Source organism: Maylandia zebra, linkage group LG1 (genome assembly GCF_041146795.1).
Source record: "Maylandia zebra isolate NMK-2024a linkage group LG1, Mzebra_GT3a, whole genome shotgun sequence".
NCBI lineage: Eukaryota > Metazoa > Chordata > Actinopteri > Cichliformes > Cichlidae > Maylandia > Maylandia zebra.
Genome location: NC_135167.1, coordinates 4813264 through 4885352, shown reverse-complemented (window position 1 = coordinate 4885352; position 72089 = coordinate 4813264). Strand labels below are relative to the sequence as shown.

General features: G+C 39.1%; 3 protein-coding genes and 1 long non-coding RNA gene across 4 annotated transcripts in view; all 4 read right to left on the bottom strand.

Moving 5' to 3' along the window:
* Window positions 1-20411: 20411 nt before the first annotated feature.
* Window positions 20412-36049, bottom strand: LOC101483515 (adhesion G-protein coupled receptor G1). Its single transcript, XM_076887741.1, has 13 exons — window positions 35968-36049; window positions 34584-34659; window positions 34254-34395; window positions 33877-33993; window positions 27820-27945; window positions 27486-27531; window positions 27276-27370; window positions 24576-24709; window positions 23988-24256; window positions 22152-22248; window positions 21728-21857; window positions 21404-21560; window positions 20412-20930 (listed from the first exon to the last, which is right to left on the bottom strand). Exons 2-13 carry the CDS (start codon window positions 34634-34636, stop codon window positions 20821-20823), a joined length of 1476 nt encoding a protein of 491 aa, XP_076743856.1. The 5' UTR covers window positions 34637-34659; window positions 35968-36049; the 3' UTR covers window positions 20412-20820.
* Window positions 36050-46913: 10864 nt separating this feature from the next.
* LOC143419906 (uncharacterized) lies at window positions 46914-48703 on the bottom strand. Its single transcript, XR_013099928.1, has 3 exons — window positions 48617-48703; window positions 48074-48221; window positions 46914-46984 (listed from the first exon to the last, which is right to left on the bottom strand). It is a non-coding gene; the product is annotated as an uncharacterized LOC143419906 (long non-coding RNA).
* Window positions 48704-49883: 1180 nt separating this feature from the next.
* On the bottom strand, window positions 49884-54370 carry LOC143419834 (adhesion G-protein coupled receptor G5-like). Its single transcript, XM_076887430.1, has 8 exons — window positions 54291-54370; window positions 53778-53894; window positions 52909-53031; window positions 52682-52727; window positions 52406-52500; window positions 50434-50555; window positions 50055-50323; window positions 49884-49984 (listed from the first exon to the last, which is right to left on the bottom strand). The coding sequence occupies exons 5-8, from the start codon at window positions 52406-52408 to the stop codon at window positions 49884-49886; spliced, it is 495 nt and encodes a 164-aa protein (XP_076743545.1). The 5' UTR covers window positions 52409-52500; window positions 52682-52727; window positions 52909-53031; window positions 53778-53894; window positions 54291-54370.
* Window positions 54371-69790: 15420 nt separating this feature from the next.
* LOC143419905 (adhesion G-protein coupled receptor G5-like) overlaps window positions 69791-72089 on the bottom strand; it is a 3430-nt gene continuing 1131 nt past the window's right edge. The window contains exons 4-5 of the mRNA XM_076887735.1: window positions 70995-71151; window positions 69791-70870 (exon numbers count right to left, since the gene is read on the bottom strand). Coding sequence (XP_076743850.1) covers window positions 70776-70870; window positions 70995-71151 — 252 coding nt within the window. The 3' untranslated portion in view covers window positions 69791-70775. The remainder of the gene's footprint in view (window positions 70871-70994; window positions 71152-72089) is intronic.

Sequence of the window (72089 nt, the reverse complement as noted above, 5' to 3'; positions counted from 1 at the left end):
AACATTCAGTCAACATCTCTGAGGTGAGCACGATGGACCAGACAGTCACCAGTAATCTGCCTGAGTGACTATGTGTTTAATGTTTAAGAGGCGCTTCTGTGTGGTCTTTGGGAGGAATTTGTTTTAGGCAAATGTTCTTTATGGGGGCAATAATATGACTGCAGTTCTAAAAACTATTTTCAGTGGAGTTTGGAGTCTGACATCAGTCTTTTCTAAACTAGGTCTGTTAATAGAAATATTATGAAATATAACAAACAAGCAAAGCAAAAAAAATATCATTTTTTTATTATTCACACTGACACTGTAGCTTTTATAAGTTAGCAATGCATTGAGCATGTTCAGATGTACAAACTGGCACAGAAAAGTTCAAAACATAAAATAACTAACACAATTTCTAATAATCTCAAAGCTGGATTATAAGGAAACATGCCGTAAATTCACAATGGTGTAATCAACATAACTATATCAAAATGTCTCAAAGCACTAAACCAGTGGAGGGTGAACTGCATTTAAAAGCAAGATCTGCTCTGTGTGCAATCGAAAAAAAAGAGGACAGGTGACTTCAAGGGAAAAATATCAATAATTGATGATTGTCCTCTTGACAATCCAGTCGGACATGGAATCTAGTCATTCTAGATTCTCTTCAGTATGGCAACTTTTACTCTCAAAAGCTTAAATAGGATGTTGTCATCCTATTTAAGCTTTATTTTGGAATGATAACCCCTTTTCCACAAAGATTTATATAAACAAGAAAATTTCAAATAAAGCAGCAGAACTGTCAAAATCTTCATACTATTACATTTATTTTCATCATTTAGAATCAGCTCCTGCCAGTTATGGTAAATTGCCGGGCATATAAAATCCAGAAGTAAAACAAAATCGTTACTGTCAGATTTCAGCATTATGTTGCACATTTCACCAGCACACCTTTTGGTATTTTTCCAGTTGTCTTTAATCTAGTTGCTTTTACTACGTGTTTCAATGCTCGTCTGTTTAGCAGAGTTTTGGGACTTTCTCACTGACATCACAAACCACAGGAAGATGAAGAAACCTGTGTGGCACAAAGAAGAGTGTGTTAGGCAAAGGATCAGAGTGAGTCCAGGAAGTGTGAGGAGTGTGCAATTAATTCAAATAAACTGATAAGTCAACTGTGTTAGGTTACTGTTCATTTATACACACGAAAAGTCAAAATCTACTGCATACAATAATGTATTTCGAAGTAATGTCTATGAAATGGATAGCATGTGCACTTTAACAAGTGGCCTTGTTGGAAAATTTTGTTCAGTTTCAAACAAACAAGCTTTATTCATCACATACACAATCATACACAGAACAACATGCAATAATAACACTGATAATAATACTACTACTAATAATACATTTTACTTGGAAGCGCCTTTCAAGACACCCAAGGACACTTTACAATAAAATAGAACACAGCCTGGGAGCATAGCAGCTAAAAGCTCTGCTTCCCATGGTGGTGAGACGGGAAGAATTAAATGTTTTTGTGTCCGAGTTGCAGACAGGCTGCAGATGTAGCTGCGCCATTCCAGGGCTTGGTTTTCAATATGGGTGGTCTAGCCAGGACCCTTACTGGATACTGGGTGGGAATCAATAAGCTAATCCTCATTATTCCCTTTGACAGAAACACACATAGCAGTAGACTGTACAGACCTTGCAATGAGTTCAGGATGCAGAAGAGGTAGAGGCTAGGAGTGGTCAGCTGTCCAAATGAGAAGAAAGCCAGGCCCCAGGTAAGGCCAAGCAGTGCGCAGACTCCCAACAAGCGACAAATACTTTTGATGACTTTGGTATGGATAATCTGCCCAAGCTGATTTACCAGAATGAAACATGACACAGCAGGTTAAAAAAAACACAGATGACCACAAAATGTTTTCAAAATTGCTTGTGTTCTCCAGATGCACTTGTTCATTTATAGAGTCTGATTTTAATAGAAATGTTTTAAGCTTTAAAAACACATTTTAAAATATTACCAGTAAATAACTTTCTTCAGAATATTTAAAATTAGACAACCATTCCAATAACTTGGTTCACAATGGCAGGAATAGGTCAGAATTGTTCCCGGTCCGCGTTGGACCCAGGGCTGTCATTTTAGCACCAATTTTGTTCATAATTTCTATGGACAGGCATAGCCAAGTGCTGGAAGGCTTTCACATGGGTGATCTCAGAATTTCATCTGTGCTTTTCACAGATAATATGCTTCTGTTGGCTTTATCGGGTGGTGGCCTCTAGCTTGCACTGGAGTGGTTCATAACCAAGTGTGAAGCAGTAGGAATGAGAATCAGTAGCTCCAAGTCTGAGGCCATGCCCCTCAACCTGGAGTGCCCACCCTGGGTTACAGATGAGATAATTAGTGAAGTAAAGAAGTTATATTATATTTCGAGTTCTTGTTTTCAATTGAGAATTGTGGGACAGTCGACAGATGGATTAGTGCTGCAGCAGTAGTGATGCGGGCGCTGTACCGGCTCGTCATTGTAAAAAGAGAGCTGAGCGTAAAAGAAAAGCATTCAGTTTACTGGTCGAACTACATCCTTTCCCTCGCCTACGGTCATGAGCTCTGGGTAGTGACTGAAAGAGATCACAGATTCAAATGGCAGAAATGAGCTTTCTAAGTTTTTTCTCAGGGTGGCTGGTCTCTCCCTTAGACATAGGGTGAGGAGCTTAGCCATTTGGGAGGGGCTCAGTGTAAAGCTGCTACTCCTCCACATGGAAAGGAGCCAGTTATGGTGATAGGGGAATCTGACAGGATGCCTCCTGGGTGTTCCAGGCATGTCCCACCTGGAGGAGGTCCCGGGCAGATCCATTTTAAATTGAAAAATGAGGAATAATGTTGGCAAGACCAGTTGGTCTGGGGTTTCCAAGGGACAGGCTGACATGGAGGATTTAGAAATGAAGTAATTTAAAGATTTTTTTGACAAATTTACCTTTTTTTTTTGTCCAACAGAGAAAACACGTTTGACTGTCACTGCAAACATTAACATGTTAAAGAGAAACACAAAGGGGAACAGTCCCGTTGTAGTCACCATTTTCACCATTTGATTGTTTATAAAGCATCTAAAGAGAATGAACAGAAACAGATGATAATTTAATGTCTCACACTGAAAAGCCAGAAAAGCATTCTGTAACAGAAATGTAGGACATGCAGTGTATTTTAAACAAATTAGACACATTTTCCTCCCTGACATGCAAATACATTTTGATGCACATGCAAATCACCTTATAAATGTGAAGTAAGGTTAGATTTTACATGCATGCAAATTTGTTTCTTACACTGCAGTTTCAGGGGAGATAGAGATGTAGCCATAAAACTCTCTGTCTATGATCACCACCAATGACACAATGACTGCAGGAACACCTGAAACACACAAACTGATCAGTCAGACAAAGGTTTGCAGACTGGTGAAGACAACTTCCTGTTTAAAGTGCTCCACTTACCCCATCCCACCACACAGACTTTGAGCAGGTATCTGCTGACATAGGTGTCAAAAACTTTTACAAAGAGAAGGTAGAGGTGGAATCCCTCCAAGGCCATCCAGCTGAAAGCAGCCAGCAGGGAGTAGTGAAGGGCAAGAGCCATGTAAAAACAAAGCCATGTGGTGGACTCTGCTGCCACCATGTGACTGGGCAGGAAGTGCAGATTGAGGAGAATCAGAGCAATTACAAGGTTAATGTGGACCTTCATAGAGATATCTTCTCTGAGTTTTCTGTCAGAGAGGGGAGAAGGTATCTGTGGTAAGTGATAACTTTTGTGTAAAGTTAATGGTCATATCATGTTTGTAGGGAAATTAAGTGGAAGAATAAAAAAAATACTTGATGAGAGAAATGAAATAAAAAAGAAAAGAGAAGGAATGTAAGAGAGGATGACTGCATTCCTTTTTAAATTAATGAAAAGAAGAAGACCAGCAAAAAGGTAAAAGGAAAGGGGAGCAGAAACTAAAGATACTGATACTGATTCCACATATTGAAGATGTGAAAGGGGGGATGATGAAGGTGGGAATAATACCTATTTGTGATGAAGAGCAATACAGCAATGACCAGGGCACAAAGTGAAAGACTACAGCCAGTTATAGTAATGTATGATAAAATCTTCTGGTCTTTAAGTGAGATGGAAGTACATACCTGAGGAGAATACATACACATTGTTACAGTTAGAGATGTAGCATGGATAAATGGTTTTAAAGCCCCTTTTTATCATGAAAAAGGTAAATTCTACCATGATCACAGCAAAGTATGTGAAGTGGTCACAGGAACAGGTAACATTACCCTGACCACGTGTCCACAGGGTAAGGCAGCCCTCCTTACTGAAATCTGGTAAGTCAAACAAACAGGACCATTATGCATGAGTTGCTGTGATAGCTGAATGACATCACCACAAATTCCTGATGCTGAGTGAAACCACAATTGAGAAATACAAACACAAACAATGTATTATAGATTACTATTGAATAGTGACGCTTGGTTACTTACTCTTTGCTGTGAAATTTAAAAACTGGCAGGATGGCTCTTGGGTTTCCTATGGCACAAAAAATATTGTGTGTTTATATATGCGTGTCTGTTCATGCGTTCATTTAGGCATGGTCAAGAAAAGTACTTAAAGTAAGAAAGTGAACAGTAGCTCTTTGGAGAATATGTTTCTACCACCTGTGTTTATGGAAACCCAACTGAACCTTGTGCTATGATAATGTAATAATAAAACAATATTAGTAGATGGGAATAAAAACTTCATTCAGTCTCTATTTAATGCAGTTCTAATGAAAAACCAGGGTCCACTTGTAAGGTGTCCTTACTGAAGTCGTTGGTGAGTGCATATCTTTTTTCTAACATTTATATCCCCCCAAAAATAGCTTCTGTTCATCTGAATGTAACATTTTCAGTGGTACAAACGTTTCATCATTCATCAAAGTGACTTCTTCAGCCCAGATTGAAGAAGGTTTCCCGAACGTTACGAAGAGAACATTCTCATAAGGAAAAAACCAGCACCGCTGACCAAAAACGGGCTGTGAGGTTTGTTTCTTGATCACTAATATGCAAATTGCGATGACCATTGATCAGTATCCACTGATCAGTGGCCATGAGCACCATTCATACAGCTTTGGGGAATAGCTGCAATCACAGCATTGTGAGATGGCGATCATTTTACATCTTATGCAATACAGCATACATACATGTGTTTTAACAACTAATAAACCTGATATGTTGTTTTAACAATGATATAAAGGTATAGAAAGTAAGACTGGAGTAAAATATTGAATTACATCAGGAGTTACATTTATTGTTGTGGTGAAATTCATGGTGATGTTGAAGCGCTCTTGTAGTCCTGATATTTTCTTGCCCTGCACAATTAGGCCAACCAGTCGTTGATCATAAACTTCATGGAAGGTTCCAACCATGCTCTGCAATACAACACAAGTTCATCAAGTTGGCTTGTAGAAAGTTTTTCTTTACTTGCTTTGCTGTCTACCATTTCTCCCCTCTTTTCTCTATCAGTCTGTCTGTGTTTGTGGACATATTCTGTTTTTTGTGCAACATTAATTGTAAATAAACTCATTGTACTAAACCTGCAAGTCGTGTCTATGTAGTTTGATAAGTTGTCTTTTAGTAGATTTATTAGCTTGCTAAAGTTAAATAAAAAAATTGCAACAAAAGTGCTGATCCAATATTCAGAATTTTTTAATAAATTGACTTTTATTCATTCAATTTGATGTGGTTTGTTCTCATGTGGTTAAAAGAAAGTAAAGGTGCTATATGGTGGAGTTTTTCCCCCCTAATCAGTGTATTTGGATGTATAGGAGAACTGCAAACATGAGCTATAAACTAAACCACATTAAAAGATAATTCCAGTTTTAAAACTAATCATGTTCAAAAACCAAGTAAGGCAATACCAAAAACGCTAATGTAAGTTAATATTAACATTATATTTTTGCTAAAAAATCTTACTGGCCAAACCAAAGTAAGTGGGAGTTTAAATTTACATAGTAAGTATACATGGGTAGGACTATTTGCTCATGTCTTTTTTATAATACATAACAAAGTATAGTCTCTCACGCTGGCTGTTTCAGCAAACTTAAGCATGGAAAAGATAATCTTGTTCCCCCCTCCTCCAACTTCTCTTGGTAGTCGAACGTGTACTCTCCTGTTGGCGACTGGCGTCAATCCTGCCTATATTATTGAAAGATAGAGAAGCATTGCATGTGAATACTTCAGCTGAGAGTGATGAGATCGATTTTTAGGTTGTGTTTACATGACAAACAGTGACCTGACAGTCATGCTAGAGGAAAAGGTGGATTATCCGAACATTTATTAAATTATTATTATTTTATAATTATTATTTATTAAAAATTATTAAATTCATTCTAACAAAATTTCATGGCAATGTATCTGTGATACGATGATGTGAAGATTTTTGCTAAAAATTATTCTGCACAACAAAGGCATTAGAGCTGCACAAGAACAATGTTAATTGGGCTTAATACAAAATCATGGATCAACATATTATGTATTATGTCAAAATCATTATATTTTATTATGTGTATTATGTATTCTTTTTTCTTTCATACCTCACTGTCACTGGCGAAAATTTCAAGGTTGTCAGAGGTACGATTGGGTTTGAACAGGAGAACAACTAAATCAGGGAAATGCATTGATATGGCCCCTTCCACTTTTGTTTGCTCAAGAATATTTTCTAGGATTTCCAATGTTCTTGTAGGGAGAGGGGGAGATAAAGAAGAAAATATTAACATGAATCCTTTGTATTTGCATCTTTTGAGTATTTACGCATCACAGAATACGTATCTTGAACGTGATTTTAATCTTAATTCTCAGCTAATTCTTTACGTTTGGCTCTGATATACATGCTTGATCAAAGACTAAGAAATCAGTCATAAACAAACAGAAACAGAAATATTCAGACAAGCATAAATATGACCAAAAAATGTAAACATTTACTTAATGGGGTCTTCTTTGGTGCCATTTTGCACAGGGTTCCACACATTCTGAAAACAGCAGCTAGCTGTTAAAGGAATAAAGAAAACATATCATACTAAGCTTAAAAGGTCAATTAAAGGTACCACATATTCAATGGTATTAAAGATTCAGTTCACAAAAAAAATTGTTTATTCTACCATCATTTTATGCCACAGATTATATAAAAAAGTGATTTGCAAAAAATATCAGAGAGAAGATATTGAAAGCTTTTAATTTACGAAAAAAATTTAGGATCATACACAATTTTCTACATGTGTCATCGCTACATGTTCTAGATTTTCAAAAGGTTCAAATCACCACTTAGTGAACAATCAGTTCTTCAGAAAAATGACATCATGATTCTATGATTCCCACGATCCCTTGGGCCTCTGTATGAGTTTAGTAGTAGGGTCTAACGTTTTTTGTCTTTGGATTTCTCTGATCAATTAAACATTTAAAATTATAATATGTAACTTTATTACTTTATTTTCTTACCCATTAATACCTGTCACGGCCAGGGGAATCAGCGTCCAGCTGATCAGAGGTTTTTTTCTATCTTTCTTTCCAAACGTCCACTCTCTCTCTCTCACCTCTTCTCTATCGCCGGGGCGGAACTCTTTGTAGGTTCACGCCCTCGGCCCACGCTCTCGGTGAGAGGAAACACCTGAGCCTAATCAGGGTGGCATGCATTTAAGCCAGGAGGTGACTGCTGTTCTTCGCTGGATTGTTGTCTGCCACGCGTTAATGAAAGTGAAGTCTACAGCTAAGCTAAGTCAAGTGTTTGAAAGTGAACTGTGTAACTCAGGGGTCCCCAATCCCAGTCCACGAGGGCCGGTGTCCCTGCAGGTTTTAGATGAGTCCTTGATCCATCACAGCTGATTTAAATGGATAAATTACCTTCTCAACATGTCTTGAAGTTCTCCAGAGGCCTGGTAATGAACTAATCATGTGATTCAGGTGTGCCTACTCAGGGTGAGATCTAAAACCTGGACCCCTGGACACCACGTGACTAACCCCTTGGATTTCCCTTGAGCCCCGTCCCTGACTTAATTGTATATAGCACTGCCTTGCACTGCCTGTAAAGACACAAGGTGGATTCTGTAAATAAATTATTCTGTACAGCTGATTTTGGAGTCCCGCACTTGAGTCCTCCCTGTTGAACAATAACACAATAACGATCCAGCCAGCACGGACTCAGCGGACTCAACACCCCCCGCAGCCCGTCCTCACCCCGGAAGCAATCTTGGAACGCCACGAACAAATGCTGAAGCACATTAACATTAAAATCTCCCCGAACCTTCCTGAAATACCTTTGTGGCAGCCTGAGTATTTGAAACGTTAAAAACGGTTTTCAGAATTATTGGTGAAGCTGTTTTAATGTGGTTGTGCCCCCACACATCACCTTGCTTTTGTTGTTGTGACAATAATTTGACATCATAGTGCAGCACTAAGGTTGATACTTCTTTAAACTAACATGTGTGGAGTGTAATTGCTGTTTATAAGGTATAAATGTGACCAAATAACAAAGATAATGCACATTAGTTGTGATGAGTAATGTGGGTGTGCTAACTAAATGACGTTATTCCTACGTTTGACTTTTTAACCGTGTTGTTCCATATGAAATATATTCACAGAAATTCACTGGATTCAGTAAATGTTATTATAAATGTTTTGGTAGAGACCAGGCTACATATCTTATGTTATGAACTTTTTATTTTATTGTCTATTAGTTATCCTGCTTACCAAAAACTGATTACCAAAGGTTCATTACAAGTAATGCCTTACAAAAGTAATGCAGGGCAGTAATAGAAGCCGGCAGTGACACAGAACTGCTATGTTTTAGAGTGATACACCCCAATGTGCACCTGGACGAACATCACCTTCCATCAGTATGTAACACCTTCAGTTGAGCCATAAGGCTGCGGTGAGAGTACTGACAGGGACTAGAAAGAAAGACCATATTTCTCCCATATATCCTTCTGTTTATTGGCTCCTTGTTTAATACAATCCCTCTCCTCACATACAAGGAATAACTAAGCAACACATTAAGTTAAAGATCTCACTTTACTCTTAAACAGTTTGGTTACCTCTGCTTTCTAAAGTTTATTAGATTAAAGACAGAAAAACACATCAAATCCCCAAACTACTGAATAACAACTTGAAGAACCCAAAAAAGACCTCAAAATGTTGATCTGAAACCAAAATCCTAAGACCTCGATCTGATTGAGAATCCACATGCACTGGAGCAAGAACTATAAACAGCTGCACCGCAGATGCCTCTACTACATCCCAGTATCATACACCACAGAACACCCACAGGAATATTGTCATTGTCAAACTGTGGCAATACAGCTTTATGGAAATCCTGATGGTGTGTCTCTATTTGCCATACATCGTTACTGGATTCAAGGTATTTATAGCAACCTGTATTATGATAAAAAGGTATGGCAATTTTTATAACATCTTAATATAACTGTCAAGAAAATGTTAAAGAAAAACATGTACGCACTTACTCATGTTTTCACCACACTTTTTAGCACAGGCTGCACAGGTGCCAATTTCTGAAACACAATTCTGAGAGAGCATGTCCAGAGAAACAAAAAGCACCAACCACCAGACTGCTGACCACTTCATCCTGTGAAGTTTAGAACAAAAACCAGCACTATTATTTCTCATCTTTAACAACAAAAAAAAAGAACTACATAATAAAATGATTAAGATCACAATCCTACCTCTGCATGTTGCTGAGAAAGAAAACAATCTGAAAAGAGATGAGTTGATGTAACTGCAGGAAAAAAGCAAATAAATATTCTTCCTGGCTTGGAATAGGATCATGGAATGAGAAAACCGCATGTAAATAACATTCTGACACAGAAAGAGGAAGCATAACCTGATAGAAAGCTAAATGTACTCCCACTCCTCTTTTGCCACTAACTCCAAATCACATACAGACTAATATGATTAAAATATTAAACGAAATTTGAATCTATTCAGTTAGTTATGCAGAAACTGTATAGATTTTATATAGCTGTACGTCCTGCTGGAATTCCCAACACAAGAGTGGATGCAGGATAAATGACTTGGTTTGGAGATATTTACATATATTTAGATATTTAGGTGGCGACTGTGGCTCAGGGGGTTGGGAAGCACATCTGTAACTGGAAGGTTGCCGGTTCGATCCCCGGGCTCTCTGTCCTGGTCGTTGTGTCCTTTACCCTACTGGTGTTGGCCAGAGGGGCCGATGGCACGATATGGCAGCCTCGCTTCTGTCAGTCTGCCCCAGGGCAGGTGTGACTACAACTGTAGCTGCCTCCACCAGTGTGTGAATGTGAGAGTGAATGAATAGTGGCATTGTAAAGCACTTTGGGTGCCTTGAAAAACGCTATATAAATCCAATCCATTATTATTACATGTTTCAGCAACTTGTCCTTACAGGTATACCGAATGTAAGGAGTTTATTCTCCATGCAGTTTACCATACCAGTACGCTACTACATTTGTGTGAATGTGTGTGTGAATGGGTGGATGACTGGATGTGTAAAGCGCTTTGGGGTCCTTAGGGACCCCAATAATGGTTGTTACGTTGTAACACCCATTATTTCTGAGTGTGATTTCAGGTTTTGTTGAGATACAATAAATGCCATTGAGTCAAAGCATATTGGCAAGACAAAAAGATGAAACAAAAAATAGTGAAGAGGAACTTACAAATCTTGGATCCAAGTCTGTAGCCTGTGTAGTTGCAGTATTTGTTAAGGAGGCCATTGCAGTGGGACTTTAGCGGTGGTAAACAATTTACTTGATTTTATGAAATGCCATCGAAAAAATTATATCAACTATTATTGAGATTTTTGTGAGAGGGTCAAGAATATATTACATATAGTGAATAACTGCATTTCTGCTGTTACCGTTTGCTTTGAATCTACATTGAATAAAGTAGATTATGTGTAAACCTTCCCTTTCAGCATTTAGCCACAAATGGTATAAAAATACAGATAGAATGTGAGTCGTGTCCATTACATAAAGGCCTTGTCTGAACTGACACACTTTTAGCAGTGAAAGTATATTCACAAGTTTAAAAGTGTGAAGCAATTAGGACCTTTTACAACAGAGGAGGAAGCTACAGTTAACTACACTTCAATGAGGAGAAATTATTTGAAAGAACTTGAATTACTGAGATACAGGGTTTGATTAATAGATTTTATGGTGTACAGACTCTCAACCATCATGGCAGAATAGGAAAGGAATAAAATAATACAGAGTAAATAAAATATATTTATTTATTAACATTGCAGTGGTTTGGGCATATGATTAGGATGCCTCCTGGACACCTCTTAGCCAAGTGTTTTGGGCATGTCCTTCGGGGACAGATCCAGGACTCACTGGAAAGATTATATCTCTTGGCTGGTTTGAGAATGACTCAGCAGCAGAAAATGGCCTGTATTTGTATAGCGCTTTTCTAGTCCCTAAGGACCCCAAAGTGCTTTACACAGCCTGTCATCCACCCATTCACACACTGGTGATTGCAAGCTACATTGTAGCCACAGCCACCCTGGGGCTCACTGACAGAGGCGAGGCTGCCAGACACTGGCGCCACCGGGCCCTCTGACCACCACCAGTAGGCAACTTGTCTTGCCCAAGGACACAACGACCGAGACTGTTGGAGCCAGGGCTCGAACCGGCAACCTTCCGATTACAAGGCGAACTCCCAACTCTTGAACCACGATCGTCCCAAAAAAAGCGTGGTTGGATTACAATACCTTTATTGTGTTTAAAGGAAATAAGAACACTCACTGTTTTTAGTTACACTGCATTTTATCAACATTAAAATCATGTTAATTTTGTGGTTATGCCTTCCAGGTGTACCTATCTTCCTTCTAGTACTAATCCCTACATTTGGTAAATTTACATATTTTTTCCACTGGAAAGAAGGAAATGCCACCCACCCCTGCACCATCTGTTTACGGAAACCTGTTCTTGTTCTGTTTTTGGAAACCCGTTCTTGTTCTGTTTTTGGAAACCTGTTCTTGTCTTGTTTTATTTGTATGAAAGTGATGCAGCAGCATAAGAACTTGCTATCTTGCTTTAACCCTTCTTCCTTGCAATGTTGCAGTGGTGGCAAAGGTACAGAAATTCTGTACTTAAGTGCAAGTAAAGATACTAGTGTTAAAAAATACTCTAGTAAAAGTTGAAGTACTAATTTAACTTCTTTACTCAGGAAAAGGTAAAAATGTACAGGCTCTGAAATGTACTCAAGGTAAGAAAGTAAAAATTACCTCCTTGGAGGACATTTCTACCAGCTAAAATGATAAAATAAAGCTGTTTTGATGATTTTTTATATACAAATTGCAAATTATGTGCTCAATAAAAGCTGACACTCCACACTCTAAAAAGTAATTCAGAGGCTTAATCACTATAAATATATATATATATACTATAAATATATATACAGTGGGGCAAAAAAGTATTTAGTCAGCCACCGATTGTGCAAGTTCCCCCACTTAAAATGATGACAGAGGTCAGTAATTTGCACCAGAGGTACACTTCAACTGTGAGAGACAGAATGTGAAAAAAAAATCCATGAATTCACATGGTAGGATTTGTAAAGAATTTATTCGTAAATCAGGGTGGAAAATAAGTATTTGGTCACCTCAAACAAGGAAAATCTCTGGCTCTCACAGACCTGTAACGTCTTCTGTAAGAAGCTTTTCTGTCCCCCACTCGTTACCTGTATGAATGGCACCTGTTTGAACTCATCATCTGTATAAAAGACACCTGTCCACAGCCTCAAACAGTCAGACTCCAAACTCCGCCATGGCCAAGACCAAAGAGCTTTCGAAGGACACCAGGAAAAGTATTGTAGACCTGCACCAGACTGGGAAGAGTGAATCTACAATAGGCAAGCAGCTTGGTGTGAAAAAATCAACTGTGGGAGCAATCATCAGAAAATGGAAGACATACAAGACCACTGATAATCTCCCTCGATCTGGGGCTCCACGCAAGATCTCATCCCGTGGGGTCAAAATGATCATGAGAACGGTGAGCAAAGATCCCAGAACCACACGGGGGGGACCTGGTGAATGACCTGCAGAGAGCTGGGACCAAAGTAACAAAGGTCACCATCAGTAACACACTACAACGGCAGGGAATCAAATCCCGCAGTGCCAGACGTGTTCCGCTGCTGAAGCCAGTGCATGTCCAGGCCCGTCTGAAGTTTGCCAGAGAGCACATGGATGATACAGCAGAGGATTGGGAGAATGTCATGTGGTCAGATGAAACCAAAGTAGAACTTTTTGGTATAAACTCAACTCGTCGTGTTTGGAGGAAGAAGAATACTGAGTTGCATCCCAAGAACACCATACCTACTGTGAAGCATGGGGGTGGAAACATCATGCTATGGGGCTGTTTTTCTGCCAAGGAGACAGGACGACTGATCCGTGTTAAGGACAGAATGAATGGGGCCATGTATCGTGAGATTTTGAGCCAAAACCTCCTTCCATCAGTGAGAACTTTGAAGATGAAACGAGGCTGGGTCTTCCAACATGACAATGATCCAAAACACACCGCCCGGGCAACAAAGGAGTGGCTCCGTAAGAAGCATTTGAAAGTCCTGGAGTGGCCTAGCCAGTCTCCAGACCTCAACCCCATAGAAAATCTGTGGCGGGAGTTGAAAGTCCGTGTTGCTCAGCGACAGCCCCAAAACATCACTGCTCTCGAGAAGATCTGCATGGAGGAATGGGCCAAAATCTACCATCTACACTGCAGACTTCTCCCACAATTCCACCCAGTGCTTCCTGCAGAAGTTCTCTGATGACTCTGCAATAGTCGGCCTCATCACTGATGGGGACGACAAGGAGTACAGAGGTCTGACCCAAGACTTTGTGGACTGGTGCCAGCTGAACTACCTCCAGATCAACGCCAGTAAAACCAAGGAACTGGTGGTAGACTTCCGCAGGCACAAGCATTCTCCATTCATCCCAGGTATGGACATTGAGGCTGTGGACAGCTACAGGTACCTTGGTGTTCATCTGAACAATAGACTGGACTGGACTCATAACTCAGACGCCCTCTACAGGAAAGGGCAGAGCAGGCTGTACCTGCTGCGGAGACTCAGGTCGTTTGGAGTGGAGGGCCCACTCCTGAAGAAATTCTATGACTCTGTGGTGGCTTCTGCTATCTTTTATGGCGTGGTCTGCTGGGGCGGCAGCATCTCTGCTGGGGACAGGAAGAGACTGAACAGGGTGATCCGAAGGGCCAGCTCTGTTCTAGGATGCCCTCTGGACGCAGTGGAGGTGGTGAGTGACAGGAGAACGGCAGCTAAGCTGTCATCCCTGATGGACAACATCTCCCACCCCATGCAGCAGACTGTGACAGCACTGAGCAGCTCCTTCAGTGGGAGACTGCGGCACCCACGGTGTGGGACGGAGAGATTTCGCAGGTCTTTCCTCCCCACTGCTGTCAGACTCCATAATAAAGACTTTAACTGATCAAGCACACACATCCATACATATGCAATAATACTAAGTGCAATAATCCTTTCTGTCATCGTTGTATTTTTACTCAGTTGTATATAGTATTTGTATTTGTATTCTATTTTTATCTTATTGTATATTTATTTTATTTTATTCTACTGTATATAGTATTTTATTCTATTCTGTACAGTTGTGTACTGTATTTATTCTTATTGTATTCTAATTTTTGCCTCATAACTTTTGCACTGTCCACTTCCTGCTGTGACAAAACAAATTTCCCAAGTGTGGGACTAATAAAGGTTATCTTATCTTATCTTAAATACCAGCTACTGTGTGTGCAAACCTGGTAAAGACCTATAGTAAACGTTTGACCTCTGTTATTGCCAACAAAGGTTATGTTACAAAGTATTGAGTTGTATTTTTGTTATTGACCAAATACTTATTTTCCACCCTAATTTACGAATAAATTCTTTACAAATCCTACCATGTGAATTCATGGATTTTTTTTTCACATTCTGTCTCTCACAGTTGAAGTGTACCTCTGGTGCAAATTACTGACCTCTGTCATCATTTTAAGTGGGGGAACTTGCACAATCGGTGGCTGACTAAATACTTTTTTGCCCCACTGTACATCCAACTTATATAATCACTATATATAAGTTGGGTGAGCTTGATAAAATCTATGAATATCCTTTTAGTAATTATTTGAGTTTGATAATTTGAAATAAACGTCTGAAATGTTAGCGTATGTGTTTGTGTAAAATTAAGGTATTTATTTACATTTATCTCAGACAAAAAATTCAGTATGTGGTTCACAGAATACCTTCTTTGCATGTACTTAATATTTTTGTTTAAAACTGAATCAAAATATTTGTGAAATAGGTATCTATACTCATCACTATATTGTACTAAAATCATTAATTATTCAAATCAATATTATTTATTGTCAGCAACTATAACTGAAAAGTGTAAGTAAAACACGATAACGTAGAGTAATTGAGTACCTTGTCACCTTGTTGTTGAATTGTGCTATACAAATAAACTTGCCTTGCCTTACCATGAGCCTTTTTCATTGTTTTGTTCATTTAGTTCTTTGAATACTCTGAGCCTTTGTGTTTGCTCTCCTGGTTTGCCATTTATCCTTCACGTATGTAAGGCTTTGAGCTAAAAAGGGAAAAGGCTCTTGTCTTTTTAGTGCTTGTTTATTTTGAGGTAAAAACACTCTGCAAAACACACTCATTTCAGCAGGTTTGACATTTTTTATTTAGATTTTATTAAAAAGGTCATGGTTGTTATTTCCTGGTGTACGTACGTTCCTGTATAAATGTGTATTAATTTACATTTTGTCTGTTACTGAAAAAACAAAAACAACCTCTGCTTCACTGTGATTCTCTTTCTGTTTGGTAGCATATTTCAGTCAGAATGAAATGTGAAAATGTTGACCAACTCTTTTATTTTATGTTTTATAATAATGTTCTATTAAGAGCATTTAAAATGAAATTTACATGACTGAAATATTTCTTCACTGATCAACGCCAAAGTACTACACAAAGTTATATTTATTCGCTTCATTGCAGTATTTAAAAATCACTACAATACAACTGTATTACTCTGTTATAGAATCATTCAAATAAAAAAAGGAGATTCATGAAGACACATGTTTACATTTAGTTGTAAATCTAAACAGTGCACTACAATCAATAGAAATTACTGAATGCTTTTCCAAAAGCAGTTCTCAAAAATACAACTCAAAATATTATTTTATTATTCATTATCATATTTTTATAGTGCAACTACAATGCAAAGTTGGTAGGCATCTAATTTTGACTATAGCTAATTACAGCACTTTTAAAAACTTCATATGTAGTCTCTGACCTTGTTTGTTTTAATGTTGGAGAATATAATCTTGTTCATTAAAAACGCCAAAAACAACATGTAAAAAACACTTGGTGAAAAAAGAGGAAGTGTAACCTGATACAAACTTTGAGTACTTGGAGTACTGTAGTCCTGGCCTACCCCACCTTAGGCCTGACCATGCAATGTTAGGGAGCAATTCCTAAATTAGGAATGTCATCACCTATAAAGGCTGGTGCAGAAGAACTGCTTACAAGCTCTCTCTTCTCCTTGATCAGCAATATTGTGTTTGTCTTTTTATAGTTTCTGTTCAACAATTTTCATTTTCTTTGTATTTATTTATTTTTACTTTGAGACAAAAACTAAAGTTAAAACACCCTTGGGAGATTTTAATAAAGAAAAAATGAATTATTTTATCTCACATGGTATTTCTGTAAACAGCTTTACATCCTATGTATAAACCTGGTTTTGTACATTGTGTTTTTCACTAGTGTCAACAAATTGAATTTAGGGTGACCAATTGGTTGTCTTTAACCAATTGGGGCAGTCTTCCACTCAAGCTTTTTAATCAATCTTGTTTTCTGCCCAGTGCCCAGTCCCTGTAAGCCAGAATATGGCATTATTTTTGTGCCACTCTGACCGCACGTATAAAAAAAATAGAGTCCATGTAAAAAAAATTAGCAGGTGCAAGTGTTGCATTTTGAGGAGAAATTTATTTTGAGCGAAGAAAAGCTAAATTTGAGTGAACAAAATGCATTGCTGCGTGCAAAAAATGTATTTCAATGTTTGCTATTATCCATACACACACACAATAGCAGCCCCTTTCACATCTCCGAAAACATTAGAGCACATTTGTAAATATGTGATGTCTTGATAAATCGAGCAGACATTTGAAGTTTACACAGCACCATTCTCGCATGAAAATATCTTAGAAGTTTATTTTGTGACCCAGAAAGAGTAATATTTCAAACTCTGCCACTCTGTGTTCCTCCGCCACTGCCTCATTTGAGTTTTGGACGAAATGCATTCTGGGATAATGCATTTCGTCATTTCGAGCTCACTGGAGACCAAAACAGACAATCATATTTTTTTGCATCCAAGTCTGTGATTGGGTGGTTTTGTGGCACAAATATAACGGTGTAGAGAAAGAGTTGAGCGCGCACGGGCAGAAATGTTGAGAACGCGAGCAGCACAAAAATAACGCCATACCAGAAGGGAAAAAGACAGAACACACACATATAAAGAATGCTCTTAAAACATGTGGTTATGCCAATTGAGCTTTCATCAAATCAGCAAAGATGCACAGAAAAGAAGATCAAACTCAACCAGGGAGGATCAGAAGGACAAAAGGAACAATATTCTCATCCCCTATGCAGCAGGTACTGTATATCAGAGAAACTCAGGAGAGTCTTCTCCAAGCAGGGCGATCGTGGCTCAAGAGTTGGGAGTTTGCCTTGTAATCGGAAGGTTGCCGGTTCGAGCCCCGGCTTGGACAGTCTCGGTCGTTGTGTCCTTGGGCAAGACACTTCACCCGTTGCCTACTGGTGGTGGTCAGAGGGCCCGGTGGCGCCAGTGTCCGGCAGCCTCGCCTCTGTCAGTGCGCCCCAGGGTGGCTGTGGCTACAATGTAGCTTGCCATCACCAGTGTGTGAATGTGTGGGTGGATGACTGGATGTGTAAAGCGCTTTGGGGTCCTTAGGGACTAGTAAAGCGCTATATAAATACAGGCCATTTACCATAATTCCCAGTGTACTTCAGACCCAGCCAAAAATTTAGACAAAAACTGGTTCATCTCAAACACAAACTCCCAAACACAAAACTTAGTAACATAGTGTGTGTTATGCAATGCAGCGAGGAATGCTCAGACCTCTACATTGGAAAAACCAAACAGCCGCTTTATAAACACATAGCACAACATAGAAGAGCCACCTCAATGGGACAAGACACAGCTGTTCATCTTTATATAGAGGTCAAAGGTCACTCTTTCGAGGATGCCAATGTTCATTTTGGACAGAGAAGACAGATGTTTTGAAAGAGGACTGAAAGTCCACTGTGAACAACCATCTTTGAACAGAGGCGGTGCTTTATGACACCAAATGTCTGCCATCTATAATCCAGTTCTGAGATCTCATCCTAGACACCTTACACCCACTCACATCCTGGGCCATCTGACCACAGGAAATCACATGATAGGGTGGGGTTTGGACCCGTATGAAATACGGCCGTGGAGTAGAAACCCTGAAGACCTACCGCTATTGATGTAGCCTGACATATTTTTGTACCTTGTCTGTGGAGTCACCGCTTACAAGTCGTCATTCAAACAAAGGTGAGTCAGCTTGAGTACTGCGTTTGATTTTCCCCCGAACATTCAAATTAGTGCAGCATAAATTCATTCACGAGGGGGAAATTACAGTGAGAACATGTGGAGGTTCTGTTAGAGGGATAACATAGTGAGTTCAGTGCATTGATGTGACATTGTCCTGAAGGATTTAGTTATTCTTTATGGTTAAAGAAATTGAAATAATTTATTGTTATAAAAAATTCTAATTATACATATTGCTTCCATGTTTGTGTCCTGTGTCACTAAAATACATTTTATTTTAGTTTTATACATTGATTAATGACCTGCAGAATCTCCTTATCATATTAAGTGATTCATAATTGTCACTTTATGCTTTCTCCATCTTGAAAGTGATGACATCCTTGCATTACATACTTTAGGTTAATTTTCTGCAGGCAGGTTTCTGAAAGAGAACAGGCAGATTTAGAATTTAACATGCATTCCGTCCCCTTAATGTAGATGGGTGGATGTAGGTCAGCATTCCTCCTGTAGTCCACGATGAGCTCCTTAGTCTTCTCAGTGTTAAGCAGTAGGTTGTTTGTGTCGCACCACTCAGCCAGACGATCCACCTCCTCCCTCATCGTTGTCCTTGATGAGGCCAATCACCGTGGTGTCATCTGCAAACTTAATGATGATGCTAAAACCACTGGTAGGTCTGCAGTGGTGAGTGAAGAGGGAGTAGAGGAAAGGGCTCATCACACAGCCTTGTGGTGTTCATTGTGATTGTAGATGAGCAGCAGTTATCCAGCTGGATATGTTGGGGGCAGTTGGTCAGGAAGTCCAGTAACCATTTGCACATGAGGGAACTGATGCCCAGGTCTGTCAGTTTCCTGATGAGTTGTAAGGGGAGGATTGTATTGAATGCTGAACTGAAGTCTATAAACAGCATTCTGGCGTAGGTGTTGTTGTTGTCCAGGTGTGATAGGACAGAGTGCAGTGCGATGGAGACTGCATCCTCTGAGTTCCTGTTCTGACAGTATGCAAATTGGTGGGGGTCCACGGTGGGGTGGGAGACAGGATTTGAAGTGTGCTAGGACTAGCAGCACTTTGTGATGATGGGGGTGAGGGCTACTGGGCGGTAGTCATATAGACACTTATTCCAGTGTTTATAAAAGCTTGACATATATCTTGTGTCACCATGTGTTATAACTTTCAAAGCTGTTACTGTTAAATATCTTGACTCACTCAAACAGCACATCAGTGAGTGAGTTTTTCTTCAGCCACCCTTTTCATTCACTACGTGTTTATACACGTCTCTGCATTTGATCATTAGTTATTATGCTCATAGGGTGTCATATGATTGTTGGGCTTTTCTCTGTTTACTGTATTATTGTAGGAGCTTTATTTCTTGGCATCTGGTTACCGTAGGCTGAGTTTAATGTCCGGACAATTTTAGAGTAAGTGATGCTTTTAGAGACCTGAATGTGGTTAAACCAACTCCCTATCATCAACTACACCAATGACCTGAGGCAGAAACACCGATGTGTACAGAAAGAGTATAGTTTAAACTTGGACTATCTTTTGATAAAAGCTAATTACTTTAGCCACTTACATAACACTCATATTTAAATTTCAGCCTGTTAAAGAAGGTTCTGTCTTTATAGCTGCAGTTGGAAATGTTAATTTTACATGTTCAATAGTTCAAAACATCAGGCAGCAATATGTCTGCATTCATAAACACAGATTCTAGTGAAATGTGAATGTATGCAACTCACAATGTGTGCAAATAGAGGTTCAAATATACATGATTTTATTGAAAGGATTCATATATTTTATTTTATATATGTGATAAGAAGATATAGGAAAGATATTTCAAATATCACATGAAATAGGATATAAGTATACAGCAAAACACAACAGTGATGGTGTAATCTGCATGACAATATCAAAATTACTCAGGCTACTGAAACCAATGGCAGTTGGTTCACACACAAAATGAATGAAGATGCATCATATCAGCATTTATAACTTTCACTCCCAGAAGTGCCCTATTTTACACTGGATGTAGAGTCTGTTATAATCACAAAGCATCAAACATAACATTTAAATAGTGCCTTTAAAAATTTCACAAATATCACATTCATTTAAATAATTTAAAAATCAGTCGCTGTAAACAACCTAAAGCAGAAATAATAATATCAGACAAAAATTCCAACAACTCAGTTCCTGAGCTGTTAGTTTTTGTTAAGCTTTCTGTTGGGGGAAGTTGCTTCACTGCTTATCTTAGGGGCAGAGCTTTTACCCTTTCTCAGTGACTTCACAAACCACAGGAAGATGAAGAACCCTGCACAGCATACAGGGGGAGAAACGGTGAAATAGGTTTAGGCTGTGTACAAGAAGTACAAATCATGCAAACGAAACTGATATTCAACTCTTTCAGACATTACTGTTTCATACAGAGTATATAACAGTAATGTCAAAAATCTGCTCCAAGTATAAGGATGTATATTAATATTATGCATCACTCATTCAATCCCAACACTGTAACATTCCCAAACTGGCCTATAAAAAAGTTTACGTTCCTATTATTAACTGTTTATGAGCATAAACAGGTTTCATAAACCTAAAATAAGACCCCAACATATGATTTTGTAAAAAATACCATATATAGCATAAACAGCAGCCAAATGGCTGTTGTTTAATGCATTGTTACCCTGGCGCTGCATATGCATGTTTTTAAAATGCCAGCTTCAGCACTCACAGTGACCGAAGTCGTTAAAGAAGTGAGATAAATGAATAGGAGCAAACTATACTGACCTTGCAGGGAGTTCAGAACACAGAAGAGGTAGAGGGCAACAGTGGTCAGGTAACCAAATGAGAAGAAAACCAGGCCCCAAGTAATCCCGAGCAGAACGCTGACACCCAGCAGGGCGCAAATTGCTTTCCTGACCTGTTTATGGTGAAGCTGCCCAAACTAATTTGTCAAATACACAATGACATATGACACAGCAGGTTATTGACAATCTGAAGCTAACAGAGGCCTTGAATTGTGTATGAACAAAAGCTGTTCTTCAGTGTCTAATTATTGGAAATATCAATGGTTAATGTTCATTTAAAAAAGATTGCAAGAATAACTCATACCTCTTTGTTATACCCAACATTCAAAACACGCTTGACTGTCACCATAAACATGGTCATGTTAAAGAGGAACACCATGGTGAACAGTCCAGTGGTAGTGACCACCTTCACTATTTCATTAGATATATAGCATCTACAAAGAAAGGAAATAGACAGTGATTTCATCTTACCCGTTTATATTTTTGTTGAGTGTATATAGATGACTGAGTGTCTCAGCATTGCTTAATATTTTTTTCCACTTGTTAATTTATAGTTTATTTATTTATATAGCACATTTAATTACAACAGGAGCGTTGAGCAAAGTGCTGTACAAGACAATTTAAAACATTGAAATATATATTGAATTTCTAATACACATCCAAAACAGTTAATAAGTCAACATTAATTATAATTCCTAATTTCATACCCTTTAAAAGGTTTTCCTTACATTTTAGTGTCATCATGGTTTGACTTGTCTAGAAGGACATGGCCATAAAAGCTTCTGTCTATGATCACCACCACTGACACAATCACTGCAGGAACACCTGAAACACAAGAATTGATTAGTCACTCTGAAGTTTGCTGACTAATAACCAGTGATGCGAATAATGGCATCACAAGTAACGGCATTACTAACGGCGTTACGTTTTTAAGTTACAAGTAATCTAATTACTGATTACTATTTCTATCGTTACAACGCAGTTACGGTTACTAACAAGAAAATGCTGTGCTGTTGCGTTACTATTTTTCAACAAACAGACAGCTGAAGCTGTGTTCAGCTTAACGCACATAAGTAATCTGGGCACTACAGCTTTCAGCAGCTGTGCGCGCTCCGGCGGATGGCAATCACAATCACTTTTTGGCACAACACCTGGAGCTTACATATATTGTAATATATCTATATCATGGCTAAAGCACTTCTGGATGCATGCAAACTGCATTTCGTTGCCCTGTACCTGTGCATGTGCAATGACAATAAAGTTGAATTCTATTCTATTCTATTCTATTCTATAAGGGGGCAAACTTTCGCATGAGTGCTGCTGTTTGACTAAGGAGGAATAAAGTAATTGTGGTAAGCTAATCATATGACCACTTCAAGATGACAAAGCAACAAGGTGATATATACCAGTTGTGTTGATAGGCCACGTAAAACCAGAGTCATGATAATCAATATATACGCGGCGTTTTTTCCTCAATAGTTTCGTCACGTTTACTGTCTAAGGACAGCGCTAGCAAGCACTCTCTGCTTATGACCAAAAAATAAAACAGAAAACAGTTGGTGAAAAAATGCACCATGTCGACCAATCAAAAATGATATGGCAACATGACATTTGGTTGTTTAGGAAGAGGGGGAAGTTTAAGGAGTGACCGCGAGAAAGAGCGAGAGAGAAACAGCAGAAAACGAGAGAGAGCGAGTTTTGAGATGTGAGAGATTTGTGACCTTCAGCATGTTTGGAGTGTGTAGTTAATGTGTTGTCTTGTGTAGTTAGTGTCTAGTGTTGTAGATAGTTTTGTGTTGTGTGTCAGAACAATGAGGCGCCAGGTAAAAAAAAGGAGTGATACACCTGCTGCTGTCAGACCTGCAGGTATCAGGCTGTAATGTTCTCCTTTATAGTGGAGAGAAATTATTTTTTGGAGTGGCACAAATAATTTGTGTGGAATCTTATTTAATGCAGAACAGCTGATTGTTATGTCAACGGTTTGAAATGTTTTTTTTTTTTTTTTTAAAGAGGGTAAAAGGTAAATTGCAGCAGATAACTTTGTTGTTGGCAAAACTTGTGCATAGGATTTTAAAATTGATCATTTATATTTGCATTTAAAGTTCTGAAATATGATTCATTAAACATGTCTGTGGTTGCTGCAGTAAAAAATATAACTTTCTACTCAGATTTTATGTTTTTTTTGTCTGATTTTAGATCAACTGTGTTAATACAGAATGTCAAAATGAAAACACAACTGTAAATTCAGACGTGAGGTTGTGCTGAAAAGAATGATACCAGACAAAGTAAAGTAAATCGTTTTTAAAGGTTAAATGTAGAGGTAAAATCAAAAGTGGTTTAAAATGGCCAATTATACCCTGGACCCCAGAGGGTTAAACCTTTTTTTAAAGTGACTTAATAGTTACTTTTCATGTAATTAATTACTTTTAGGATCTTGTAACTCAGTAACTGAGTCAGTTACATTTTTGAAGAAGTAACTAGTAACTATAATTAATTACTTTTTCAAAGTAACTTGCCCAACACTGCTAATAACCACCGCTTCCTGTTTGAAGGATTCCACTTACCCCATCCCACCACACTGAGTTTGAGAATGTATCTGCTGACAGAAATGTTGAAGATTTTAACTAGGAGAAGGTAGAGGTGGAACCCCTCCAAGGCCATCCAGGTGAAAGTGGCCAACAGGGAGTAGTGAAGGGCAAGAGCCATGTAGAAACAGAGCCAAGTGGAGGGGTGTGCTGCCACTGCCCGACTGGGCAGGAAGTGCAGGTTGAGGAGGATCAGGGCGATGACGAGATTGATGTGGATGTTCATAGAAAGATCTTCTCTGAGTGTCCTGTTGGACAGAGAAGAAGGGATTTGTTGTAAATAACTTTCTATCGGTCATATCTTAACTTTATATTAAAATTTTACAAAAGAATGAAAAAAGATGACCTTTGCAAAACACAGATGGTGGGGAAAAAATTGACAAAAAAGGAAAAAAAAAATGGGAAGGAGCAAAAAAAGAAACACATTGGTGCACAAATGTGCCAGAAAATGGAAGTAAATATATAGTAAATAATAATAAATACAAGGTGGAATTTACTCATTTCAGATCCTGAAAAGGGAAAAAATAATTAGAATTTGGAAAATACAACCAGAGAAGAATAAATTACCTGTTTGTGATGAAAAGTAAAACGGTGATGACCAGGGCAACAAGAGAAAAGCTACAGCCAATTATTGTAATGTATGATAGTATTTCCATGTCTTTTTTTGAAAGAACAGCATCCCCCCCAGACGAAGCAGAAACCTGTAGAGAAATACATATTCATGCTATCTTGTCACATTATTAGCAGGACGGATATATTTTAAGTTTTACTCATCCTGTATATACAAGATATACAAATCCTCAACTTCATGGTACATTTTTTTAAGATGACATTTAACAGTTTTTAATTCACCAGATGTTTACCTTTACTATCTCTAAATACTTTGCATGGAACTTTACAATTACTCTGTTTTTTCTGTCTTTGTTTTTTTGTGCCATTTCTGCCATCTAGTGGTAGAAGTATGCTGTGGAGGTTAATTACAGTCTTTTGCTTAACAAGAGAGGATTTGTGTATAATGGTGTATTTCTATTAGAGATGGCACGATACCACTTTTTCATGTCCGATACCAATATCATAAATTTGGATATCTGCCGATACCGATATGAATCCGATATAGTGTGTTTTTTAATCAATAAAAAATATTTTTTTAATATCTTGCTGCTTTTTGTATAAGTTCATACTCAAGTTAAAAAAAACACTAAAGCTATTCTGTTATACCTGTAAGCAAAAAATGCACTGCACCCAAAATATTTCATAGTTCAGCAATACTGATCAATCTAATAAACTTAATCCTACTCAATCCTCCCTATTCTGGTATTTTAAAGAATAAACAACCTAACTAATAGGGCTCTAACACTCCCAGCAAAAAAAAAAAAAAAAAAAAAATTGATGGGACAAAAGATCGGCCGGGCGTTTTGACTAGAGACCGGCCCACCATTATAGGAAAAACCATAAAGCCTTTGAATGAAAGCAAACACTGTTGTGACAGTGATGTACACTGTTTTCATGGTATATATGTATCAATCTATCAATCATTTGTTGTAATATTCAGATAATTATTTTTTAAAAGCGAGACATTTTAAATGAGAATAAGAAAGAAAGGTATTTCTTTGTGCCCCCCCCCCCCCCCCGTTAATGCCCTACCTGGCCCCCCTGGCAAAACTCTGCTAGACCCGCCCCTGCACAGTTACCAGCTGTCAGCTACATAGAAAATGATCCTGGTGTTATTTGTCTCTCAGAAACAGTTCAAAACTTCCCTTCAACTCATTCTTGTCACCTATAAGGTAAGCCTGTTTCTCCCTCACCTGTTCAGCTCTGATGATTCAGTAAGGACATCTCCTGGTTTCATCTTGGATGATCTGATATCCTCGTGTTGGTGTTGTTCCCAGACCATCATGAAAATGTTGTTCCAGGTTCAACATTGCAAGTGACCAATCACATTGTTGTGACGTTATTCTTTTGCGCGCCAAGCCATTCGTGCATTTATGAAATTCCAATGTTGCAAGGACAATATCAATTCTGCTTACTGTTTATTAAAGGGTTAAGGTTAGGGTTAGGGTCAGGGTCCGTTGATCGGCAGACAGAGGCGGTGTCTCGCAGCTACAGTTTTTTGTTTTACGCCGGTTTTTCCCGAAGTCGCAAAAGTATGACGTCACAACATTCTGATTGGTCACTTGCAATGTTGATCCTGGAACAACATTTAGTATGATGATCTGGGAACAACACCAACACGAGGATATGCTTTCATCTTCATGTTTCCCTCTCACCACATATCCAAACCGATATCATGACCAGCAGCTTTTACAGCTGTGGCTCCAACAAACATCAGCTGATACTAGAAATTAATATTAAATAAATTCTAACAAGAGCTGACCAAGCTTAAACATGCTGCTGTTGTTTAACGTGACATCCGGTGGTTTCCTCTTTCTGGCGCAAAGTGGATGATAAATAAACAAGAGAGAAAAGCCGATCAGCTGATCATTGATCAGTTTCATGATTGAAGTAGAAACAGGAGAGGGAGGGGAGAGAATGAGAGAAGAGGCAGCTGTGCAGCAAAGACACAGAATAAATTCAGCTTTGTGTCTTTTTCATTGTAGCTGAAGTCCAGGACAAACTGTGTTCCTTTTCAGCTCAGTAACATCATAGCATGCCGCCCAGCTGTATAGAAACTCCTCGTCCTAGTACTGAGGATGAAAAAGTCAGCATAATGAAAATAAACTACCCTTAAACTTGGTTTATATCTGACCCAGATAGACTACAGGTCATAACTTCTTACCTGAAGTTCAGCTCACCTGACACTCAGACCGGCGGCCGCCTTGGCTCTCTCTTCCTCCTGCGTCCCCTTTCCCTCATCCACCAGCTGGCTGCCACCTTGCTAATATTACTGAATCTGTGGAAGCTCCGCGATGCCACCACACGTAGTAACAAATAACGATCTAAATCCCAGTAACGATTAACACGTTCCTGATTTTGGCATAATAACTAGTTACTGTGCTTGTTACAACAATAATAACGTAGTTACTGTAATGCGTTACTTAATAACGCGTTAGTCACTACACATACTACATCCAGAAATGGATCTGCCACCTTTAGAGCAAATTGGATGGAAAATTTTATAGAAATCCAAGATGCAGATGGCAAATGAAGAGATGGATTAACTTCTTTGTGCAATTTTATGACTGTATTTTGTTGAAGAAAGGTTCCTTAGTTCTCAAGATATGGCATGACATTTTGTATACTGAAACACAAACAAACAAACAATCCTACCATGAGCACACCGAAGTATGTGAAATGGTTACAGGAACATGTGACATTACTCTGATCATGTGTCCAAATGGTGTGGCATCCATCTGTACTAAAATCTGAAGTCAAAGTCAAAGAGATGAATGAGATGCTGCCACATTTCAATTACATCAGCTCATTCAGAAATCTATAATGGTGAGTGAAACCAGAGAAATGTCATGCTTGGTTACTCACTGTTTGTTGAAAAATTTAAGAAATGACAGGAGGGTCTCTGGGTTTGCTAAGACAAAAAGAAACAAACAAACAAACAAACAAAATGTATGTTTATATCTGGTTAATATTATACATCTATATATTTCTACTTATGTTTACTGATAAAATCTACACTTCTACTTTTACATGTAACTAAATATTAACTAGATTAAATATTATTACTCTCTCTAAAATACTACATTTTTACAGTAATCTTTAATACATCAAAATACACAGTTATTTTGTGTTGTGTTAAATAACAATGATATAAAACTATTGAGAAAAATAGTGGAATAAACAATTAGATTGTAATTACAATTATATTCTGGTTAAATTTCATGGTGATGTTGACAGGTTGCCGAAGTCCCGATATGTTCTTGCCCTTCACACTCAGGATTATCATTCGTCTATCATAAACTTCAAATAAGGCTCCAGGATCACTCTACAATGCAAAACGTTGGTCAGTTGGTTTGACTGTTTCTCCAATACAATTTATGTAATATTTTCTCACTGTCCTGACTGTCTGAAAGGAAAAAAAGCAACCCAGTGAGACAGTTAATGCGTAGTGAAAGTCATTTACATCTTAGTAAAAACATTATTTCCTGATGTACCTGCCTGGTTATCTCTAAATCTGTATTATTTACATTTTTGATTTACATTTTGCAAACGGCAAACTACTTACAGAACACTGTGGTTGAGTACCCCTTCCTCTTTCTAAAACATTTTGGTCTGCATAATATATGAACATGGTGACCAACTTTTACTGTTCTGAACATTTTATCTTATTTTTTTAAGAATCAATCCGTGCACTTTTAGCTTTTTAACTCAATTAAATTCAATTTTATTTATATAGCGCCAAATCACAACAACATTCACCTCAAGGCGCTTTATATTGTACAGTAGACCGTACGATAATAGATACAGAGAAAAACCCAACAATCATATGACCCCCTATGAGCAAGCACTTTGGCGACAGTGGAAAGGAAAAACTCCCTTTTAACAGGAAGAAACCTCCGGCAGAACCAGGCTCAGGGAGGGGTGGGGCCATCTGCTACGACTTGTTGGGGTGAGAGAAGGAAGACAGGATGAAAGACATGCTTTAGAAAGGATGAAAGACATGCTGTAGAAGAGAGCCAGATATTAATAACAGGTATGATTCAATGCAGAGAGGTCTATTAACACATTGTGAGTGGGAAAAGTGACTGGAAAGGAAAAACTCAATGCATCATGGGAATCCCCCGGCAGCCTACATCTATTGCAGCACAACTAAGGGAGGATTCAGGGTCACCTGGTCCAGCCCTAACTACAGTGGGGCAAAAAAGTATTTAGTCAGCCACCGATTGTGCAAGTTCCCCCACTTAAAATTATGACAGAGGTCAGTAATTTGCACCAGAGGTACACTTCAACTGTGAGAGACAGAATGTGAAAAAAAAATCCATGAATCCACATGGTAGGATTTGTAAAGAATTTATTCGTAAATCAGGGTGGAAAATAAGTATTTGGTCAATAACAAAAATACAACTCAATACTTTGTAACATAACCTTTGTTGGCAATAACAGAGGTCAAACGTTTACTATAGGTCTTTACCAGGTTTGCACACACAGTAGCTGGTATTTTGGCCCATTCCTCCATGCAGATCTTCTCGAGAGCAGTGATGTTTTGGGGCTGTCGCCGAGCAACACGGACTTTCAACTCCCGCCACAGATTTTCTATGGGGTTGAGGTCTGGAGACTGGCTAGGCCACTCCAGGACTTTCAAATGCTTCTTACGGAGCCACTCCTTTGTTGCCCGGGCGCTGTGTTTTGGATCATTGTCATGTTGGAAGACCCAGCCTCGTTTCATCTTCAAAGTTCTCACTGATGGAAGGAGGTTTTGGCTCAAAATCTCACGATACATGGCCCCATTCATTCTGTCCTTAACACGGATCAGTCGTCCTGTCCCCTTGGCAGAAAAACAGCCCCATAGCATGATGTTTCCACCCCCATGCTACACAGTAGGTATGGTGTTCTTTGGATGCAACTCAGTATTCTTCGTCCTCCAAACACGACGAGTTGAGTTTATACCAAAAAGTTCTACTTTGGTTTCATCTGACCACATGACATTCTCCCAATCCTCTGCTGTATCATCCATGTGCTCTCTGGCAAACTTCAGACGGGCCTGGACATGCACTGGCTTCAGCAGCGGAACACGTCTGGCACTGCGGGATTTGATTCCCTGCCGTTGTAGTGTGTTACTGATGGTGACCTTTGTTACTTTGGTCCCAGCTCTCTGCAGGTCATTCACCAGGTCCCCCCGTGTGGTTCTGGGATCTTTGCTCACCGTTCTCATGATCATTTTGACCCCACGGGATGAGATCTTGCGTGGAGCCCCAGATCGAAGGAGATTATCAGTGGTCTTGTATGTCTTCCATTTTCTGATGATTGCTCCCACAGTTGATTTTTTCACACCAAGCTGCTTGCCTATTGTAGATTCACTCTTCCCAGTCTGGTGCAGGTCTACAATACTTTTCCTGGTGTCCTTCGAAAGCTCTTTGGTCTTGGCCATGGTGGAGTTTGGAGTCTGACTGTTTGAGGCTGTGGACAGGTGTCTTTTATATAGTTGATGAGTTCAAACAGGTGCCATTCATACAGGTAACGAGTGGGGGACAGAAAAGCGTCTTACAGAAGACGTTACAGGTCTGTGAGAGCCAGAGATTTTCCATGTTTGAGGTGACCAAATACTTATTTTCCACCCTGATTTACGAATAAATTCTTTACAAATCCTACCATGTGAATTCATGGATTTTTTTTTCACATTCTGTCTCTCACAGTTGAAGTGTACCTCTGGTGCAAATTACTGACCTCTGTCATCATTTTAAGTGGGGGCACTTGCACAATCAGTGGCTGACTAAATACTTTTTTGCCCCACTGTATATGCTTTAGCAAAAAGGAAAGTTTGAAGCCTAGTCTTGAAAGTAGAGATAGTGTCTGTCTCCTGAATCCAAACTGGAAGCTGGTTCCACAGAAGAGGGGCCTGAAAACTGAAGGCTCTGCCTTCCATTCTACTTTTAAATACTCTAGGAACAAGTGCTATGGTACTACAAGGTCATTAAGATATGATGGGGCCTGATTATTTAAGACCTTGTATGTGAGGAGCAGGATTTTGAATTCAATTCTGGATTTAACAGGAAGTCAATGAAGGGAAGCCAAAACAGGAGAAATATGCTCTCTCTTTCTAGTCCCTGTCAGGACTCTTGCTGCAGCATTTTGGATTAACTGAAGGCTTTTTAGCAAGGTTTTGAGCATCCTGATAAAAATGAATTACAGTCGTCCAGCCTGGAAGTAATAAATGCATGAACTAGTTTTTCAGCGTCACTCTGAGACAGGATATTTCTAATTTTAGAGATGTTGCACAAATGGAAGAAAGCAGTCTTACATATTTGTTTAATATGTGTGTTGAAGGACATGTTGTGGTAGGAAAATGACTCCAAGGTTCCTCACAGTGTTACTGGAGGCCAATGTAATGCCATCCAGAGTAAGAATCTGGTTAGATACCATGTTTCTAAGCTTTTCAGGGCCGAGTACAATAACCTCAGTTTTATCTGAGTTAAGAAGCAGAAAGTTAGCGGCCATCCAGCTCTTTATGTCTTTAACACATTCCTGCAGTTGAACTAATTGGTGTGTGTTAACTTCCTTCATGGACAGATAGTGTTGGGTGTCATCAGCGTAGCAGTGAAAATTTATGCTATGTCTTCTAATGATACTGCCTAAGGGAAGCATGTATAATGTAAACAGAATTGGTCCTAGCACTGAACCCTGTGGAACTCCATAATTAACCTCAGTGTGTGAAGAGGACTCTCCATTTACATGTACAAACTGGAGTCTATTAGATAGATATGATAAAAACCACTGCAGCGCAGTACCTGTAATACCTACAGGCTTTTACCTGGCTTGAGTAAAGGTTTAACTACAGCCAGCTTGAAGGCCAGTGGTACATAGCCGATTATTAGAGATAGGTTGATCATATTTAAGATTGAAGCATTAATTAATGGCAGGACTTATTTGAGCAGTTTTGTAGGAATGGGGTCTAAAAGACACGTTGATGGTTTGGAGGAAGTAATTATTGAAGTTAACTCAGAAAGATCAATTGGAGAAAAAGACTCCAAATTAATATCAATGGTACTGAAAGTAGCTGTAGATAATATTACAGCTGTGGGATGATTATTGGTAATTTTTCATGAAGTCATTACTAGTTAACGTTAAAGGGATTGTTGGCTCAATAGAGCTCTGACTTTTTTGTCAGCCTGGCTTCAGTGCTGAAGAGAAACCTGGGGTTGTTCTTATTTTCTTCAATCAGTGACGAATAGTAAGATGTTCTGGCTTTGCGGAGGGCTTTCTTATAAAGCAGCAAACTATTTCTCCAGGCTACATGATGATCCTCTAAATTTGTGACACGCCATTTTCTCTCCAGCTTACGAGTTAGCTGCTTTAGGGTACGCGTTTGAGAATTATACCACGGAGTCAGGTACCTCTGATTTGAGGCCTTAGTTTTCACATGGAGCTACACTATCCAGAGTCGTGAGGAGGTAAAATTATTAACAAGATAATTAACCAATTATTCATGTAAAAAAAATGCAGTGGAACCCCGATTTACGAATACCCCATTTAACAAAAAATTCAATTTACGAAGGCACTGAACAGCAATATTTCTGCCCGTGGTACGGCAAAATGCCCTTGTAACGAAATCCACTGGCTCTGATTGGCTGAGCCTACAATGCCCACAATGCCTTCCGAATCATGTGACATCCCCTTAGCTTTCGTAATTGCACTTCGCTGTTCCACTTGAGCGACATATTGTTGTTCTAGTTAGCTTTTAGCCTATAGCCTATCGTTCAGCATCGCCTCACTCAAAAGGCGCGATATATATATATATATATATATGCGTGTGTATATATATATATATATATATATGTACACTGAACAAAAATATAAACGCAACACTTTTGTTTTTGCTCCCATTCCCCATGGGATGGACGTAGAGACCTAAAATTCATTCCAGATACACAATATAACCATCCCTCCCAAACAGTGGTCACAAATCAGTCCAAATGTGTGGTAGTGGGCACATCTGCTATATTGAGATAATCCATCCCACCTCACAGGTGTGCCACATCAGGATGCTGATCTGACATCATGAGTAGTGCACAGGTGTACCTCAGACTGCCCACAACAAAAGGCCACCCTGGAATGTGCAGTTTTTTGCGCTATTGGGGGTCTGGGGACCCAGAACCGGTCAGTATCTGGTGTGACCACCATTTGCCTCATGCAGTGCAACACATCGTCGCATGGAGTCTATCAGATTGTCAATTGTGGCCTGTGGAATGTTGGTCCACTCCACTTCAATGGCTGTGCGAGGTTGTTGGATATTCGTGGGAACTGGTACACGCTGTCGTATATGCCGGTCAAGCACATCCCGAACATGCTCAATGGGTGACATGTCCGGTGAGTATGCTGGCCATGCAAGAACTGGGACATTCTCAGCTGCCATCTGCCCTGAACAATGTGAACCATGATTCATCCGTGAAGCGCACACCTCTCCAACGTGCCAGACGCCATCGAATGTGAGCATTTGCCCACACAAGTCTGTTACGGCGACGAGCTGGAGTCAGGTCAAGACCCCGATGAGGACGACGGGCATGCAGTTGAGCGTCCCTCAGACGGTTTCTGACAGTTTGTGCAGAAATTGTTTGGTTGTGCAAACCAATTGTTCCAGCAGCTGTCTGGGTGGCTGGTCTCAGACGATCTTGGAGGTGAACCTGCTGGATGTGGAGGTCCTGGGCTGGTGTGGTTACACGAGGTCTGCGGTTGTGAGGCCGGTTGGATGTGCTGCCATATTCTCTGAAACGCCTGTGGAGACGGCTTATGGTTGAGAAATGAACATTCAATGCACGGGCGACAGATCTGGTTGACATTCCTGCTGTCAGCATGCCAATTGCACGCTCCCTCATTGCTTCTGGCATCTGTGGCATTTTGCTGTGAGACAAAACTGCACATTCCTGGGTGGCCTTTTGTTGTGGGCAGTCTGAGGTACACCTGTGCACTACTCATGATGTCAGATCAGCATCCTGATGTGGCACACCTGTGAGGTGGGATGGATTATCTCAATATAGCAGATGTGCCCACTACCACACATTTGGACTGATTTGTGACCACTGTTTGGGAGGGATGGTTATATTGTGTATCTGGATTGAATTTTAGGTCTCTACGTCCATCCCATGGGGAATGGGAGCAAAAACAAAAGTGTTGCGTTTATATTTTTGTTCAGTGTATATGTGTGTGTGTGTGTGTGTGTGTTTCACCTCTCATTCGAGAACCTAGTAGTGTAGTTTCTGACCTTGTTTGTTTCAGGGAGCTTAAGGTTGGAGAACACAATCATGTTCGTTGGTCCAAGGTTCAGTTCTTCCGGGAGTTCAACACTGACTGTCGTATTGGAGACATTCTTCAAGCCTGCCTATTATATTGTAACAAACAGAAAGAGAAGCTTTATGTCTGTTTTAGATATTTTTAAAAAATATTTGTGACAAATACAAGGAAATAATATTACTTGTTTGTGGTGAAAAGCTGAATGCTAAGGCATAGCTGTACATAATTTAGAGCTATTTTATTTAGATGTTGCTGAGATATTTCTGCATAGACCATAGTGGTGATGTTGATATTATTGGAAATCTGGAAGTAAGTAAAAAAGCCAATGAGATTTTGACTTTTTCTTACTTGGCTGTCACTGGCATGAAGTGTAACGCTTTTGAAGGGAGCAGTCGGTATAAACAGGAGAGCCACAATATTTCCAAATGATATCGATATAGTCGCATTTATATTTATGTTCTCAAGAGTCTTTTCTATGTTCTCCAAGTCCCTTGTGGAAAAAGACAAAAAAAAAAAGATCATGTGCCATTTTGATTTATACTCTTTCATTAATTCCATAACATAGAGTAACTTAGCTTTAAATCAGAATTTAATCACATTTCTATGCAGCTTTTTTCAAATTACTTATGAATTAATAAGAAAAGAAATCTTTTCTGTGAAAAGACTGAAAATATTTACTTGATAGTGTTTGCATAGCCTCCAGTTCCTGAAAGGTTGACTTTATAGTTCATACATTTCTCAGCATCAGGGCTCGCTGTAGAGTAGAATGAAATAAAAATATTAAGACCCCTTTTAACAAGTTAAGAACCACACAAGTCCCCAGAATATTCCAAAGTTCAGCTCAAAGGGCTACTTACAAGCATTTTGTTTTACACTTTTTAACATTTCACATGCATTCATACTCCGTGGAACAACTTGGGTTTTAGTATCATTCCCAATAATACTTGGGCTTGCAGATCGAGTGTCTGCACCCAACACTCACTGTGCTGGCATACCTGTCAGCGGAACCAGACACATCACTAACTCCAGCTGCTAGAGCTGGCAAAATCAATCTTGCAAAGACTCCAATAAAGCCCACTGGATAGCTTTGGAAAATGTTAAGTAGAAGAGAAATTTCAGACATTTAATTGTATTTTCATAATTTTTACATCTTTTTCTACTGATTAGGATGCCCCCCATAGCCATTAATGCTACACTAAAGTAAATAACTTATCGAGTTAAATTTCACTGGTTTTCACTGGTCCAGCCCACATAAGATCAAAGCAGCTCTTTTGCGCTGGCTGTATATTTGAGCCCTGGAGATGTGCTCTTTCAGTATCTGTAGCTTTTAATGCAAGTGAGTTGCAGCAACCCACTTACTTTAAGAAGGGCAGTCTTACTTAGACATGAACAATAAAGTCTGTTAAATTTCTCGATAAATTATCACAGGTGAGAAATATCTGATTTTGCTAAAGCAGCTCCAAGGATGAGGGTCTGCTATGCATTGAGTATAGTTGAGGGTGGGGAGTCTTGCAACGTTATGGAACATATGAGTTCTGTAGACTATTTTGATGTCTTTACAGTATTTATAGCACCTTGATCTGTTAACATTTTTAACAAGCATAAAATTTCTACCCTGTGGGAAATCTTTCATTGTTCATATTCAAAACCAACCCCATATAAACGGGTAATAAACACGCTGGTCAATAGTGTGGATGGCCTACTTTGTTTATCATAAGCAAGAAATAGACAGTCCTGCTTAAGTACTAGCAGGGGGAGATACTATATTTAAAGGCATCAAGTCACTAGTGAACAAGAAAGGCATGAGGCTCATTCCTTGCTCCTTCTATACCAGAAATATTTACACTGGATGGCTAAAAGAGACATGTTAGCAATGTTAGCAATGTCTATTTTTGCCATAACTATTTTCATGTTGACTTGAAATAGAATATCACCCTGTTAAACGTGTATCCATTTCATGCTTAGCAGAAGCAAAACATGACATCCGACGGTGGACCAGTGCGGCTATTACATGTTTTGCTGTGATATAAACAAAGTTAAAAATGTATATTATCTCACTTACCTTTTACAGAAATGTTTGTAAAGTTCTGAGAGGAAACGTCAAGATACACAAAAAACACCAGACAAAATAAGATCAACCACTTCATCCTGTAGGGTTAAGAAGATTTATTTAGATTAAAAAATAAACAAGCAAACAAAACCTCTCTGCTTTACATTCAAATTATATACGTCTCTAAAACAATTCATGAGACATAATAATGAAATGGGTTAAGTTATTTACATTAACATTATTCGTGCATGTGTGTATATGTGTGTATCATTAAAAAAGCATAGCCTACCTTTCGTCTGTTGCTGAGTTGCTGTACAAATGATTTCATCTGAAAAGAATACAGGAAGCCACAACAGCAAAAAAAACAAATGAGTAAGCATATTCAGCTGTAATGTTTGCGTTTACAGCTTATTTTGAGGTTGGCATGACAATATGTAAATGACACTGTCAAAAAGAAAGAGGCAGTGTCAACTGACAAAAGGCTACAGTATCTGAATTTACATTCTTCTGTGCCACTAAGTCTGTAGTAAAAATATGTGGACATTAAAAGTGTTAAACTAAATACAGGAAAATGCACATATATTCTGTCCATATATTCAGCACAAAGTTATGGTTTTCGAAGTCCCCCACCTAAAATGATGACAGAGGTCAGTAATTTGCACCAGAGGTACACTTCAACTGTGAGAGACAGAATGTGAAAAAAATATCCATGAATCCACATGGTAGGATTTGTAAAGAATTTATTCGTAAATCAGGGTGGAAAATAAGTATTTGGTCAATAACAAAAATACAACTCAATACTTTGTAACATAACCTTTGTTGGCAATAACAGAGGTCAAACGTTTACTATAGGTCTTTACCAGGTTTGCACACACAGTAGCTGGTATTTTGGCCCATTCCTCCATGCAGATCTTCTCGAGAGCAGTGATGTTTTGGGGCTGTCGCCGAGCAACACCGACTTTAACTCCCGCCACAGATTTTCTATGGGGTTGAGGTCTGGAGACTGGCTAGGCCACTCCAGGACTTTCAAATGCTTCTTACGGAGCCACTCCTTTGTTGCCCGGGCGGTGTGTTTTGGATCATTGTCATGTTGGAAGACCCAGCCTCGTTTCATCTTCAAAGTTCTCACTGATGGAAGGAGGTTTTGGCTCAAAATCTCACGATACATGGCCCCATTCATTCTGTCCTTAACACGGATCAGTCGTCCTGTCCCCTTGGCAGAAAAACAGCCCCATAGCATGATGTTTCCACCCCCATGCTTCACAGTAGGTATGGTGTTCTTGGGATGCAACTCAGTATTCTTCTTCCTGCAAACACGACGAGTTGAGTTTATACTAAAAAGTTCTACTTTGGTTTCATCTCACCACATGACATTCTCCCAATCCTCTGCTGTATCATCCATGTGCTCTCTGGCAAACTTCAGACGGGCCTGGACATGCACTGGCTTCAGCAGCGGAACACGTCTGGCACTGCGGGATTTGATTCCCTGCCGTTGTAGTGTGTTACTGATGGTGACCTTTGTTACTTTGGTCCCAGCTCTCTGCAGGTCATTCACCAGGTCCCCCCGTGTGGTTCTGGGATCTTTGCTCACCGTTCTCATGATCATTTTGACCCCACGGGATGAGATCTTCACAGACTTGGATCCAAAACATCTGATTGTCTGTTTTGGTCTCCAATCAGCTTGAAATGACGAAAAGCAATATCCCAGAATGCATTTCATCCAAAACTCAAACGAGGCAGTGGCGGAGGAACACAGATTGGTGGGGTTTGAAATATTACTCTTTCTGGATCACAAAACTTTTAAGTTATTTTCATGCGAGAATGGTGCTGTGTAAACTTCAAATATCTGCTTGATTTATCATATCACATATTTGTAAAAGCGCTCTAACATTTTTGGAGATGCCTGTTACCCACTAGCTTACCGGGTGGTCAAGGCGCAGCTCCCAGCACATTGTTTTCAAACCCCCCATGGTCTTCCACTACTCGAGTTAAACATATAATATATAAGTCACTTAGATCAGCGGTCCCCAACCTTTTTTGCGTCACGGAATGTCAGACAATATTTTCAAGGACCAGCCTTAACATTTCACAGATAAATACAACAAAATAAAATGATACGACCAAAACAAAAACTGTGGTATTGTGTAAATATAATAATCAATACAAATTCACTGTGTAAATGTGTAACTTTATTAGCAGTGTCCTTCTGAAATGTGCCAACAACTTTGAGAGTGACATCCTCCTCTCTGCCCCTTAATGCTCTTTGGTCGATATGGTAACGCAAAAATATTTATTTCAAAATAAGACACACAACACAAAACAAATGTAAAGTAAATGAAAATATATAATTCACCATACGCTAAATCAATGAGAGCCCTGTGCTTGTTTCTCTGCAACAAATGTAATGATGGATAATGGGGGACAATCACACCCAAAGTGTGCTGTAATATCCCCTGATGTAAAATGTTCTGTTCTTATTTAAACAGCTGACTCTGAATTAAGTCGAACATAAAAAATATTTAAATTGAGGAGGAAAACTTTTCACAATATGACGGGTGAAATTCAAAACAGACTTACAGTTCTCCAAGACTTCAGATTTAAATTAAACGGTCCAGGTATAAACAAAACATTACCATTTAGAAGTTATCTAAGTGACTTATATATTGTGTTTAACCCAAGTAGTGAAAGAAACGAAAAGGGTTTTTAAAACAAAGTGCCGGGAGTCCGCGCCTTCACCACCCAATCAGCCAGGGCTGGACTGGGACAAAAAATCAGCCAACTACACCACCAGGTATTACAGGAAAAACCTTAAAGCCTTTGAACTGAAACAAACGCTGTTGTGACAGTTATGTACACTGTCTTGTTGGTACTATATGTATGATGTATCACCTTCATGTTTCCCTCTCACCAGATATCCAAACCGATATCGTGGCCAGCAGCTTTTACAGCTGTGGCTCCAGCAAACATCAGCTGATACTAGAAAGTCATTTTAAATATATTCTAACAACAGCTGATCAAGCTTAAACATCTGCTGGTTTCCTCTTTCTGGCGCAAAGAGAGACGGGACTTTCAGCAGAAAAGCCGATCAGCTGATCATTGATCAGTTTCATGATTGAAGTAGCAACAGGAGAGGGAGGGGAGAGAATGAGAGAAGAGGCAGCTGTGCAGCAAAGACACAGAATAACTCCAGTTTTGTGTCCTTTTTTCATTCTAGCTGAAGTACGGGACAAATTGCTTCCTTTTCACCTCAATGCAGATGTATTGTAATTGGTCCAGCTCAGAGTTGATCATGACCAATTGGCTAATCCACCACCTTTCATTGTATAAACTGTTACAAAAACAAACAAACAAACAAACAAACATAAAAATGAAAAATCACCATCGGCCCACTGGTCAAATGCCTGGTATGCCCAATGGCCAGTCCAGCTATGCGGTCAGCTGGTGGGTAACAGGCATCTCCGAAAACGTTAGAGCACTTTTGCAAATATGTGATGTCTTGAAAAATCAAGCAGATATTTGAAGTTTACACAGCACCATTCTCACATGAAAATATCTTAAAAATTTACTTTGTGACCCAGAAAGAGTAATATTTCAAACTCTGCCACTCTGTGTTTTGTACTGAGTTTTGGACGAAATGCATTCTGGGATATTGCTCTTCGTCATTTCGAGCTGATTGGAGACCAAAACAGACAATCAGACTTTTTTGCATCCAAGTCTGTGATTGGCTGGTTTTATGGCACAAATATAATGGTGTACAGAAAGAGCTGAACATGTACGGGCAGAAATGTTGAGAGCGCGAGCAATACATTGCGAGCTAGCGCAAATGCAAAAGTGAGAGGTGCTGCTATTGTGTGTGTGTATGGATAACAGCAAACACTGAAATACATTTTTTTGCACGCAGCAATGAATTTTGTTCGCTCAAAATAAATTTCTCCTCAAAATACAACACTTGCACCTGAATTTTTTTTTTTTTACCTGCGCTCAGAATAGTAGCACAAAAATAATGCCATCGCTAGATGCCTTATTGTAACCATGGTTTTAGGGTGGACACAAAGAAGATAAGAGGATATAAGAACAATTTACAGTGCTGCTTCAGTATGGAATTATTTCTACATGAAAGCTTAGCATGAGAAAAAACATTTTATTTTATTTACATTTTATTAGTGGTCCCCGTGGTAATTGGAGGAGTTAGGGCAGTGACCGCAATCTTGGTGATCATTACCAGCACATCCCACAAACGGCATCTGAGATCTATATGCAGAACAGTGCAGTCATAGGAGTAGCAAAGTTAATGCATGGGACCCTCAAGCTCCCAGGCCTCTGGTAGAGGACCTGAGCTAACTACTGCATTATTTAAACATGACACACACACACACACACACACACACACACACACACACACACACACACACACACACACACACGTATATGATACAATAATACAGTAGCATCAAAATGGAATGTTTCATAGTTCAGTGATGTGTGCAGTAACAGTACAACAAAGTTCACAACTCAGTATTGCTTTAAAACAACATTATAATTGAATATGGGCTGTATGGTGGGGAGTCCAAAGTATTTAAACCCTAGTGGGTGGTATCCTTAAGGGGATCATTGACCCGCTATTAATCATGTGTCTCACATGAGCTAAGGTGTCAAAAGAGGGGACTCTCCACATCCAGCTTTTAAAGGAAGCTCTTGGATGCAAGGTGAATATCCGAGAATCATCTTCAAGAATCGTCTTCAAGATTCACCTCGCATATTTATCACTACATACATCTACTTTCAGTACTAGTAGTAGTATTTATAGTTCCTTTGAGCAATCACTTCCTTCAAACCATCAACATGCCCATTATACCTGATTCCTACAAGACTCCCCCAAAAAGTCCTAGACTATATTGACTGTTTGAAGGCACTATTGGCCTTCAAACAAATAGTAATTAAATCATTACTTAAAAAGTCATCACTTTACCCAGCTTCTGTGGTACAGACACCCACCTAAATTTACGATTACGTTTAAACTTTCCTTTTGGACAAAGCATATACAGTTGTATGGCAAAGTGTTTGCCCACCTGATTTACTTTTTTTTGTATGTTTGTAACAATGATGTTTCAGATCATTAAACAAAATTTTAATATTATTCAAAGATACTACAAGTAAATACATAATGCAGTTTCTAAACGATAGTTTTTATTATTAAGGGGAAATTAATCCAGACCTACATTGCCCTGTGCAAAAAAAAAGTGATTTCCTCTTAAACCCACTAACTGGTTGGGCCACCTTTAGCAGTAAAAACTGTAAACAAGTATTTGCAATAACTGGTAATGAGTCTTTTACAGTGCTGTTGAGGAATTATGGCCCACTGATTTTTGCAGAATTGTTGTGATTCAGCCACAGTGGTAACTTAACCTCCATGAGGTCTCTGGATGTTAAAATCAAACTAGTTACCAGTCATCAGTTACACCAGCCAAGTGACACAGACGCACAGATGTATAGAGAAGTACAGTTTGACTTGGAGTTAGGAATGGGGATTGAGAACTGGTTCTTGTAGAGAACTGGTTCCCAGAAGCTCAGTTCCTTGGAGTCAATAACCTGCTTTCCTATCGATTCCACTTGCACTTGCACAACAATCATCTGATTTCAGCTGAGTTTGTGTGCTGGAGGAGGAAAATGCTGGCTCAGTTTGCAGCGTGAATATTGACAATACTTTTACTTTTATTGTACAAAAACGAGAGTGTAATGGTGAAGTGAAGACTACATCCAGGACAGAAACAACTGCATTATACTGATAACTGAACTTCTTTCTTTGCGAGCACGTGCATAGCCAGAGTGCTAACTCTAAGCTAGCCAAAAACACAGAGTTATGTTAAAGCTGAGTAGATGCCGATCCCAGCTCAGCAGTCAGACTCTGAACTTCTAACAGCTAACAAAAACAATGATGAGCAGTCAGGCTGCAACCTCCATTTCTACCTGTTCATATTTCAACACAGAATCACTGTGTGCTGTCAAATTTGTGTTTATACCTAAATAATAAGAGAAAGATCATATCTGACTTCATTAAGATGGGATTTGTGTTGGTGTGTGGGACTGTAGCCTGTAGGTTTATATTATTAACTGATAATTATGAGACAGTGTGTTTCAGATCAGAGTTACAAACCAAATAATTCCGTAAGATAAGATAATATAATATAAACCTTATCCCATAAGTGGCAAATTTTCTTGATAACGTACTGCATTACTTTTTAGAAAGGTTTTCTGTGTTACATGTGTAATACATTACTTATTTCTTTTGAGCAATGACCCCAACACTGATCACAACAGATGATAAATACCTCCAACTTTTACAAACATTTGACCACTCAGCATGTAATTAATTTGCACAAATGTGTCTTTGATATGTTGCTTAGAGATGGTGGTGACTCTCGAATCAGAGTCAATGAGAACCCAATGAGACTTGGTATCAAATTGATAGCAATAATGGAATTGCTAAAATGATCTCAATTACCATCCCTACTTGAAAATCTTTTTTAAAAGTCAGGCTTTTTCATTTACCACTTGCAAAATCAGTATTCACATGGCAGTCTTTTAAAGGTTTGTCTTTATAGTTGCAGCTGGAAATAGTATCTTTACATGTAAAATAGTTTAAAACATCAGCAAGCAATATAATGACTGCAATCATAAATAAACATTTCAGTGAAATGTTGTAAATCAGGTATGTCAACTCAAATTTACTCACACAAAGATGCCACACTGGAAAAAATGGCCCTCCAAAAACAAGAAAAAAAAACTTAATACAAAAATAGAATGAAGCTGCACAATTTCCAGTTTTTATTGTTTATATTGACATGATAGCCTCTGGTAAACTCAGATACAGATACATGCTTAGATAAGCAAAATAGTACTGAAAGTATTCACAAATGCATTTTATATATGTAAGAAGACACACCTGAAGATATATTTAAAAATCTCACATAAAATATGATATGCAGTAATTATCTAGATAACAATACCAGAATATCAGAATTACAAATGTCAGAGCTCTACACAACTAAAACTAAGATCAGATCCTTATGCATTGTATAAAAGTAGAATAGATGACTTGACAGACAATGAACCAGGACCAATCAGGACAGAAAGATCAGGTCAGATCAGGATTTTCTGCAGAAATTATTCTCTCAGTTTCACCATTTCACAATTTTCACAGAATTGCCCTTCATAGAAGAAAAGAAACTTGAATAAACATCTTATCTAAACATAATATCTTGGAAAGATAAATCCCTCATCCCATTTCATTACACATGGTACATGGTTATACATGCAGACAATCTAAAGCCAAAATTATAATGTGAAATTAGGCAGAAGAGCAGTAGAGCTGAACAGTTTGGAAGTCCATAAACTGTCCTTTTAAAAACTGACTTTAAAGCTTTGAATCATGACGCTCCTGCCTATATTTCTGATCTCTTAGAACCTCCCACTCCTTCTCGCAGCCTGAGATCATCTAATCAAAGGCTGTTGGTAGTTCCCCAAACACGTTTTAAAACCAGAGTTGATAGATCTTTTAGAGTGGTGGCCCCCAGGTTGTGGAATTCTCTCCCTCCGGAATTTTATTTATTCTTTTAAACATCATCTTAAGACTCACTTATTTAGATTAGCTTTTAATTAGATTTGTACTGTATGTTTGATTGTACTGTTTTATGTTTATGTGTTTTATATTATTGTGAAGCACTTTGTGGTTTTTATCCTGTGAAGATTGCTATATAAATCAATAAAGTAAAGTAAAGTAAAGTAAATTCCATGAACACACTTCTCGAACTCTTGTTATTAGTGTGAATGCTTGAAAAGCATTCACAGTATTGTTCTTCTAATCTTTATTATTAGTGTGAATGCTTGAAAAGCATTCACAGTATTGTTATTCGAATCTTTATTATTATTATTATTATTATATTTTATCTATTCCGTACGTTTTTTGTAATCCTACTCCTTCAAAACCGTTCAACTTAGAAAAACCATTCAAACACCGTTAGATTCCTATTCTTTTGGACAACACTGCTTCTATTTTTCATATTTTTAACATTTATATTTTTAATTTTATTCAACTTTATTCAACAAAAATTTCCCAAAATTTCCCATGTATTTCAATGGGGAGACCCTTCAAATTCTCATTCAACTTATTCATTTTTAAACTCTTACTACTTCCACATACATTGACATAGAGCCACCATTCAAACTTTAAAACGAAGACAAGACATTCAACTATTCAACTTGTATTTATCTTTTCAATATCTATTATACTTTTTCTTCAGTTCCAGTTTAAGTTTCATGATGTTTTTTCACCCGTTTCAGAGTTTATAATGGGTGTGTATGGGACGGAATGTTGGGGCTAGAGTGAGGCAGCTCAACTGCTAGAGTGAGAGGAGCAAAAAAATTAATCTTAAAATATTTTTTAAAACTGCTGCTGTGTCCACAGCGTTTGCTCTACAGCCACCATTTTACCCTCAAAACGTAGCCATCGCTGTCCTCTTTCATCCAATGTGTTTACTATTGTCCTAGGTGTTATGGTTCTTTCATAAATGTCACCAATGCACAGCCTCCTCCCTCCAACTCTTCCATAGACTCTAATGTTAAAATGGCTCAGAAGGTTCGTTTGAAAATCAGAAGAGCATGGTGTCTTTCCACTGTCACCACGTCCATATAATAAACTCCACAGGCATGAAAACTGAGAATTCAGTAGACTAGACATTGCTGTTGCTCACGGTGAAAGAATTTCGTCAATACGACTTGTACTTTTCATATGGGAATGATTTGTTTCGGCCTGACTTTTCTGTTCATTTTAAGCAGCAAAAGTGAGGTGCATGTCTGTGTCCGTGTGTATGGAGCCATTAGGTGCGGTCACTATAGCAACCAGGCTCACACCTGCCTGCTTAACAAGCTCTCTCTCTCACTCTGCCAAGATTCATCTGAAACACTTCTCTTTCAACTGCTGCTGTGTCCACAGTGTTACAGCCATCATTTTACCCTCAAAACGTCGCCATCGTTGTTCTCTTTCCAACATCTTGTCTTTCAAAGCTCAGAGATGTAAACTTTTTAAACTGTGTGGATCCAAGTGGAGGGATCACATTTGAGTCATTCAGTGATTCAAAGAATATGACCTTTTAATATTCTTTCAGATGTTTTCTGACTCTAAATGTTCTTTTCTCATTTCTTAGGTTTTTCTAATTTACAATTAAAACATTTTCAGCTTTTTTCCAACTTCTTCTTCTGTGTAACCTTCAGCTTTTAGCAGTTCAGCACCTTTGTTTTCAGGTTAAATTCGTTTTTTTTTTGTTGTTTTTTTTTAAATCTCATTCAATATTTTTAACTCAAAATTCAGCAATTAATTCATTTCAGTGCATACATTCAGATTCAAGCATTCACACTGCAGTTTCTTCAGAAAATGCACTTTCTAGTTCCATTTTATTATTATCTATTCCGTACGTTTTTTGAAAGCCTACTCCTTCAAAACCGTTCAACTTAGAAAAACCATTCAAACACCATTAGATTCCTATTCTTTTGGACATGATTGCTCGTATTTTTCTCATTTTTAACATTTATATTTTTAATTTTATTCAACTTTATTCAACAAAAATTTCCCATGTATTTCAATGGGGAGACCCTTCAAATTCTCATTCAACTTACTCATTTTTAAACTCTTACTACTTCAACATACGTTCACATAGAGCCACCATTCAAACTTTAAAACGAAGACAAGACATTCAACTATTCAACTTGTATTTATCTTTTCAATATCTATTATACTTTTTCTTCAGTTCCAGTTTAAGTTTCATGATGTTTTTTCACCCGTTTCAGAGTTTATAATGGGTGTGTATGGGACGGAATGTTGGGGCTAGAGTGAGGCAGCTCAACTGCTAGAGTGAGAGGAGCAAAAAAAATAATCTTAAAATCTTTTTTAAAACTGCTGCTGTGTCCGCAGCGTTTGCTCTACAGGTATGATTTTACCCTCAAAACGTAGCCATGGCTGTCCTCTTTCATCCAATGTGTTTACTATTGTACTAGGTGTTATGGTTCTTTCATAAATGTCACCAATGCACAGCCTCCTCCCTCCAACTCTTCCATAGACTCTAATGTTAAAATGGCTCAGAAGGTTCGTTTGAAAATCAGAAGAGCATGGTGTCTTTCCACTGTCACCACGTCCATATAATAAACTCCACAGACATGAAAACTGAGAATTTGGTAGACTAGACATTGCTGTCGCTCACAGTGAAAGAATTTTGTCAATACGACTTTTACTTTTCATTTGGGAACGATTTGTTTCGGCCTGACTTTTCTGTTCATTTTAAGCAGCAAAAGTGAGGTGCATGTCTGTGTCCGTGTGTATGGAGCCATTGGGTGCGGTCACTATAGCAACCAGGCTCACACCTGCCTGCTTAACGAGCTCTCTCTGCCACTCTGCCAAAATTAATCTTAAACACTTCTCTTTCAACTGCTGCTGTGTCCACAGTGTTAAAGCCATCATTTTACCCTCAAAACGTCGCCATCGTTGTTCTTTTTCCAACATCTTGTCTTTCAAAGCTCAGAGATGTAAACTTTTTAAACTGTGTGGGTCCAAGTGGAGGGATCACATTTTAGTCATTCAGTGATTCAAAGAATATGACCTTTTAATATTCTTTCAGATGTTTTCTGACTCTAAATGTTCTTTTCTCATTTCTTAGGTTTTTCTAATTTACAATTAAAACATTTTCAGCTTTTTTCCAACTTCTTCTTCTGTGTAACCTTCAGCTTTTAGCAGTTCAGCACTTTTGTTTTCAGGTTAAATTCGGGTTTTTTTTTTTTTTTATCTCATTCAAAATTTTTAACTTAAATTCAGTAATTATTTCATTTCAATGCATACATTCAGATTCAAGCATTCACACTGCAGTTTCTTCAGAAAATGCACTTTCTAGTTTGCTGTTGATCATCTTACTGGAGGAAGTTGCTTCAGCTGATTTTTTAAGCCTTCTTAATGAACATACAAACCACAGGAAGATGAAAAAACCTGCAAGGCAAACAGAAGAGAGAGCAAGAGAGAGTTAAATAGAGGAGGTTTGGACAGTGAGCCAGACATACAAATCATGCAATAAACCTGATATTTCAACAGTGTCAGATTGCTGTTTATCCATAGATGGTAAAAAACAAAAACAAACAAACAAAACACACCCCAACAGAAACAGTTGTATTGAAATCTGCTAAAAATAGAACCATCTATTTGATAGTACAGTGGCTTGGAAAAGTATTCGCCCCCCTTGAACTTTTCCACATTTTGTCACATTACAGCCACAAACATGAATCAATTTTATTGGAATTCCACGTGAAAGACCAAGTTTTTTCATTTATCTTTAGGCATGAAAATGATTTTTGTACTTCTATGTGCATTTTTAACTTCATTTTTTTAAACATGTAATTTTTTCCTTTTTCTTTTTTTAACATGGCAGGGTATGGAGTGACGTGACACATCAGTGTCCAGTGTAGTGGTTAATGTGCACGTAAACCATCAACAATGACACAAATACAAGAAAACAGCCTTCGAATAGCTGTCCACTGTAGTCACTAGTATGCATGAAAGGGTTAAATATGCATTTTCTGGTCATTTCAACTTTTATTTCAACCATCTATTTTCACAGCCACATATCTAATTTAGATTCACTGGGGGACTGGATTTTATCTGAGCTTTGACAGGTAGGGTATGCCCCGAACTGCTTGCCAGTCCATCACAGGACTAATATAAAAGTCTTTTTTATAATGTCATACAGTATTCTTGCAAAAGACCCATCATACCCAACTGATGTGACCACAATGGAATCCTAACCCATATTTTGGGAGTCACTAGTGGTTATTTCATATTAAAACCACCAAATCTGAAAAAAGTTCAGATCTGATCCTGTAGAATCGGCTGATTTAAATGAAGTTATGCATAAATACGTTTGGCCTTTTAAAAACTGCGATGAAATTAAGTTTACATTCATTTCACTTGTTAAAATCCACAATTATTTTCTGTTATTTTGGTTAGATTTAGTAGTAATTTTTGATTGAACACACACAAACACACACACAGAAGAACTAAATGAATGAAACACAATATACAGACCTTGCAGTGAGTTCAGGAGACAGAAAAGGTAGAGGGAAATGTTGGTCAGGTTACTGAACGAGAAGAAGACCAGGCCCCAGGTAATGCCGAGCAGAGCGCAGACACCCAGCAGGGGAAAAATTGCTTGCTTGGCGTTTTTGTGGCGAAGCTGTCCAAAAACAAAATGACACAAGACACAGCAGATTAGAGACAAAATCTGAATCTAACAGAGGCCTTCACATGTGTTTTAAAGGTAATGACAGGAATTCTTCAGTATTTTTTTTTTTGTTGTTATTTATTTTTTATAGACACTGTAATGGAAATTAGGTTTTAGGTACTGAAATATTACTGGAATGTAAACAGTTTATTTAAAAATCCACATTGAACCATTTCTCATGCAAAGAAATGAAAATTATCTCGAAAAACCAGCAGTCCTTGTTGTTAAGACCAGTTCATTGTTGGCGGGCTTATCAAAGGATACAATTTTGTGGAAGGATTTGGAAATTACTATAAATATCAAAGGTTGAAGTTTATTTAAAAAAGGATTACAAGAATAACTCATACCTCTTTGTTATACCCAACATTCAAAACACGTTTGACTGTCACCATAAACATGATCATGTTAAAGAGGAACACCATGGTGAACAGTCCAGTAGTAGTGACCGCCTTCACTGTTTCATTAGATATATAGCATCTACAAAGAAAGAAAACAGACAGTGATTTCATCTCACACAGTTATATGTTTATATATATATAGTGCTTTCGGTTCGGTATGCATATGTATTGAACAATACAAAATTTTTAATTTTTTTTATCAACGTTTCTTCTGACGATGCTGTCTGTGTTGAGAGCTCAGTGGATCTGCGTTCGACTACTCCGCCTAGGCTGCACTGTCGAGCGCAGATCCACTGAGCGCAGGGCAAGCTAGCAAGACAGAAGCTAAGCTCGTTGCAACATGGCAAATTTAATCTCCCCCACCCTCATTCAGATCTGGCGTTTGGAACTATTTTGGTCTTCATGTGACGTATGACCCTGAAGGTAAGCGCGTCATGGACAAAAGTAAAACAGTATGTCGGATGTGCCACGCAATGCTCAATTACATGGGTGGGAACTACTGCGTTAGTGCAGTTTGCTCGTTAACGTGTTGATGCCGTCTAGCCCCACGCACGGGGCGATCCGAGGTAGCTCGTTAACGGAGATTTGCCGTGTTGTGGCGTTAATGTCATTTCAACGAGATTAACCTGAAAGCACTAGTGGGAACACAATGAATATGACTGCACATTTATGCCGACATCATCCTAGTGCAAAGACAAGTGGAAGCAGACAAAAACAACAAGCATGCATGCTACAAATTTTACCCGAGTCATTTAGACAGCCGTTAGCACATGATTCTCCTTATGGGGACCTGATATGTTTAATATGCTGCTGAGAATATAGCTCAGAAGAAGCGTACAGTATAGCTTTTATTTTGGAAAGAGCCATTTCTCTGTAACAAACTCTCTTTTCCAAAGATGAGTGATTTCTCGATCAGATAGATTTATTATTTTATCCCTTTGTTGTTCCAGCAACATTAAATTTAAAAACTGTACTTTTGACTTAAAATATATATTTATAATTTTAATAAATGACAAATTAAAAAAGCATGAACATTTTTTTTATCGAAAAAACATCAAACCGAACCGTGAATTTTGTGTATCGTTGCACCCCTAATATATATATATATATATATATATATATATATATATATATATATATATATATATATATATATATATATAGAGAGAGAGAGAGAGAGAGAGAGATGAATGACTCTGTGTAATAAATATTTTCCTCACATTTTCATGTCATCATAGTTTGATCTGTCTAGAGGGACATGGCCATAAAAGCCTCTGTCTGTGATAACCACCACTGACACAATGACTGCAGGAACACCTGAAACACAAAAAATGATTAGTCACGCACAAGATTGCTGACTGCTTCCTGTTTGAAGGATTCCACTTACCCCATCCCACCACACTGAGTTTGAGAATGTATCTGCTGACAGAAATGTTAAAGATTTTGACTAAGAGAAGGTAGAGGTGGAACCCCTCCAAGGCCATCCAGGTGAAAGTGGCCAACAGGGAGTAGTGAAGGGCAAGAGCCATGTAGAAACAGAGCCAAGTGGAGGGGTGTGCTGCCACTGCCTGACTGGGCAGGAAGTGCAGGTTGAGGAGGATCAGGGCGATGACGAGATTGATGTGGATGTTCATAGAAACATCTTTTCTGAGCGTCCTGTTGGATAGAGAAGAAGGGATCTATTGTAAATGACAACTTTCTTTGTCATATTTGATTGAAAAATATGTTGATGGGGAAAAAAACAAAAACAAAAAACCACAAATTACCTGTTTGTGATGAAGAGTAAAACGGTGATGATCAGAGTAAAGAGAGACACGCTACAGCCAATCACAGAAATGTATGCTAATATCTCAATTTCTTTTTTTGAGACGTGCACAGAAGGAGACGTCTGTGGAGCAAATACACTTTCACATTATTTGTTCACATTATTAGTGGCACAAAATTGAGGTTTTTAGATGTTTTAAGTTTAGTGATTCTATATTTACTAGGTGGACAAATCCTAAAAATGGGGCGGTTATTTATTTAAGATAGTTTTTTTAAATGTATTCATTTTACAAAATGTTTAAGTTTAGCCTTTTTAACTTTAATAACAATATTTCAGACCTAACTGCTTTTGTTACAATTGGCAAGTTAACTGGCATATTAAATCACCTCTGCTGTTTTTAACAGAAAGCTAATTAAATGTTACTGTATCCGTTATAATAAACTCACAACTTTTATTCCAGTAGCTGGTGTGTAGGGGTCATTAGCTTGTTGCCTGACCCAAGCTTTAGCTGTCAGACAGAGTGCCTCACATTTGACACTGTAATGCATAGGTACACCGTGAATGCAGTCAGCTCAATGACTGCAAGGTACCACATCATTCCACGCTTGAGTATGAGCTGCGTGGACCTTTTCCATGTTTGGTATTCTTGTACGTTGCCTCCATTTTGTTCTTGCCTGTCTGAAGGACACTGGACCTCATTTACTAATATTTGCATATAAATGTTCTTACCCTGGCTAGGGCTGCCACAAACGATTATTTTGATAGTCGACTAGTCACCGATTATTTTTGCGATTAGTCGACTAATCAGATCATGCATCCATTGGACGTAAAACCTACAGCTTATTGCACCAGCAGCATCTGCTCTTATATAACTATCATTAGCTTACAGCTTTAAGTGTTTAAGGTATGTGCTAACTAAAAAAGACAAGATGTTAGTTTATTACATTTTAATGAAATTTGCAGATTGTTTCGGTGGAGTTTAATAAACTCAGCCGTCTGCTCCTTGCTATCTAAAATATAACAGGACACCGGAGTATATTCTCGAGCATCTCACACTTCTGATGATCAGCTGTCTGCTTGACGTTTATTCAGTTGTGTAAAAACTGTAACTTTAATCTCAGCCAAACCGATTTACTCAGGAACAAATAAAATACAAAAAAAAGCAAAACAATAACATTTTTAAGTTATCTAAGTGACTCATATATGTTTAACCTGAGTAGCGAAAGACAGCGGTGGGTTTGAAAACTGTTTGCTGGGAGGCCAGTGTTCTCACCGGCGCTAGTGAGCCTTGCCCCCGGCTAGCTATCGAGCTAGTGGGTAACAGACGTCTCCGAAAACGTCGGAGTGTTTTTGAAAATATGTGGTGTCTTGATAAACTGAGCAGATATTTAAAGTTTACACAGCTACATTCAAGCTTGAATATATGTTAAACGTTTATTTTGTGACCCAGAAAGAATAATACCAGTAATATTCAAACTAACTAGCTGCTGCCATTGTTGGAAACTGAGCTGGGCTGCGCTATGAATTCTGGGACATAGCTTCTTCTTCTTCGGGGTTAATGGCAGCTGGCATCCTTGTACATGCAGTGCTGCCATCTTCTGTTTCGGTCCGTTATTACACGCTTAAATCCTACTACTTATTCCTGCGTCTTTTGTGATCTTACAAAGCTTCAAACGATGCGTCGACTATTAAATTAGTCGGCGACGATTTTGATAGTCGACGTAATCGTAACTAGTCGACTAATCGTGGCAGCCCTAACCCTGGCAAACCTTCATAGCAAGCAATACTTGTTTAGTGTTTTCCTAAACTTTTGGATTTAACAAGCCTAACTGAGGCATGACAAAACTGTGATGTAATTCTTTTTAAAACTCTCCTTCTTATTTATTTATTTAAAAGATTTCTTAAATTACTGGCATAATTTTATGCCTTTTTTTGTTCATTATACTTTGTATATTAAAAAAGAATAAATCTACCATGAGCACGCCGAAGTATGTGAAATGGTCACAGGAACAGGTGACATTACTTTGACCATCAGTCCACCGAGTGCGACAGCCATCCGTACTGAAATCTGGTAAGTGAAACAAAAACAACTATTATCCATGAGATGCTGTCACCTCTTAATTATATCAGTTCACTCAGAAATCTGTAATGTTGAGTGAAACTAGAAACCCAGATGACTACAAATTTAAAAAAGACATAGTTATGGTACATATTACTTTTTATGAGAGACATCATGCTTGGTTACTCACTGTTTGTTGAAAAATTAAAGAACTGACAGGAGGGTTCCTGGGTTTTCTATGGCAAAAATAAACAGACATATAACAAAATAACTATTTTATATCTGTTTAGTGTTATGCATCTATATTTTTTTACTAACTTTTAGTAATAATAATAATTTACACAGACTTCCATAATATTCAGGATTATATATCAATATGCAAGAGTGGAACAAGTGATGAAATGAAATTATAATTACATTTATATCCTTAAAGTTTATGGTGATGTTGACAGGATCCTTAAGACCTGATATTCGCTTGCCCTGCACACTCAGGATAACCAGTCTTCGCTCATATACATCATATAACACTCCCGCATCAGTCTAGAATGCAACACATACACCAGTTCATTTAAAAGTTTGTTCATAATGATTTTACGTAAGATTTTTATAAAATTCTAACTGCAAAAGGGGAAAGCAACTCAGAGATAATGTCGCACTGTTTTGAATCTGTCATTTACATCTTAGTAAAAACAAGAGGTTTGTCTTTTCCCATGTACTACTACTCTACCCCCTAAATTCAAATGTTTCTAAATTTGTATTGCTTTACATTTTGATTTACATAATACCAAAAGATCAACTTCTTGTGCATCACTGTGTTTGAGTAACTCTTCCTCTTTTTTCAAAACATAATTCAGCCTGCATGATGTGTAACACAACCCTTAACCCATTTACTTTTTTTCCTTTGTAATAATAATAAAGCAAATTATGTACAAAAATACTGAAAGGAATTCTGAATGAGTGTGAACTTGGCTAAAACTTGGCCAATGATATACAATCAATCACAAAAAAAATCTATGTGAATTTGCAGTTGGAGTTACGTGCAGAAATAAACTATAAACACTACAACAGTAAAAGATAAATCAGGTTTAAAAATGGTACCTGCTCACAAATCAAATAACAAGATAGCTCCCCAATACCCAGTCGAATCAAGTATCCATGGGATTCATTGGAACAAGCTTGATTTAGAACTCAAAACATATTTCATATTGACTGTGAGAAAATTGTGGAGAATTTTATACACAACAGAAGAAACAAAGTATTTTACAGAAGCCCATATGCTGCCCTACCCCATTTGTTTCAGGCAACTTAAACAAGGAGAACACAATCTTGTCCTGTTGTCCAATATCCAGAGTGCTTGGTAGCTGAACATGCACTTTGCTCTTGGGGACCTGACTCAATCCTGCCTATATCATTCCCAGAAACAGAGGGAGAAATATTGCATTTGAATACATGAAATAGTATGATAGAACTGTCACAGCTACTGCACAGTTGATGGTATTTAAAAGGCTTTTTGAAGTATTAATAGCAAGGAAATTTAGAAATGGAAATTTGTTCAGTGATGTAATAATTGATAAGAAAATAATATGACCTGCAAATTGTGCTCAAGGCAATGTCAATCAAAGCAGTAATCAGTAAAAGTCATCATCTGAGATCAAAGTGTGTGTACACATTGTTTAAATATCGTCTAACAGTTGTTCAGATATTTCAGCCCAAGCCAAAGAAATGATTGGACGTGGTTAGTATTGCTCCCAAAAAGTGAAAACAGCAGTGTCAATCCTTTCTGTCTTTTGGGTTTTTACCTCATTGTCACTGGCATAAATTTCAAGGCCTGTAAAGGAACCAGTGGGTTTGAAGAGGAGAGCCACAAAATTGCCTGAAGATATATTTATGACTCCTTTTACTGGAGTTTCTTCTAGAATTTTTTCTAGGCTCATCAAGGCTCTGGTGGAAAAGGACAAGAATAGTTCATCACAAGTATTATATTAGTTTACACCCTGTCATCGATTCAATAACACAAAAATATTCTTAATATTACCAAATTCTTCATTTTTAATGTAAAGTGTTTTACAAATTGCACTCACCCACCACACAAATGTTCAAACACCAAATTCTGACAAACTGAAAAAAAAAAATCATGTATTTAGGGTAAATAAAATGCTTACTCAGCAGGGTTTGTTTGGGTTGAACCATCCAGGATGTTTGTTGTATACCTCATACAGCAGCTGGCTGTAAAGTAATTAAAGGAAACAATTTAAATAAATTTTTCATGGGGGTATTACGTTTCAGCTCAAAATAGACATTATTCATTGTATCATGAACTTTTAGCCATAGACTACTTTGTGCAAAAGAAGTAAATGGACTGGTTCTGGTTCTGGTTCTTCTCACCTACCTAATGGAATAGTCCAGGGGTGAGTGGACTATTTAAGCGGGTGAACGCAGGTGTTCAGGAAGGAAGGACCAGGTCAGTGTAGCTGTATGGAGTTTGACCTTAATTTCCGTTGATTTAAGTTTAGTTATGTTTATTTGAACTGAGTTAATTATGGAGTTGAGTTTTTTTTTAAATTTATTTTTGTAAATATGGTTTGGTCACAAAATGGTGAATAAATCACTCGCTACACTGGACAGCATCTGTCTCCTGCACTTCTTTGGCCGCTTAAGTCAAGTTCTACCACATTTGGTGGCAGCAGCAGTGGGTTTCCAGGCCAATTAATGAGTGGAGAAGATGTCTACCCAAGCAAAGAGAGGGCTTGTTCCAGAATGTGAAGCAGGTGATTTACAAGATGGCAGCGACCAACAAGGGGCAGTAAGTGGCTATATTGATGGACAAGAGAATGTGGCTGAATTGTCCAAACGTTTGCGAACTCTGATGCAACAGCAGGCTGAACTCGATGCTAAACTGGAGCAAGAGCACAAGCACCAGGAGGATAGATGCAGGCAAATCCGGCATCAGTTTGCCCAGGTTCAACAGCAGGTGCAGCAGGGCAACCAATAGCGTCAGTTGCTTGAAGTTCAAGCATCTACATCTGCGTCTTCAAGAGGACCTACTCCAGAACCATCTTCCAGCACACAAGAATCAAATAAGTTTGACTTGGAGCCAGTACATCAACCCAGTGAAGCACAGCTTTCAACACTGATGAGACATTCAGACTGGAAGGTGCCAAAAATTCAACCTGACAGTGAAGGTAAGGACATTGAACATTATTTGATCACATTTGAAAGAATTACTAATTGCCACGAGATCAGTGGGCTCTTCACCTAGCACCACTGCTAACTGGGAAAGCTTGTTCCGCCTATGTAGCTATGGATATTGATGACACTATGGACTATGCAAAAGTAAAGTGTGCTGTCTTGCAGAAGTATGAAATAAGTTTTGACACCTATCGAATGAGGTTTTGTTCTAGTACTTTTGGAGAAGAGGGAACCCCAAAGACGAACGATCAAATTGGATATTCCATTGTTATGGAACAGTTTCTCAAGGTTCTGAATCCTGATATGCAGATGTGGTTTAAGGAACATATCCTAAAGACTTCCAAGCACGCAGCAGAACTGGCTGAAGCTTTCTTAGCAGCTTGTCGACCATCAAAAGACTTCATTCAAGCTAGGTTTTTTTTTCCAACATGCCATCGAACGAGTTAGGTGGTGGAACTGACTTAAACGCTAAGCACACATGACAGAACTGGTATAACTCAGATCCTGCCAGATCTGAGACAAAAAATAAAACCAATAAAACATGTCATTTGTGTGGTCAAATAGGTCATCTTAAAGCTCAGTGTACAAAGATGTCTGTTAGTAAAAATTACATTTGTTCTGCTAGACAAACTGAAGTCAGTGAGAATCACAAAAATGAATTTGAATGTCAGCAACATGAGCCATCAATTGGGGTACTTGTTTTTTTTTTTTTTTTTTTTTTTTGTTTGTTTTTTTGCCTGTCCCATTTGGTTCTTTTGCCATCAGAATTGTTGTCTAAGGCAAAGAAAGATGCCCAATGAATTTACTTTACCAAATGGACCACCCCAGCCTTGCCGTATTGGTCTATTTGATTCACCTTTGCTTTTATTGTTTATTTTAATTTCATTTGCTGAACACGGGACAGACTTGACTGGGGAAAAGAAAAGGGAGAAAGAAAGAGGGAAAGAAAAAGAGCGGGGAAGAGGGACGGTGATAAAGGGCAAAAACCAACAAAACAAACAGACAAAAAAATATATATATCAATGACCTGGATCACCTGTTGAGAAAGAAAAAAGAGAAAACAAGCAAAGAAAAAGAGAGCAATATAATAAACAGCGGAGCTCATGGGCAGTGACGTGCCCGTGAGCTCCGCTGGCAGCCAGCTGTGCCAGAGTGACCGAACCTCAGGCCGAGAGAGCCCCAGGCTCCAGGCCCCGACAAGCAGCCACCAGGAGTGAGCCGATGGGTACCTGGATGCCCATCCATCCACCCTTGTCTGAGGGCGTCTGCCACTGGCAGCGAAAGTGGTGGGGGGAGATAGGCCTCCACAGTGAATGTGTGCTGTATTCATGGTGATAAGGTATCGTACCCAATTGCTGAGGTTGCAATTGAAGTTGAAGGCCAGTGTTACACTCTTTCAGTGGGAGTGCTGCAAACTCTGCCTTATCAAGTGGTGTTGGGCCGTGATCTTCCAATATTTACAGAGCTAATAACCAAGCATTCATGTCAGGCTGAAGCAGTTGAAAGTTTGTTAGCGGTCACAAGGTCAAAAGCAAAGGAGCAACAGGTTAATGCTTTGGGTTTGGATGAATTGCCTTTTGCAAATGAGGATGCGCCATTGGACGAGTCTAGCACTCATTCTAAACCAAAAAAGAGCACGTGACAGAGAAGACATGAAAAGGTGAAGAGAACAAGAGTAGCTGAACACATTTTATATCCTTTGAAGTCCGAGGCTCTCCCTAGTGCTAGTGAGGTTGCTTGGCTACAGAAAGAGGATTTAACACTTGAACCATTGTTCTCTAAATGTGTTCCAGAGGCAACTAAAGTTGAGGGAAGGAAGGAAGTGTTTGTGGTTAAGGAAGATTTGGTTACCACAACCAGGGCTAGCACAGAGAGAAAGACAACCCTTCACACTCACATTTTTACCTATGCCTAATTTAGACTCACCAATTAACCTAGGCCAATGCATATATTTGGACTGTGGATGAAAACCAGAGTAACTGGAAAGAACCCACCAAAGCATGGAAGAACAAGCAAATGCCACACAGAAAGGTCCCACAGTGAATTCAAAACCTGGGGTTTCTGCTGTGAAGCGACAATGCTAAGCATTGCACCACGCTGCCACCCTAATAAATAAAGAATATTTATGAAATTCATCTAAAACTTGTCCCTGTCTCTTCTCAGTTTACTTAAGATAAAGTTAAGAGAAATGCATTAAACCACTTACAGAATGTTTCATTACAAACTGAACTGCAATAATTGCCACAGGAAGCTCCTGATACACAGCTCCAGGAGAAGCTTCCATGAGATACAAAAGACAACAGCCACCAAAGCATGCAACATGTTATCCTGGGGAAATGGAGAGAATCAGTTTAGAACAACAACAACAACAACAACAACAACAACAAAACACCACTTATTCATTTATAGTTACATGTTTTTTATCAAGGTGAATAGGCCTTGTGATAAACTTCATCATCATCAGTCCAATGTGAAGAGCATCGGTTTATATAACTATTACCCCAATTTCAATTATAGCTGGGCCACTGTGTTAAATGTAAATGTAAACAAAATGCAGTGATTTGTATTATAAATATACATTTGATTATAAATATGAACCCATATTTTATTCACAATAGAACGCACACAAAACATCTAACAATTTTAAGCTCAACATTTTAAGAAAAAAAATAAGGTAATTTTGAGTTTGATGGCAGGAACCCTTCTCAAATAGTTGGGACAGGCTCGGGTGCAAGGTGCAAGATGCTAGAATGCCATAAAGTGGCAAGCATAGTATACAGGAACATTTGTGCCGAGCATGACCTGAAGGCCCCAGGGTCAAAATGGGACGAGCTTCCCTAGTGTGGTTGAAAATGACCAAGCTATGATCCACCGCACCGCAGCAATTTCCTAATGTTGTAAACCTGCTCAACATTTGGCAATAAAACCCTTTCTGATTCTGATTCTGATTCTATATATAAGATGTTATTGTTTATATTGAAAATTTGATGTAATTGCCTTCTAACATCAAACAGGCAAAGAATTGGCGTGTTAATTAAAAAAAGAAAACATTAGGAATAGTGAGGCAGGGTACTTTTGCATTTGTGTTTCAATAAGATTGCACAGTTTCCCCTTACTGCACATGTCAGTAAGAGAATTAGCAAAATATTTATCTGAATGTATCCTTATTTAAATGAAAAATGTTTTGGATGTGGAATACTCATCCAATGGAATGGAATATATGAAAATAACAATAGCAACAACTACAATAATCATAATGATAATGATTATTATATTCATAGAAAAATATGTTTAGAAAAAACATGCATGTAGAAACCCCCACAATCTTACTGCCATGTACCTTTGCAAAAATCATCAATAGGCAACTTTTAGTCCTGATATTCATATTTATTTTGTGTTCTTAAACTAGCATTAAACAGATTAAATACTTAATAAAGAAAGCATCTCTAACATAAAGAGAACAAAAATGAAGCATACCCTTGCATGATGCTAGATGCCCTTGTAGAATTCATTTCCCCTGAAAAGTTAATGGAACACGAATTATGTAACAATTGGAAAAAAAGAAAATGAGTAAACTGCTGTCTTTGACAATGTTTTCTGTAAATTTATAAAAAATGACGTGTAAATGACCTGAGACATTATAATGTCTGTTTTCAGCTACACAAAAACTTGCCTCCTATTAATGTCAGAAAGGTTTCCAAGAACACATAGTAAAGGTAAATTTCTTAGATTCCATATATACCGTATTTTATGTGACTTTGACCTTTGATTGTACTTCTGATTATTTAGATACTTTTTGCATTTAAGAAATGCTTTCTTTCAGTTCAATTCAATTTTATTTGTACAGCACCAATGGCCCTTTTATATTGTAAAGTAGACAATTATACATATGATGCTTGACATAGAAACAGTTTATTTTAAAAATTAAATTTCAATATGGCACGGACATAAAATCAAATGATTTAGTTGTTGTTTTTGGACAGATGTTGAATGTAGTTCAACTTAAGACCTGTGTTTGTTCTCATTTGAATATTTATTATTGCTCATTGATAAGCCAAAAGCATTTCTTATCTAATTTCTCGATGAATTGATGAAATAATTGATAGATTACCATAATAATTAATCTGCAGCCCTACTCAGAATACTAAACATCAAGAGGGCTCATCCCCTGCACCACCATCCAGTGATAACGTTAGCTGAACAAACTTGTCCAACACTAAACGCACTTTGAATATGGAGAATCAAACAATCACACAAATACAAATAGGATTGCAACCTCCTTGAATTAACAACAACAAATGAAAACGAATCAGTGGCAGCCTGGTGGCTCTTTTTAATGTTTTCACATTCTCCAGCAGATTATAACTGGTGGATGCCCAGAACTTGAGGCTCTTGAACACTCATGACCAGACCGCCTGATAGCCACCATTCTGCAAAGAGTGACAGTCTGACTTGGACTGATTGCAGTCCCTCTCAGAGAGATTGCTGGAAGTTTGCAAGTAACTTCTTTGTAATTTAGAGAGAATCTCCAGACAGATTTCAATCTGTATTCCTGCAGCCAGGTGTATTTGTATGGCATTTGTATTGTGGTTGTAATCCTTTAGAACAGGAAGGATGTTGAATGGACATCTAATAATTAAATGTCACATTGATATAAGTTACGTTAAATGAGAATTTCGGCTGTAGACGTAATTTTCAGTGAATTATCACAGCAAGCTTGACTTCATTCAGTTGCCGATTGATAGCAGGATATCTGAAGTAAGTGCTAAAAGTTTACTTTTTAAGGAATATGTGTAGTGCCATTGTCTTTCAGTATTGTGTCTTGTGGTGGTTGTGCCTAACAAACTTCCATTACATTATGTTAGATCTAGAACCTAGACACAGAAGAGACAAGTCAGAGGAAAATAAGGATACTAAAACTAAAAATTAGTCTAAGGAGATCATATTTGGGATGCAACAATGAGTTTTATGTTAAAAAACCGAGGATGCACTGTCCACTTCCTCACTAAAAAAGGCATCAATAAGTAAACCGCAGTTACACATAAACTAGTACTGGACACATAAAAACACATACGACGAAATACTCTAATTCAATACACTAAAGGACAATACACAAAGCTAAAAGAGCTCTCTAATATAAGGACAACAACATGATAGCCTACCCTTTTTGGATCTCATTGTAGAAATGATTTCACCTGAAAACAATCCAGAACACACCTGATGTGACAGCAGGAAAAATGCAAATGAGTAAACCTGCTCCGCTTGGAAAGATTCCTGCCAAGTTCATAAAATGACATGTAAACTATCTGAAACAAGAGGCGGAACTATCAACATATATCTATCTCTACTACTCTCTTCTCTTTTCAGGTTGGACAAACCATTTATGGCTTGTCCCTTGTCATTCGCCAGCTGTGTTTGAGCTGTTAGAGTTTTTTAAACACCAGACAACCTTCCTTATGCAACCCCAAAGAGAATCTGTGTTGCAAAACAGAAAAAAAAATATAGAAAGAAATACCAGTTGAAAAACATGGACACCTAACAGCTCCCCTAAACAAACCCAAAGCATCTCTATCGCCTGCTGCTCTCTGGCTGCCAGTGACGTGCAATACTGATTTCTATTCCGATCTGATAGCAAGTAAAATTCAGGATGGCATCGATGATACAGTATACTATAATGTATACCTTTTGTAATGAATAAAAGACATCAGACTTCTTGTTCTTATTAATTAGAAAGAATTATTATACAAGAAATAAAAAAACATGAAAAGTAAGTACCTAAATTTTCAAATGAAAAATGAGTGTGACTGATTGAAAATCATAAAACAACTGAGAAACATTTTATCAATACAGGTTATATTGATCTATCTTATGTATGAAATATTATGAGTTGTAGCTTACAGCTACTGCATATATTTTAATGATACCCAACCTACGTAATGCTCTTTAAATGCTCTACGCTACATCTTTACCTGACTAAATCTAGTCCAACTGAATCCATGTGATGGCAGGGACACACATATGACCCCCAAGGTAAACTAATACAGCTATGTACTGTAGCATGTATTTATTTACTAATTACTAATTTCATAACCATATTTGTGAATGTAAATTTGAACAAATGGGATTCTGTAATATTTATCATACGAGGAAGTCCCTGTTGTTTAAATGTCAACAGAACGTCAACACTTTCCAAATTCAGCTACACGCGTGCTTCCAGCTCCACGTTTTCTCCCGCTGCACCTGGAAGCACACGTGAGCTGTGACGCATTTATACAGCTGTATTTTACATATCACCGTGACAGGTTTGTCAAGTAGCTTCCGTCAATCATTCCGATGAACCCGATAATATAACTACTTTTCACTGTTTTTCCGTTAATGTTAAAGTATAAATGTACCCTAAATTATTAAAATGTGAATATTTTAAAATGAGAATCAATTCTAGAGAATAAATATCTGGTATCGGAGGAATCGATATTCCAGTATTTATCTGCACACCATTATCCCACAGACTGAAAGTTGATGTATCCTTTGACCTACAGACCCGAGCGAGGATATATTCATGTATATCCATGTGTTACGGGCCTCCTGAAACTACTCTTGTGTGAGTGTGGTGTTCTCTCTGCCGCCTCCTCTCTTGCGCCACCCCTCTGTCTCTCTCTCACTCTTCTCTCTTCCCAGGACACAGCTGCTGTTCATTGGGCTTGTTTACCACCTAGGCCCAGTCAGCAATCACCTCTCTGAGGTCATAGAAGTTGGGGATGAACTGGATGAGGCAGGGTGGTATTCTCTGGTGTCTCCAGATTGTGTCAGAAGAGAGCCTATGGTGTGGAGTAGTGGGAGCAGTGGGGAGTAGTGGGGAGTGTAGCTGCTTCATGTGAGTAGTGTGAGCTTGTGGGCCTCAGCCGCAGTAAAGCTAGCTGCTGGTAGTGACATGATGGGCCTGTGGGCCCCTGGAAGTTCCTCCTCGTGATGTCGAGTTTTTTGTTTGGTTGTGTTATTTGTTGTTGCGACCTTCTTTCTTTTTCTAGTGTTATTGGAAGAACGGCCTTGCCGGCTCTTCTAGTTAAGATTATCTATAATAAAAACTATTTTATTTACTAAACACCTCTGTTTTCCTATCCTTCTGTTTTGGACCCATTTGTTACCAGTCCCCACACACACACCCCTAGAACACATGTAAATGCATTTTATCCAGCTCCTTCCAATTTAACAAAATGAACAAGACTACCTGAATAGCAGCAACCTCAACATGGTCTTTATCTTTAGACACATCCTCCTCTTCTGTGATCAAAGCCTCCATGGCTGTCAGCTGTTTACATCTGCTGCTCATTTTGTAAAACTCTATATGGTTTGCTCCTTTCCTGGTGAGTTTCCACTAAGTGTAGGTGGAGTTTGCCCACACAAGGGGAAAAGGGTCCCATCAAAAGTCAAAACAACCCTATTTTTGCAAGAGGTCAATAGGGAGTGTGTGTTTGTTTGTTTGTGGTGAAATATGTCTCACATTAGCTTTTGACACATCTGAACCCTTAAACCTGCACTTTTATTTAACTTTTAAAGTGGATCAATTTGACCTGCAACATAACAGCAGTGCTAAGGTCAGATTAATTAACTAAATCACCTAACAGTGCAATTCTCCTGTGTCACAAACCATGCATTTGCTGTTTGTGGAGGTGAAATCTCTTCACACATGATTCCACTTACAATATATACCGGATACAGTTATTCGGGGGTGGCTGTGGTTCAGGAAGTAAAATAGGTCACCTACTAATCTGAAGATTGATGGTTTGATCCCTGTCTCCTCCAGTCTGCATACCAAATATCCTTGGGAAAGATACTAATACCAAGTTGTCTGAGTGTCTTCTCTGTGTTCCGTTCCTTTGTTTCTCTGGTCTGTCATGCTTTCATGTTGTTTCTCTCTGGTCTCAGAATCAAGCCCACGTGTCTGAGTCTCTCTCTGTGTGTTAGTTCCTGTTTTACTGCAAACATTCGTGTTGCTCACAATAAATCAATTCATAAAGTTAAACATAAAGAGAAAAGGATGCTGTGTTTATTGTTATAACCACACAGGTAGTCTCACATAAATGTAAATGTTGTAATTTGATTATTTTAATAAACCATGTAACTTGGACGGATTCGATGCTGGCGTGACCACAGTGCACACATCTGCTGTTGCTCACAGTGGTCCAAGGGACCGCTCAGGGAGTTTGTGCATTCGCTCAGACACATGAAAAATTAGAGGGAACATTGCTCTTCATAATATTATAACACTCCTATTTTGTTTCTTTTGTGTGCACCAAGGGTAGCTGGTGACTGCAGTACCACCTTCTCCCACTAGTTGGAGACAATTCCCCTCTCACACACTTCCACACTGTCTCCTCTCCTTTTCTTTCTTTTTCTTTAGTTTTCATTGCTTTATTTCCTATTTTTCATTGTTTTTACACCATTGTTTTTAAAAATTTTCACCCACACATCAACCTATTAACTCACTTCTCAAACATCTCTTTTTCTTTCTCTCCAACTGCTTTTCTAACTTTCAACTGGTTCATGCTGAACCCTTTCCCACAAAACCCTTCTCTGCCATCTAACACAACATACTTTTACCCACATTTCTTGACATAGTCAGATATTGAGCTTTGTCCCTGGAACGCCCGCTGGATCAAGCTTCCCTTTACATTCAGAGCATCCTCTGCAATGGCTTTCTTCCATTCCCGGCAGAAAAGTGCTAAAATACCGTCACTTAACCCATTGCGGTATGCGGAAATGATTATCAACAGTGGACTCGAACCACCATTCGTGTGATGGCCCAGAACCAAACACAGGCCTGGGGACTCGAACCCGAGGATTTTTCCTACAGAGACTCGAACTCCGGAGTCTGCAGGTACTCCACCGCGGCCAGACAAAAAGTCTCCAGGACTGTACATAAGTTAGCTACAGCTCACCCATCTGCAGGAGTCCCCTCAGAGTCGAATGTCTCAGTGTTGGCTAAAACACACAGTCTAGAGGCTCCTCCATTTCCTCACTTCAACAGGCGGGAGGACAAAGGTACCTTTTCCCTCAGGGGTGATGAGCCCGTCCCGGGAACCGTTGTTCACCAACCACATGGACCATCCTGTTCGTGATGCCATCCTGTTGTGGAAGTTTTCCATTCAGTAATGCTTGCAGACAAATGGTGAGCGTAGCTAACATCCTTTTATCAAAAAAGAACAAAAACCCAGGATCGGTGAGAGAAGGCATCGCGGGGCAAACAACTGGCAAAGTCTCTGCTGAACCTGGCACAGCCCTGGGTTTAAATACCTTCTACAGAAACAAAAGGCAGTTTTTTGGGGGTTTTTTTGCCTGTCCCGTTTGGCTCTTTTGCCATCAGAATTGTTGTCTAAAGGCAAAGAAAGATGCCCAACGGATTTACTTTACCAAACTGACCATCCCAGCCTTGCCGTAATGGTCCATTTGATTCACCTTTTATTGTTTATTTTCTTTTCACTTACTGAATACGGGACAGACTTGACTGGGGGAAAGAAGGGGAGAAAGAAAGAGGGAAAGAGAAACAGCTGAGAAGAGGGACGGGGGAGAAGGGCAAAAGACAAAAACCAACAGAATGAGCAGAAAAAAAAATGCATATATCGATCACCTGGATCACCTGCTGAGAAAGAAAAAAGAAAACAAGCAGAGGAGAACAAGAGTAATAGAATAAACAACATCACAATGATATATGGGAATATGACAGTAAATACTAAATATTAAACATTATTGTGCAGCACATAAGATCAACAGAACACAGTGTGCTTTGAGGTAGGAGCCAAAAAGGGTGTAGTTTGTGGGTGTGATCACCCGTGTGTACACCTGTGAGCATGGACGCGCTTGTTTTTTGTTTTTTAAAGGTTCCTTCATGTAATGATCTGCTAGAGGGTGTGGGGGGGCCACAGCCCCGTCCTCCAGGGCTTGAAGCAGGTATGGAGGAGATCAAAACTCCAGACATCCAGAGGCCCCCAGAACACAAGAGACCAAGGAAGACCAACAGAGGGGCAGCCGCGCCACTGTCCCGGAAAGAGCTGAGGAGAGTCCCAGATGAGGGCTCACTCAGCAGCCTCGGAGCAGAAGCCAGGGGGAGTTGCAGTGACGCGCCCGTGAGCTCCGCCGGCAGCCAGCCGTGCCTGAGTGACCGAGCCCCAGGCCGAGAGGCCGGGGGCACCCCACCTCCGAAGTGGCCCGAGCGAGCCCCAGGCTCCAGGCCCCGATAAGCGGCCGCCAAGGAGTGAGCCGGTGTGTACCTGGACGCCCACCCCCGGACACAAAGAACCACCAACGCACCGATGTCTGAGGGAGTCTGCCACTGGCAGGGGAAGTGGTGGTAGGGGGAGATTGGCCTCCAAACCTTGGAGGGCCTGAGATGTCCCCAGAGAGGTGGCGCCTGACACCCAACCTGACATATAGACACAGACATACAGGCACACACATATACAAACATCCATTCCCACCCTCATGCTCTCATATGCACTTACTCCACACTCAACCAACGTGGAGACAGACATAAAGAGACGCTGTACACACGATCACACTCCCCAAGCGTACTCTACAAACCGGGTCTAGGTACCCTTGCCCCTGGAGGGGGGAACTGCACCCAGACCCAGGTGGTGTTACCCTTTTCCCTGCGGTGGGGGGAGGCAGACCGCCCCGACTCCGCAGCAGCAGGGAGGCCCCACACTCCAGACCGCAGTCGGACGGCCAACTCCTCCTCCTAGCCCCCCCGCTCCAGCAGGTCGCAGAGAATGGGGGTGAAAGAAGACTCCAAACCTCCCTCCACCCGCTCATTGTAGTGTTGATGCATGTGTGTTCTAAGGTGCATTTAAAACCCAGGAGGGCATGGAGCTACCTGCCAGAGAGCAGCAGGTAAGCGCATGGTCCCTCCTGCTAGCCCTCAATGTCTACGTGTATTTAACCTTGAGAGGTGGGCAACGACGCCAGGGGTGGGGTGTACACCCTGATGGTACTTTGGATTCCGTGTATCGTGCCCACCCCCAAGATCCTATATGTATGTGTAATGAGAGTGTGAGTAATGTGAATGTCTAAGTTGTGGGATAAAATTGAGGCAGAGGCAGCCAGAAGGGGACAGAGGGGGGGGGGGGGGGGGGTTAGCCTCCTCTGCACCCTGGTGACATACCCCTACTCCAAGGTCCTGCATGTGTGGGTGGTTGTGGTGGAGCGGGAAGAGGGAGGCAGCTGGAGATGGGGAGGGAAGGAAGGGAGGGGCAAGTGACCCCTCCCTGGGGCCAGCTCCCCCGCTGACCCCAGTAGGCACCCCCATACTCCGTGACCCGCCAGGGAAAGGGGGCCCAGGCCCATCCAGACCGGGGCCCAGCGCAGCAGTGCCTCCCGGCCCCACAGAGCCCGGGACAGTCCACCCAACCCCACCGCAGAGAAAACTGCACCCACCCCACCATCCACTCATCTTCCAGACTACATAAGACAATAAACACCCAGGCTGAGATCTTCCTCCACCTCTCCTGTATCTCCCCCTCCTGCAGAGAGAGCCCCTGAGGAGAGGAAAGCTCCTGCAAGATGTGACAATCTTCCCCACCAGTTGAAGAGCCCCCCAGGTGGCTCGATGCACCGGCGGCACCCTGCTCCAGGGCTGGGCCCCCATGCACCCACCCGCCCACAACCCCGGCAACACACCAACCAGGACCCAAGCCCCCGAGGCCCGGGCCCCAGCCCAGAGACGGAGCGCCCCCAGAACCTCACGCCCATCCCGGACCCACCCAGGGGCAGCCAGGCTACCAGGTCAGTAACCCACGTCCGTCAGCACAGACCCTCCCCTAGCCCTGCTGCACGCAGCCGCGAGGAAACAGTCACCTGAGAGCCAACAGAGCCCCTAACCGGACATGACCGCTACCCCGGGTTGAGCCCCCCACGGAAGATGCCTCCGGGGACCACCCCGACGCCCTAAGCCTGTCCCTACCCCCACACCAATCACAACAGTGAAGGCGGGACCAAACTATGACCCCCCACCCCCTCTAGGTGATGGAGCTGATCAAAGGAGCCCAGAGCAATTGATCTGATGTGGTGGCAGAGGCTGTATCAAGACTAATGTAATCTAATAGATAATTTCTATATTGGTTAGAATTAAGATTATTTTTATTTTTCCAGTTCATGAGGACTGTTTTCTTGGCTATGCATAGGGCAGTGAAAACCATATGGGCGATATTCTTTTCTGAAGTGACATTATCTAAGCTGCCCAACAAACACACTAAGGGGGAAGTTGGAATGTTACATTTCAGACACTTCGATAAGTCTTCACATATCTCGCGCCAAAACTTCTGAACTGGTGGACAGAACCAAAGAGCGTGGATGTAATTGTCCGGTGAATTGGTTTGGCAGTGTGAGCAGTTGTTGGTAGACGTAAAGCCCATCTTGAACATCCGATGACCTGTATAGTGCACTCTATGTAATATTTTGTATTGAATTAATTGAAGACTGGGATTTCTAATTAGATGAAAGGTTTTTAAGCAAATCTGAGACCAGAAGTTTAGGTCTAAGTTAACTGATAAATCCGCTTCCCATTTTGCAATAGGAAGTGATATTGATTCATCTGTTTTAGAAAGCATTCTGTATATTTTGGATAGTAATTTGGGGGGTTTAAGAGTAAGAAATTGAACCACACTTGGTGGTGTTTGTAGTTCAACTTGACCCGGTTTAAATTTCTTTTTTACTATGGATTTAATTTGTTGATATTCTAAAAATCTTAAATCTTTTCTTGTTGATCCCATATTGTGTAACTAGTCCGTCAAATGAAATAAATTCTGTTCCTTTTAGTATATGTTCTAAATATTTGATTCCTTTACCACTCCAATCTGAAAAGTTTATCATATTATTGTTTTGTAATATGTCAGGGTTGTTCCAGATAGGTGTACGTTTGCATGGGATTAATGAAGACGCTTTTTAGAAATTTTAGAAACTCCCACCATGCTGTCAGAGAAGAGCTGATGTTGATGCTTTTAAAGCATTCATGTCGTTGGATGTTTGAGCTGATAAATGGTAGGTCTGAGATCTCTAGATTATTGCAAAGTGCTTGTTCTACATCTAGCCAAGGTTCATCTAAGAGGGTATGTTTTAGCCATCCTGAGATAAACAAAAGGCAGTTTTTACACCTTTGGTCTTCTCCCAAAGAAAAGTTCACACTTCCTTGCTACCTCTTACAGTGGTTGAAGAGACAAAAGACTGTTCCTGTTGAATTGTCTGCTTCCCCCCAACTTCCTGAGATAAAATAATCCGGCTGTTCAATGGCATCAATGTGTGAGACATTGAGACATGCTAAAACCCAGTGGCACCAAGGCAATATACAATAAATAATGTGAGTAATACATAAATAACACTCTCTGATGATGTGAGTGAATGGAGCTCACCCAGCAGTATCTCTCTTTCTTTCATCTATATGCTTCTAATCATTTGAATAATGTATTTAAATACTATTCAAATTTCTATATCATATTTACTTGATTACACTTTTGATTCCAGTGTTGTATTGGGCTTCACAATCTGCAGCAAAAATAATGAGATATAGGGTACTGTTTTCTTTTACACATGGGTGTAATTACAATCTGTATGTCTGAAACAGAGCCCTCTTGTAAATCGTGAATGTTACTGGGACAACCTGTATAAATAAAGGTTAAATATATAGAAGTGGTAATGTCAATAAAACATTAATTCATTAATTACAATTTACTCTGGTTAACAAAAATAGATTTCCTGACACCTCGGAGTGCCTAGAAGCAGCAGGTACGCCACCTGTTGAAACTGGAATGAAATGAAACAAAACTTCAGATTTTGTAGTTTACTGAGTGTTTTGAACCTTGAAGATCCTCATTGTTTCCCTTCAGTTCAGCTTATAGTGAGTGAGTTTATTTTACGTCTGGTACAGTTTACTTTGGTATTTTTGCCTTTTGTTTTTGTTGCCCTTTTCACCAGCTTTAAAGCCATTGTTCTGTGTTGCAGAGTCATGTGTTTTGGATCCACACCTCTGCCTGCCACACACTTACACCCTTGACAAACATGTTACATAAACAATTTTAATTTTCTTTTATTGTTGATATTAATGTCACAGCATTTAGTGAATTAACAATGCTCGTTCAGATGTACAAAGGACACTACAAAGGACTAAACCAGCACCAGGTGAGGTACTTTCCAAAACCAAATCACATCAGTAGGCAATGCAGAAGGTGCATTTTTCTTGACCTCAGTGGAAAACGTCATCATATCAAGGAAAGGTTTATAATAATAATAATTAGGAGAAGAAAATTGATACATCTGGCGACACTTATTCTAGACTCCTTGGAAAAGATATATATAAATCTTATAAAGTTTGTATCTGTCTTGTGTGAAACTTGTATGAAAAGCATACAAGAGTGAAAACAGATATAAGATCCCTTGAAAAATTATATAATGAAACTTGTATGTTTTGGATACTTACTAAAACAATATATGAAAGTAATGAGAAAGTGGCCACTTTCATGAGTAAATCATATAAGTTTTTACTATTTCTTTTCCATATGGGATATATTGGTTTACTCCAGAATGCTCTTGTTGTGGTAATTCGTGCAAGTCATATGAATGAGAACAACCAGTAAAAATCATCACTTCATTACTAAGGAACATATGGAATCAGTTAGTGTAAAATAAATTCCTGAATCTTCCAATTTGTGACAGCTGAGAAAAGAAACCCTACACTGATATATATTTATACATGTAGCCTATTAACAGTATTACTAATGTAAATCACATCATATAGAACCTTGATTAATATCACTTATGTAAGCTTATATTCGTCCTGCAAGGCAAAAACTTTACAACTTTCTTACAACAGCATGATGTTCATTGTTGACCTGAGTGTTTTGATTCATTCTTTTGGCTTTAAATCAGCCACATAAGGCTTGTTTTTCATTTCATTACGTCTGCTTCTGGAGTCTGCATTTGGATTTGCTACACTTCTTTTCATGACATATTATTAATAATGAAAGCACATGTTAGTAGGAACATCTTACAGTATTACCTATAAACTACACAAACATGGGAGCTTCTTGATGAGTTGGTAGTTGTTCAAACTACTTGCTTGTTGTAGCCATTTCACTGGTTGGCATAGCACGGGGATTTTTAGTCTTTCTCAGTGACATCGCAAACCACAGGAATATAAAGAAACCTGCATCACACAAAGGAGAGAAAGTAGTAAAGACTGTGCCTGGTTACAGTTCGTTCATACACTTTACAAACATTCATGGCAAAATTGAAAGCAAGTATTTCATCTTTCAGCAGGTTATGCAGACCTTGCAATGAGTTTAGGATGCAGAAGAGGTAGAGGCCAGGAGTGGTCAGATGGCCAAAAGAGAAGAAGACCAGGCCCCAGGTAATGCCGAGCAGAGTGATGACTCCCAGCAGGGTACAAATATCTTTCTTGGCACGGTCACGGTTGCGCTGTCCAAACTGATTTGCCAAGCATAAAATGAAACATCCCATTATAGAACATCTGACAAGCAGCATGAGAACTTGAAATCTGTTTTATAACTCGTTGTCACTATTCTTATCTCATCAGGGAAAGCATGTCTCTTATTCAGCTTATGTAAAATTGTGCTCTTGAAGCTAACATGACTTTTAAATGTGTTTGAACAGTAACCACTAAAACTGCCTCCTGTCTAGTGAATGAGATCACATCTCTTTCAGTTTGTGTATTATCTTTAGACTCTTTCATTCGCTCATACAGCATGCTAAATGGAAGTTGATAACATACAAGCAAGCACTTTGACACAAGGAAGAGGTATCTCGCACACAGCGGTAGTAAGTAAAAAACAGTAAAATTATACAAATACTATACGATTCCAGTGCTACCCATCAGCCTCCTGGTAGATACACCTATGGTATAAAGTTGTAAATCCTAAGTGATTTTTAGAAAGGCTGAGCTCTGACATTGAGGTCAGTGTCACCAGGGTTTGAACTTGTCCAAGATTTTTAGTAGCTACACCTACAGTGCCAATTTCAAAACCCAATGTCACCCCATTATTGAATTTTGGCATTCACAAACTTGGGTGTCCATGCCATCCACCTCTCTGGCTATGTGCCCAACAGGGTGATGTCAGTACCCCATCAGCCTTTTATGGCTAAGGAGTAAAAAACTAATTTAGGCACAAGATAGGCAGTGGCCATTACACTGGAAGGTATCCTTTGAGGCAAATATTCTCAGTGAGAAGCAGGGAAAAAACATATTCCAAACTGTTCCAAAAAAGTCAAACGTGGGAAAATCAACACTAAACACTAGGAAAACAACATGTGTGATTAGCTGACACATTAAACACAGGTTACAGTAATCAGGCAATATTACTAAGGACAGAAAATCGATAGGAATACACAAGGATGAGCATTTACAC

What these genes read in the sequence shown, in the direction of transcription:
- LOC101483515 (XM_076887741.1), bottom strand. Translation starts at nt 34,636, where the DNA reads ATGAACTATAAAGTCAACCTTTCAGGAACTGGAGGCTATGCAAACACT. An exon ending in AATTTAACCAGAATATAATT is followed by an intron (nt 27,532 to 27,819) that starts GTAATTACAATC and finishes TTTTTGTCTTAG; the next exon opens with CAAACCCAGAGACCCTCCTG. An exon ending in TGTTCTGAACTCCCTGCAAG is followed by an intron (nt 20,931 to 21,403) that starts GTCAGTATAGTT and finishes TATGCTGTGCAG; the next exon opens with GGTTCTTCATCTTCCTGTGG.
- LOC143419834 (XM_076887430.1), bottom strand. An exon ending in TTACTCTTCATCACAAACAG is followed by an intron (nt 50,324 to 50,433) that starts GTAATTTGTGGT and finishes TCTATCCAACAG; the next exon opens with GACGCTCAGAAAAGATGTTT. An exon ending in ACTCAGTGTGGTGGGATGGG is followed by an intron (nt 49,985 to 50,054) that starts GTAAGTGGAATC and finishes TTTGTGTTTCAG; the next exon opens with GTGTTCCTGCAGTCATTGTG.